The sequence below is a fragment of the Pteropus medius genome, unplaced genomic scaffold (assembly GCF_902729225.1).
Source record: "Pteropus medius unplaced genomic scaffold, Ma_sr-lr_union100, whole genome shotgun sequence".
NCBI lineage: Eukaryota > Metazoa > Chordata > Mammalia > Chiroptera > Pteropodidae > Pteropus > Pteropus medius.
The window spans coordinates 18,633,113-18,705,201 of NW_024350319.1; the positions used below are offsets into that span (position 1 = coordinate 18,633,113).

The 72,089-nt window shown below is 35.4% G+C and overlaps 1 non-coding gene across 1 annotated transcript; it reads right to left on the reverse strand.

The window, feature by feature from the left end:
• Positions 1 to 38,347: 38,347 nt before the first annotated feature.
• Positions 38,348 to 38,456, reverse strand: LOC120583565 (U6 spliceosomal RNA). The gene has a single exon (XR_005647806.1). It is a non-coding gene; the product is annotated as a U6 spliceosomal RNA (small nuclear RNA).
• Positions 38,457 to 72,089: the final 33,633 nt, after the last annotated feature.

Genomic DNA, 72,089 nt, shown 5'->3' on the forward strand with positions numbered 1-72,089 from the left:
AAACATCTGTATGGTTTGGATACATGACATTAAATCTTTTGGGGTTTTCTAAGAGTACCAAAAGGATAATTCTGTGCTCTTAAAATTCACACTCATATTTCTGTACCACTATTATGGATCGGTATTGTTGAAAAGTGTATGGTTATATCACTTTTTGAATCTCGTGTGTGTGAAATTCAGATACATGATCAAAATACGTGTGCTGAATATTATAATTAATGGGACTTTTTTATTTGTTTATTTGTTTGCTTGTTTACATGTTGTTGGTTTGGATAGGAGATGTTAGTTTTCATTTACGCATGCTGTCTTAACTAGAGATGAGGGGAAATGAAATGGTACAGTTATTCTGGGTTTAAGAACGTGAGTTAGAGAAGGGATTCATTAAAAACACTGAGAACTGACATTTCTCTGAATCAGAGAAATATACAAAAAGAGGGCATTTTAAAAAATAAAGCGCTCTGTATTAGGAATACCAGCAGATAAAAGTGGTCAAGGTAACATAAATAAGCAGACATTTTTTTACAAGACATTAGTAACTAGCTTTAGGCAATATACCGGCTTCAGACAAAAGAAACCAATAAAATGTGCTCAAGCCAATGCTATGTTGGATATGTACAGAATTTTTCATAAAACTTTGGACATCATGGAAAATAGCAGAGGAGACAATAACACCCCAGGAGACAATTGTATGTATGGTGTATCATTTCCAAGCCACCTGCAGTGTTTCTCATCTAATCTTTATTTAAAATAGAAAGGCCCAGACTATTCTGATCATGTAGTAAGGATTAAATATTATTTTAAGTAACAGGAAGACCACATTTCTACAAAAACATAAAAGAAAGATTTCTTAACATGAAGAATGAATGTGTTTAGGAATCTCAGTCTAAATCTTGGCTACATTGGGTTTTAAGCCTCTGAAAGTAGAAGACATTGTGGTAAAATAGAACATGTGCTTGTCAAGTTGCTTCTTCTGTAAGCAATGGATAATATAAGAACAGAAAAGCAACAAGATATGATCAGACTTAAAACCAAGGTTAGGATACTTTGGACTCCAAAAGGAACAAAAATAGAAAGCCATGTGCTGAGCTGAATTAAAGTGCTAAAATGAGATTGTGGGGTTACAGGGAGGAGTGTGGAAGAGAGTATGAGAAGAAAAACCAGAGCTCGATTTACTGCTCAAAGGCAGTAGGTGAAAGTAGATAGTCTGCCCTATAAAGGTGACTTAAAATAAAATATAACAGCATAACATAACATAACATAATATAACATAACATAACATAACATAACATAACATAACATAACATAACATAACAACATGCAAAAATATGTTGCTAGCTATCATAGTCAGGAATTAAATCAAGTTATCCATTGGCTCAGCAGATACATCTATGAGATATCCATCATCACTGTAGAATAGAAGACCAGAAATAGAATGAGAAGACAAGGGTCTAAAAATGATAGAGGTCACCGTTGTATGAGTAGAAAGTGGCAGTCACAAAAAAAAAAAAACAAAAACAAAACAAAAAAAAAAAACAGGGAGGAATGCACATACAATAAGAAAGAAAATTTTAAAACACAAAAACAATGAAAACAAAAACAACAAAAACTCTCTCAAAATGAATTATTAAACTAGATTAAAAAGCTCATTAAGAAACAGTGTGAAGAAAAGTAGCTAATGAAATAAATGTTTAGAATTGTAATTGTTCTAAAGAAATTAATTTTATGTTGAAATCTGGCAGAAACTTTAACATTAGTATGTTTAGGATTCTCAGGAAAAGAAATGAAGAAATAGCCTTAATTTAAAATGAAATTATTTTTTAAAAGAGATGTAAAACAAGAACAGATGGATATGAAAAGAACCAATTAGAAGTCTAGAAAGTAAGATTTTACAGAAAAAAATATTAATAACATGATAAACCTTAAATTGAAAATAATTGAAGAAAGAATTAGAAAATTGGAGGACAGAACTGAAGAATTTACCCAAAATAAAGGATATAGAGACAAAGAGGTTTCAGATTTTTAAAATATAAAACATTGGATATAAGACATGGATAATATATAATAAGATCTAATTTATATCTATTATATGCTGTAGAAAATGGAAAGAAAATGGAAAATCATGAAGAGGTATTATTTGAAGAATTAATAACTATGAATTTTGCAGGATTGAAGAAAGATATGCATACTTAGATCTGGGTTATTTCTCTGGGTATTGAGCAGGGTAAATAGAGATAAATCTAAACCAAAAGTTATCTTAACAAAACTGTAAGACATTGAAGATATGAAAAGAAAACTAACAGAAAAAAAGAAAAAAGAGATTAACCTGACAATTACACTCATAGTAGATTTGTCAATAGTAACAATAAGTGCAAGCAAAGAATAAACAAATATTTTGAAAGTACTCAGTCAAATTTAGCCATTTTTACCCAGCTAAGCTATTTGTCAGAAAGGAAGACAAAGTAAAAGCATTTGCAAACATGCAAAAACAAAGAAAATTTACTATTCACATAGTTTTACTAAAAGAACCATTAAAGAATGTACTTCAGAAAAATGACAAATTAACACAGAAAAAAGTTGTGGGAATTAAGAAACAATAGTGACACCAAAAATTGATGAAATATATCAATAAATATAATCAATAATTATCTTTGAAAGTAATATTTGTGTATGTAGACATTCAAAATAAAGCAGGTTAAAAACTGCCATAATAACAAGAAGTATCTTGTGTGTGTTGGGAGGAAAAGGAAGAGGGGGAAGGTGTTCTGTGTCTGCTAAGATCAGTAGGATGCTAGAACTCATTTACATAAGCCAGCTGTTAAATTTTCAAGAATTTTGCAAGCCAGTTATTAAATATAGCTATTATTAAAAATTAAATTATATACACTTATAGTTAAATTATATTAAAAGCAAAGGTAATAATACTCAAAACCCATCACTCTAATTATTTTGCTATATTTAACTATTTCCTATGCTCTTAAGATAATCTATGCCTATTGTGTCTGTAATACTTTGGTTAGTATGCTACAGAGCACTTCTTCCCAACTATGCATTCAATGACATCATATTTATAATTTGAAATCAGCCATGGAATTTCTGGAAAAATGGAAATATTTATACCTGGGAAATCAGTAAATGCTACAAATCAGAAGTTTTTTTCCTCTTCCATATAGCTGGCAATTACACATTTACCTGCACAGTATTGAATAAGATTCATATACATTTCCTAAGAGAAGGCTAGAAATACCGAATAATTTTACACTTTATTATGTTACATGTTTTTATTTTTAAAATTAACATAACCATTTAATGGAAGGGAAAAAAGGAACAAAAGAAATAAAAGGAGGAAAGAAGGAAAGGAAGAAAAGAAAGGAAGGAAAGAAAGAAGGAAGGAAGGAAGGGGAAAGAAAAGGAAAGGAAGGAAGGAGAGAGAGAAGTATTGTAAAGGGAAGTGTATAGAATATTTATTGAAAATCTGATAAATTAAAAAGTTAATAAAGAAAAGAAAACATAAAACATAAACAGAAATACAAAATAAGATTATAAAAATAAGCTGAAATATGAGTATTCATAATAAATGAAAATGAAAAAAGAGAATATTATAATAGACTGAAAGAACAAAATCACACAGAATGGTTAAAAATGAAGGGATTGAAAAATATCAGAAAAATTCAAATTAACATAGATGAATGTCATGGAAATTAAGCAATAATGGTGAGAACAGGAATCAGAATAAAACTGGTCTATCTATATTTTTAGTCATAAGAATATATGGCAAAATATTAACATTTGATCAAGCTGATTGTTATGTTTTATAGTTCTCTAGAACTTTCTGTGTAGCAATAATATTTCCTAATAAAAGTATTATTTAAAAAAGAAAGTATATTGGATCCAGGGAGCCAGGACTTTTTCAATAAATTCCAGCTATGTCACTAATTTTGGCACCTCTAAATCCTTCAGGTAGCACCTCTAGAAAATGAGAATTTTGGATTTTCAGTGGTTCATGCATCTGCTATATTAATATCATTGTCACATGTTAAAATATCTCCTGGATCAGACCCTTCAGATGTGGCCAAGGTTGGTAAGGGGCAGGCATGTCTACTTTACAAAGCCCACTCTCCACCCCCATAAGGGACATCTGAATTTGGAGACCATCGATAAATGATCTCTCATTTCAAAAGAAACTTTGGCTATGATTTGTCATGATCTTGGAAACAAACTATTAATAATCTTTACTTTTTCTTTTATTGAGGAAAGATCCAAAAAGTAAACCAAATTAAAGGCTAAAAAGACATGAGATTTACATGTATTAGCAAACTAAGCGGAGCAAAATAATCATTTCTAGTAAATAATACTTTAAAAGCTTTCTAACACTACCAAAAATGTTCTTAACCCAGAGTCGATAGGAGTTCAGAGGGTAGACAGAGCCCCCTAAAATACGTGCTATTGTGTGTGTGCATTTTCAGGAGGATAGGCTCATTAGCTCTCATTCAGATTGTTATAAAATTGTGTTAGAAAGCACTGATTTAAGAAAATGACCAAAAGAAACTAAAAATACTAGAAAGAACCTTCTTCAAACCTTGTGGCATTTCAGTGTTATGTTAGAAATCATAACTAAATGCCACTATGTATAGAATTGAGTTCAGGATTAGCTCAATAGAGGATGGTGACTTAGGGTCCAGAAGTGGTCATTTATAATCGAATACCCTGAGGCCTCTGAAGTGCCGTGAATGGCTTAAGGGATTCTCCAAGCAGATACTCTTTAGAAAAGGACAGTCAACTAGGAGATTGTTGTAGAAAACTGGAAACTGGGTTCTAGTCCTGTCTTATCCCATAATGAGACGTGTCCCTGGGCAAGTCACGTGGTGTCTCCTTATCAACAAAATATAAAGACGATGGCATGTTACTTAAAAATTCCTTCTCGTTCTAGATTCATAATTCTACCAGAAACACTCTTCTCACCTCCAAAATAGAAAACAAACATTATGCTCTAAGTACAGATCTAAACAGAATCCAGAAAATATTATGATGAATCAGAGGTGGAAAAATCAATTTTAGGGGTAAAAAAAGTGTAACTTTGCTAACTCAATAATCCAAACATTAATTCCATGAGAAGCTAGCACAATATACTGTACCCTTTTGAATACATAATTGAATTTCAGCTAGCAGATAAAGGCCAATTAGAATGACTAAAAGTAAGGGCTGTGATTCTCCATTCAAGGTGGTTCCATTACTGTTAAAAGTTCAAAATCAACAGATAAGCTTGGGCAGGCTTTGATTTTCTGGCAGTCAGCCCAAAATACCATTTATTCCAGGAGACCTAGAGTCCAAGTATAATCATATGAAATTTATGCCTACTAGATCCCTTGAGTTGTGACTGAATTAGTCTTCAGCTGACCCCAGCGTTAGTATTTAATATTCCTAAAAGTCTCTCTATTTAATCCCATGGTTTCCAGGATAGTTCATGGTTTCAGTATAAATTTTGCCACATTCCTTTCAATGACATTGTTTTTCTGCAAAGGTAGATTTTTGATGATTGTTATGATCAAAACTAAGTAACACACAGAATTGTGGAATAAAAAAAAAATGAAGGAGGCAGTATTCAATCTGATTACGAGGTGTGAAAAATTGTGAGGTATTCAACAGGTACACATATCCCATTAATAAGTAATTATGGTTATTTAATAATAAAATTAAAAATCTGATTTTGTCCTTTAATTTCTGAGTGTTTCTTTTCCTTGAATGTTATGTTAGAATATAAACACTAAGTTATTTGAACCTACCTACTTAATAAACAAAAGAGTTAAATATTTCTTTGGGGCATTAAAAAATCACTGAGACATCAAGAGTCTTGAGAAAGTTTGGGAACTACTGGTTTAATCTGAAGAGGAATCCAAAGCTTATATCAAAAACAAGCTTGACATTCTTAGTTGCAGGATATATATTTGTTCTTGGATTATACAATATAATAGGAGGAAGAGTGAGGAAGGAGGAGGAGGATGAAAAGGAGGAGGAGGCGTAGAAGAGGAGGAGAAAGAAGAGGGAGAAGAAGTAGTAGTCATGGTAATATCAATAATAATGGTCATTAACTAACATTTACGAAGTACCGGGCTTTGTGTTAAGCATTTCATCTAACTTAAATTCTTTCAATCCCATGACTGTTCATCCAGACTCTATGCTCTCATATGTATTGAATTTCTTCTGTTCTGGTCAGCAAACAGCTGTTATTCCAATCCTCCAAGGGCTCCTCCACTACTGTGGCAGCCCAGGCCCCTCCCTCATGTACCCCGACCTATCCTACAATATGGTAACTAAAGCAGCCCAGCAGGGAAGCCACCAGAACCCTGCCTCAGCCCTATGACTGGCATTTTTTAGGATTGATTGATGCTCAGGTCTTCCTAACTGTTACATGTTAAATGTTGATTCCTCACAGCAACACTGTGAGGAAAATACTTTTATACCAGATTTAGATGTCAATCTTGATTCTAGTTCTGTTTGATTCTCAAGTCCATGTTCTTCACCACCATGTATAGGTAAGTACAGTCTAGTTAGCACTGCCCCCACATTTCCAATACAGGCTTAACCCAAGAGGCCTAGATTTTAGTGCCTGGAGTGACTTGGATCTGCAGCCACTTCACATTCCCCCTGATTTGAGGACCAATTCTAAATAGGAGGTACTCTTTCCACTGATGTTCTTAGTTAGCTGATATCAACTTCTCAACTTGTAAATATACTGATATTCTATAGTAGAATTTAAAATCAACAAATATATATTCTGCAAGAAGCAAATCACAGTGGTTTAAATATCACAGTCTCCTGCTTTTCAGTGGTATACGGAAGTAATTATCTTATTAGCAGGCTTTGTTGGCAGGACCAGTTCCCACAGTTGGCAGTATCTTTCCCATTTCCTGCTGCTGGAATGGCCCTTTCCTGGTCCCAGGGGACCCACATTCTCTCAGGTGCTCTCAGTGTTACTAGAAGGAACCTGGAAGTTTCCCTTATGATTTGGCATAACAATATAGCTTCTCCGGAAGACTGCTTATCTACTAATAGCAAATCACACCAAGAATAGCTTACTCACCTTGCAGAAGGATGCCTGGATCCCTATCCCTAGGGACTGGTGGAAGAAGGAGTTGTCAAGAGCAATCACTCAATTTTTAAATAAAGAGAAGGTGAAACAATGCCACCTAACCACAGAATCTTTTGTCTTTCTACTATAGGACAGAGTTTCTTCCATTCCTTATTTTACGTTTTCATCATAATAGTTCCAAAGTGTACTCTTATTGAGTTATTCCCTGAGATTCTTAGTGACACAAAAGCAGCCTCCCAAAGTAAGGTCTTTACTTTTCTGTTTGTATTTGTTCTCACCCATCCTGAGGCTACCCTTCCATTGCCCTAACGCAAATCCAAATTATTCATTAAAACTGCAGTGATTATAAAATGATCACAGTAAAACAAACAGCATCAGGCTTGATTTTGTGTGAACAAGCAACTTTCTGGAAACAAAATGCCCTTCACTTTTCCAGGCACTATTAAGTACATTTTCTCTTTCAGGCCTCTAATCAGCATCTTAGAAGGGCAAATTCATCTCCTATGGGTAATAATTTGCTCCCACCGAATAGTTTAATTACTCTAGCTCACCAAAGGTTCAGGTCCACTGTAATTAGAGTACTATAAACTTCAACTGGGTATAGCAAGGACATTCATTTGTGTCTTTACTCTGCCCTATTTTTACAAGTTCTTAAAGTTTTGAAAACTTCAGATATTCAGAGACAAATATTCTGATAGAGCGGATCTCTTTGATGCAATCAGAGAAGCCCCCCTGGGCTGAGAAAATGGGAGGGTGGGTTGGTTGCTTGATATAAAATTTAGAGAGAAATAACCTGACATCTTTATTTAGGTAACCATCACAAGTAAAAATTATAATTTGATTATAATAAATGAGCAAATGATCATATTTTAGTACTGGCAGGCACTTAGCTCCTACTTCCTCACTTTACAGTTCAAAGAAATTAAGGTTGGTGAAGGGTATCAACCAAATTCATGTAGCTAGTTAATGGCAGAGCCAAATTAGAACCTGAGTCACTTGCATCTCAGGTTCCCACTATTTCTCATATACCATATGGACCCACCAATCATGTAGAAAGAAGAGCGATGTTGTCTTTTTTTTTTGTAACTTTACTCTTTGTATATTCTTTGAATATAAAGAACCAAGTTCCAACCTCCAGTTTCACTGAAAACTTACTAAGCCATTTCCATCTGCAAGATACTACGTAAGATACTAAAAAGGGGCCAAAAAGTTGACCAAGGTATGCTCTCTGTCCTCAAGGAACATACAATCTAACAGTAACCTAATAATGTTATCTCATTTTATCGAAGCAAAATGGACATCCAAGCTTATTCTAGGTTAGTCTCTAAATTTTTACCAAGTTTTTCAAACTGAAATTGATTTTTTTTTTCTGAGATTTGACAGCTGTCGGCAGGCTATGATCCTTTCTCATATGAAACATTATTTTTGGACAGATCCTGTCCTTAAAACTAAGCATTTCTCTTTTCCCTTGCAAATTTGGAAGTCAACTTACAAGAGCCACACCTGAATGGATTCCTAATGACCTATCTTAACTATTGTGAATTTGCTTTAAGTAGTGTGATTAACATCTCCTATAAAAGATCGTTTTCTAAATATAGAACAGTTACTTTAATGCAAAAGAGCCCCTTTGGATGCCGAAGCTCTCCCTCAGTCAGGGAGGATCAAGTTAAGAAGATGCTCAGAAGTCACTTAGAGAAACTGTTGAAATCAACTGCACTATTTTAATTGGCTCTGAAATAATCCCATACACTTCTTGCAAAGAAACAAATGGGGTTTCTAAGTGGAGAAGGGAAATAAATATCTTCCATTGATAATAAAGCTCCCATACCATTTTTGTTTGTTTGTTTGTTTGTTTGTAAATTTCATAGATAGAAATGTATTAGAGAGAAGATAGGCAAAACCATCAGTAACTTGTTGAAATGTATCAGGAACAAGAGTCCAATGTCCCACCTGATCTATAATATATCATGTGTCCTATGACTACTAAGAGTTAAGAAATAACAGAAGTAATTAAGGATAACAATATTTATGCTGTGCCGGGCACAGGACAGTATTTAGTTTTTGAAGTTTACAAAGGTGAAAATCAAGGGTGTATAATGTCAGCGGTGTTTATAAAAATCAAATGGGCTGAGAGTATGAGCAAGTTCTGGACAAAGCTGAGTCTTCTTACTTGTGACCATCAAATGATGTGTCAAGACATATTTGTGGCACTAGGGACTTACTGTTCAACAGCTCTCAGACTCCATGTGTGGCATAAAAACATCTAGCCTGAAATGGCAACCGCTCTAGGCCAGATTGCCTAATGTTGAGCTGCATAGTCAGTGTCTCAAATTAGGCTAGGACCGATGTCACAATTGGGATTTATCTTCTGTGCAACCAACTCAGCACAGCTGTTTTCCCTTCCACCACCATGAAGTTCCTCACGTCAGGACTTCCTCTGAAAGAGTCAGTCCCATCCTGCTCATATAAAAAAAACATTGGGAGTCATATGTTGGATCATGTAGTGCACATTGATAGAGCACCTGTAATTGGCATGTGCAATGTAAGGCACTGAGAAGCAGGATAAATGAGACCCATCACTGCTCTTCTGTCACTCACAGTAGGTCATAATGACCCCACATGCAGGATTTCAGGACAGATCTTTTCCCAAATATTCTGTTCCATTGTCAGACAACACATTCTTTCTCTTAATTCATAAAATAGAGTCACCTCACATTCTTAAAGAGTCAGTAAAATTGGAGCTGTTGGAATTTTAGTGTGTGACATTTAGAACATAAGAGATTGAAGTAGGGGAAGAATCCTTGTACTTTTAAAGGTAAGATATCGTGAAATTCAAATGACCTTGGTGATAAAAAGAACCAAGAATCGTGAAATTTAAGACAATATTAAATAAACATCTTTACCTTCACCTCGGACTAAATAAATTAGAAAACATGTAATAGAGCCAACTCATTGCACTACTTCAAGGATGCCATTTATATCATAGTCTAAACGAATGACACTCCTGAAGTTGTGCAGTATGTAGTATGCATGAACTACATGTAAAGGTCCGCATGGATTCAAATAGTACATTATGAGCTATCTGTCACCTTTAGATCAGCACCCTTTCTCAGCTACATCTAATGTTCTTCAAGCTTCTTTCCCACTACCTATCCCACGGCCAGATCCAGTAAGATGTAGGATACAAAGATTTTTCTTCTTATTGCCTCATATCATAGGACCAAGATACCTTTTGTAAGAGAGCCCAGCGCAGTTGGAGCCTTGCTATGTGTCAGATACTTTACTAAGTACTTTGCTTTTATTACTTAATCCTCGGAAAAAAAAAAACCATAAATTATTATTAATATCTCCATTTTAAAAAGAGGAAATTTGTCCAAGGTGACATAGCCAGCAAGCAAAGCCTGATCTCAAAACCAAGTCATCCTGATCCAGTTTTTATCATTAGTAAATAGTAATTGTGTGGCTACTTTGTACCAGGCACTGTTCTACAATGTACAAGGTAGAAATTCTTGCTCTTGAGGATCTTACATCATAATGGGTTAAACAGTCGTTAAGCCAGTAAACGAGCATTTCTTTGAAAAAAAAAAAAAAGATAATTTTAAGTAGTGGAAACCCTACTAACAGATTGAAACAAGTAACAAAATACAGGGTGAGGGTGACAGAGCCTACTTAACAAATGTGGTCAGCAAAGATGATGCTTAAATGAGAGCTGAGTGAAAAGAAAGAGCCAGTCACACACAAATATGGGGGGAGGGGAAAATATTACAAAAGTTCAAAGGCTCTGAAGGGAGAATACTGCTGGCATGTGTGAGAAAAACAAAAAGGCTGTGTTGTCAGAGTGTGCGAGCAACAGGAAGGGTAGAACAAGATGAGGTCAGAGTGGTGGACAGCAACAAGTTGTAGGGGCCCCTTAGGTCCTAAAAAGCTGTTTGGATTTTTTTTCTAAATACACTACAAAGTTATTGGAATGTTTGAATAGGAGATTTATATGATCTGACATAAAAATACAAAAAGAAAAATCATCTTGGTCTCGGTGTGGAGAGAATTATATAGCTGGACGAGAGTAATAACAGGGCACCAATTATGAGAATATTGCAGTCCCAAAGTAAGAGAGAATGGGGATTTGACCAAGGACATAATGGTAAGGGTGATAAGAAACAGTCTGATTCTAATGGCACAGTTGTCAAAAGGTGGGGATGGCTTGGATGTTGAAGGTGAGGGAAAGGGAAATATTAAGGAAATCTAGGTTTTTCCCTGAGCAATTAGGTGGATGCGGTGCCTTTTGATGTGTCAAGAAAGAATGTGGGAATCTCCATTCGAGTAGTTGTTTGGAAAAACAATGATTTGCTGTTGCTCATGTTAAATTTGAGATGCCTTTAAGACATTCAAGTACAGATACTGAGCAGACATCCAGAATTCAGAGGGAGTCATCAATTCAGAGATTTGGAAGTTATCAATTTGAAAATCATAAAAGTAGAGATTTAAATAAGTCATTAATGTGGAGTCGCCAATGCATTCAGTAACATCCTTTAAAGTAGAAAAAAAAAGGCAACAAAACAATATAATTGGAGAATTTTTTTTAATTATCTCATCTCTGCCATGTATTAAATTTATAAATTTGAGCAAGTCGCTTTTCCTTTCATTCTCAGTTTGTAAATCTGTAAGATAATATTATCTTCACAGCATTTTAGTATTTTCTTATAGGTAAATGAAGTAATATATGTTAAGCACTTAGATTGATTGGCTTATAATAGGTGCTTAAAACATGGTGATTTGAAGATGCCTCATTGGCTTCATGGTATACTGGGAAGAGCCCAGACTTTAGCCCTGAATCGGCCTTGTTTTAAATCCCAGGTCTGCCAATGTACAAGTAGTGCGACCTTCAGAAAGTTATTGAACCTTTCTGAGTCTACTTCCTCATCTGTAATATAGGGACAATCATAGCTACCACTTCGTGGCACAGTGAGGATTAGAATGACAGGTGAAAAATACCTGGGAAATAGGAACCACTTAATAATGTATCACATTTGTTATATTTATAATCATTATTATTGCCTGAGTCACATGGCAAGAACAACAGCACAGCTCAGAATTCAGGCTCCAAATTTCAGGCTTTGAGCTCTAAGTTCAGTGCTCTTCCCAAAGTATCCTGTCACTCAATAAGCACTCTCCAAGCAGTCTGTTTTTCATTTGTAATGAGAAGAATAACACTTTCTCTACAATTCTAGCACCGCCCCACACCCATCCATAAGTCCACTATCATTAACTTCAATGATCTAATGGTTTTGCAATGACTTGGTGCTGAAAATAGCTTCCCTTGGAGGACAAACCAACCTCCTGACTTCTCCACTGGGATTGTAAAGGTGAACAACAAAACTCTCTTCTTTGACTACACTGAGTTGCAAGCTAGCAGGAATGGAGAGAGAATGAATTTCCATTTTTACCCATAAAACAGTACACTTTCACATGCATCCAACTCATATTTCAGGATTAAAAAAATTAGAGCCCTCAGAAACAAACTTAATTGCATATTTGACCCATCTTGGTTTTGACATTAAAAATTGGCGAAAAAAGAATGATTATTATAAATATCATAATGTTCAGTAAAAATTATTTGAGTTCCTCAGATGAAAGATGTTTATGTGGAGTATATATGATGATTCTTCTATGATTAGCTATATTCTATCCAAATAGCACTTAGTAAAGTGTGTGAATAATATTACTAACCATGGATATTGTATTTTATATTTACATTCTCAAGGTTTTATTGCTATAGGAACATTATTCAAATAGTTATCTCTAGCCAAGTTCAGTGTGTTTACTTTGAATAACAGACCTTCACTTGAAACAAATACTATTAAAATGGCTCCCACATAAGGAAATAAAAAGAAGTGAGATGAAGTTGACTGGTTATACATATGTACACGGAGCGTGAAATGAAACATGTGTAAGAAATAGAAAGCTTTTGAAGGAGATAAACTAGAGTTTGAGTAGTAGATGTAATAAAGCAAGAAATCAGAAACAAATTCCCTATGAATTAAACTAGGCTACATTTATGCTCTTACTAGAGCCTAAATCCATCTGGTAGGCGCTATGAGTGATTTCAAAAGATGTGATTTTTTTTACCCTCAAGGAGTTTATAGGATACCTAAGAAAGCAGTGCTCACGAATAAATATACAAGTACACATACATACACACTTAAAATACTTAGAAAGTAATATAGGAAAATGTAGAAAACATGTAAAAAAAATCTTCACTTAGGGTCAGCTCTGAAATAAAACCATAAAGCAATCTATGTATGTAAAAGAGTAAACAAATACCTGATTTGAGTTATTTGATTTATTTATTCTTTTGACCTAACTTACAATTTTTTGGGAAAGTCAAACTGTGTTGGGGGGAGCACTCAAATGAATGTAAGGTCATCATTCTACCTACTAGAATCTCTGTCCTATTGTCCTGATGCGGTACACTAGATAGTGGACAAGCATTGGAGGACCCTTGCTTCTCAGTCAAGTCAATTGAATAGGTCACAGTTGATAAGCTGCAGGAATGCTGAGTCCTTTTAAGTTCATGCACATATCGCCAAATAGCTTGAGAAAGATGTTTCTTTGGAAATCCCAGAGAAAACATCAGAATTTTAGAATCAATACTTTAATAACCAATTAAGACAACTGCCGAGGGCTCCAGAAGCGGGTGATGCAGCCATGGACCACACTCCCCGGGAAGTTAGACAATCTGATAATGTGGCTGAGATGGAGAAGGGAGGGCTCTGATCCTGTTCATGGAAAGCAGGGTGAGCTTGGGAGGGCTGCTTCTTTTTGGATTCTCTGTACCACACTGACAGCAGGACTTCAAATGACAAGTCTCTTTCTAGTCTTCAATGGAAAGTTTCACACAGGTGATTCCATTGACCTTGGACTATTTCTAGTGTACTAGTGTTCCTCCATAGAGGAAAGTCCAGTTCTCCACACCAAGGCCTATGGTGATCAGCTACATTCCTCTATACAGTATACCACCCCTTTAACTCCATTCCAGTTCCATGCCCTCATCAACACCCAGACCAAGTCTCAACTCCTCCAAGTAACCCTCTTCTCCTCCCCCTTCTCTGGTTTCTAATAATACTTCCTGTGCCACATTTAATATTGAATATTGTAAGTTAAGTGCTTCTTCAGATTTGCCTTGTCCCTTTCCCTATAATGGTAGGCTTTTCTAAAAGTCCATGTTTCTAAACATGGACTGTATTTCATACTTGCACTTATTTCCTAGGGAACCTAATATGGTTCTTTCTATTGAATCTTTTAGATTTTTTTGTGGTACCTCAAGTGAATCACAAAAAGTTATTAAATTGAGGCTGTCACATGTTGAGTCTCTAATAAGTAACCAAAGATAACATCAGACTCAGGACTGATAATAGTTGTGAGTATCAAGCTTCTCAAACAGCAGCATCTATGATAGAAAGTAATGCAAAAACCACAGTGGAGGATACTGACTGTTCAACAAACATCACTGAGTGTCTTCTGAGTGCCCAGCCTAAGCTGGGCACTGGGGATAAGATGTGTTGTCAGCTCATCAGTCCAAAGCACTAGGTTCCTGTGGGTTCTCTGGTTATGATATCTAAAGTCAGTGAATGTTAGGGTATGCATAGTTTCTGTAATGTGTTGAAATTGGTGATTTAAAAGGAGCAATAAATATACGACTAAACTACTCTGAACTCATCTATGAAACCAAGGCAAAATTGCCTAGCTCCTCACATCTGTAAAATGCTTCAAATGTTTCTCTAATTAAGTAAATACCCCTATGCCCAAGACCTTCGTTTTTCAAAAGAACAAATGAAAACTCACAGGCATCAAGGATGGCACAGACTATTCGATGCTGGCCCTGTTTTTGATGTGCTACAATTAATACCTATATTTGGCTTATGAACTTTCTTTAAACATGTTATCTAAGACCAGAAATCATTTTTAATTAATAATAATAATAATAATAATTTTTATTGCATTCATTCATCAGGCAAAATTCATCCATCTAGGATTTTGTTTAAAAGCAATCTAGTTCTGATGATCAAACTCCATGTAACATTAGAAAAATCTAAATCAAGTTTTGTATTCCCTTGGGAAAAACCTTGAGTGAATTTGCTCTGTCATGCCAAGGAATTTGCAAGAGATTTACACCTTCATCCAGAAACCATTCAACACTTAATGATTTTTTTTTTGATTTGGCTAACCAGGAAAAAAAATCCTTGAACAACTTGATATGTTCCGGCTGAGACGCAAACACATGGGATGCAAATGAATTCCTCCTGAACCCAACAAAAGAGTTCCTGAACTGCTTGAAAACTGAGTTCTGTGCACACACTTCTGATATCTCCTATTATCTTTATGATAAACCCGAGCCAATGAATCAAGTGTATCATATATAAAATGGCTCATAAAAGATACTGGAAAATATCATATAACTTCATGAAGAATTGTGTTTATAAATTTAGTCCTACCAGTTACAGAGGAATATAAAAGACACCGCATTTCTAGGGAGAGCAGCTATATAATAGAAGGTGAATTATCTATTCTTCTGCTAGAATAGTTTATCATCTGCAAGTTATTACCTCACTGGACCTAGGTAGACATATTCCATAGGATTCAACCCAATGTGCTCATATATTTGCATGTTACTCTGGAAATCATTTCTTAATCCAAGAGCCTCATAATATACAAATTCAAAGTTGGAGCTATGTGTCAGAGAGCAGGGCTAAGTGATTAAAATAAGTTCCTTTTTAAGACTGAAATGAGAAATGCCAGAGTTCTGGCTTTGCCTTTCTCATAAGGTATGCAACCCTAATTCAGATACCACATTTTTCTTCTATTTGGTTTCATTCCATAATTATTTATATACTGTGCCATGTTCTGTGCTAGGTACAGGAGAACAGATATGACTAAGACATGAACCCATCTTGAGATAAAGATAAAACTGGCCAATTACATACAACAAAGCTTCACCAATCAGCCTCAGTCTGTTTCCCAGGGTCAGAAGCACTCCTCACAATTGGGGTCTTGAACCCACCTCCAGGTTCAGACCTATCTACTATCCTTACCCTCTTTTGTTCTCAGGGCCAATTCTAACCATATACAAAAGTGATTGAACATTCAGCAGCTGGCTATCGATCTTCCTAGATTGAAGCCACAATTTGCCTTTCGATACTATTAAATACCAGAAACTAGACTCAGCTTTTTGCAAACATTGTTTGTTTGTATCCTTACAATATTCCAGCAAAGTGTTGTTCAACCCATTTTATAGCAGCAGAAACTGAGAATCTGAGAAGTGGCTTATCTTTCCACAAATCAGAATGTAAAGTAAATGATGAAGAGAGGATTTGGGCCTAGACTCATAGGCCCTAGACTCAAAATCTATTCTCCAAGAAGTTCAAGATCTGACTGCAAAGTCTAGCAGTGGACTCGGGTGCTACTTTCAGTTCTCACAGAAGCTGACCTCTCCCTCCCTACCACCTGCCCTTCTAAGGATCAATCCTCCAGATTCCCAGTGACCTTCAACCATCTTCTCCACCTCCCCCAGCTACCATAAAAGACTATTTGCCTGATATAACCGTGCCCCCTGAAGGCATTTGGCTTTTTAGAAAGCAACTCCCACAGCTCCAGTCCCTGCTGGTAAGACAATCCAGTGCCAAGTCTCAGCCCCACCCCACTGGCTGACTGGCCATGGTTGACCAACCATGAGCTTACAGTTTTGAGAGGGCACAGCTTTTAAGATAACACCTCACTTGTCTTTTCTTCATTGCTGTATAAGATTCAAGAGCACAGAGTTAGCTTGCCCTATGTCTACAAAGTGCCAAAAAGGACACAGATTAGTAACTATAAACTCCACCCATTTTTTTAAGCTTAAAGCCAGATAAGATTTTGTGAAGATTCTGAACCTCTCACAGCAGATCATGAAGAGAAGTGCATGTATCCTGTTTATTGTTTTGATTAAAATGCAATCCTACATTTAGAAGCAAAAATAATTGTTTCAATATATGCAGTTCGTTCTTCTTCTTTTCCTTCCTCATATCCATTCCCAAATATCAATCAAAATAAGAATATCACAAACATAGAACAAAGAAATTAATCCACGGTCTAACATAATTCTCACTAGGATTAGTGGTCTCACAAATGAAATCTGCAGAATGTCTCTTGTAGGTTTCAGGTAGGTCCACCATGATTTCCTACATCATTTATATGTAAAAAGCTCATCTTGTTTAAGTATCCCTAAGAGCTTTGTGGATACCAGCATTTATTATTTCCATTTTATAAAAGAAAAATCAAATGCCCAGAGAGGTAAAGGCATCAGCAAAGAGCCACAGAGCGACGCATTAGAAGTCTTAAAGGGGGGCCACCAGAAGCATGATTTCTAAAGCAATGTTCTGTCCACTCAACCATGTTGTCACTCATAAAGATGGCACCTCTCATTAAGATGAACTGTAATCATTAAAAATCCTTTAGCTTTCTAATATTAACTACTTTTATGCATCTCAGGTCTAATGCTTCACAAAAGCTCAGAAGTGAATTAGACATTTTATTTAAATGCTACTTAACTAAAAGTTAAAAAGGATAATTTTCTATTGCAGAATAAGAACCAGAGAGACTAATTTGGTGGAGCTGTTAAATTTTACAAAGCCTGAGTCTCAATTTTCTCGAAAATATTGTACATTTATTTATGGAAGTGAATGAAACATTTGCTATAAAACTATTCAACGGAAAGTTTTTTAACAAAGCATAATTTACTTTTCATTTACAGAACAATGGAAAGTGGAAGGAAATCTCCTCCAAGGTATTAGAATCATGTGCAGTATCATATTTGACTAAAAAATTATTTCCCCAGCCTGTTTTCTCAACACTAAGGATATGCAGAAAAGTATCACTTGCATTCATCATGAAAATTACAGAAAAATGACTGAAATTACTGAGAACATTATTAAATAAAATATATATTATTATCTGTCTTTTTGTCTCTGTATTTTAGTCTATGGTTTACAGAACACTGGCTCTTCTTTACTAGTCCTCCCACTCAGAAATTAAATTTTACTCTACTCCCAAATGTGGGGAGTCAAAGAACTCCCATACAACTTCATCTAGGGTATTTGAGGGTGAAATACCCAAGTTGTAGATCCCAGCTCTTGGCCACCTGCCGGGAATGTGACCTTCAATTTAAGTGTGACAAGTGGGGCAGTGAGAGGCATTCTCTTCCTCCAGCAGATGGTAAGCAGAATCAGAGTTTCTTTGTTCCAGGTACATTGAGTTTCAAACTGAGGATGGGGCCCATGTCTTCTTATCTGATTATTCATGTGCACGGCATTTCAACCCAGGAGGCTGAGGCAATGAATATATACCCTGATGTATTCAATGTGATAATATGGAATGAGGGAAAAAAAAGAAGAAATCGTGTCCTTGTTACCACCTACTATTCATATGCAGAATCAGATCCAGTGAACTAAGCTTGGCACATTAGGCTCTTGCCATTATATATTGCAGAAAATTCTATCAAGAGTCCCCAGTCGATGCAAGTATAAATGTTTGGGGACATGTAACAGCAAGTCTTAGAATCAAAGAGATAACTGATATAACTAAAATCTTTTCTCCTGGTAGAATATAATAAAGCAAGCACTATAAGTGTGTGTTTGTGTGAGTCTGTGTGTGTGTGTAAGTGTGCATATATGTGGGAAACTTGTCAGTTATATGGGGTATAATGATACCCCTATAAAGTCAGGGACAGCCATGGAAGCATACTGCTGACGTCAGTGGGCACAAGCTTTCAAAGTAGACTCACAGGGGTCAGGTTCAAGCCTAAGCAGTAGCAATGTGGTGATAGGGTGGGGAGGGAACACCATGGGGCCAGGACCCGGAAAACAGAGGCTCAGCTGGAGCCCGGTGAACTCTTAAAAGAGGTCCCAGCAGCAGATAAAAGATGAAGGCTCTCACAGGAGAGTGGGGTTTCATTAGACTCATGCTTTGTGAGTGAAGCCAGTATTTTATTCATTTTTGTTTTCTCAGCATACTGCAAATGTTTGCCCTATAAATGAATGAATAAATGAATGAATTAGTGAAAAATGAGGCAATAAGCAGGAGCTTAGGTAGTTAGAACTAGGGAAGTCACCCTGTAGATAATAGGGGCTAAGGCCAAGAGTATTTCTGATCAGAATTTACTGGGGGCAAGAAACTGCAGGACAAACATAGAGTGGGAAACATAAGACAGAAATCAGTTATTGCAGGTGAAATAAGTGGTCTTAGCCACTCAGAACAGCAGGAGAGTTCATATCCTGCAGTCAGTATCCACTGTCAGAGAAAACCAACAGCCAGGATGACATGCTAAGACTCTGAACTGGCAAGGGGAAGAAATAGTACATAGTGTGTGATTGGACTCTCCTAGGTAGGATGTATGTGTGAGTGTGTGCATGCGTGTGTGTGTGTGTGTGTGTGTGACAGAGACAGAGACAGAGACAGAAGCAGAGGCAGAGACAGAGATAGAGACAGACAGAAAGAGACAGAGGTAAAGAGAAGGAGGAGAAAAAACAGAATGGCTAAGAGGTGTCTCCTTATTTCATTTACATATTTATTCAACCACCAACTATTTTTTGAATGCTCACTTTGTATTAGTCACTGTGTTGGGCACTAGAAAGATAAAATAACTCTTTTTCATTTCTAGAGTCACAAGGAGAATATTGACAGATGAACATTAATATATGCTCCTTCCAGAACCTGGGAAAGGAGCCCGTGCATGATGGCAGTTGCCAGCAGCACATATTGGTGGAGGTGGAGTGGGTATGAGTGTCATCTCAGATAGTCTGCAGGTCACTACCAACTGACCTTTCCTCTACCACATATATACTGTATTCACTCCCTTGGAAATCAGAAGCATCTCTCTCGATCAATTGCTGTTCTGGGTCCAGAAGAGCATTTAGATAAAGAAGAGTATGATGCTGCAAAGAAAACTGATCTTACTCTGAAGTTCTTACAGAACTTCTCATAGAAGTCCTGACTCTTGAGGGATTGGGGTTTTTTTAAGACAAGGAAAACATTATCTCTGCAGGTTATCAGATAAACAAATTTTACCACTTAACATTAAAAAATAAAATTATAAATGCATCTTGAAAAGATAAGACATATACAAAAAAAGAAGGCTCAGTGAAGATATGAAGTCTATCTTCAGATACTTGAAGACATGAGTTCTGTCACGTGAGAGAGAAATTATTGTTATTCCATGATATTCTCAAGAAGCAGATTTAGGACCATTGGGATATAAGTTCTGCTTCAATATTATAAATATTGCCAGACTGACAGTTATCCAGAGAAGGAATGGGCTATGATAAAATGGGTTGGCTCAAATACACGAAGTATGACTAGGCTTCTCCAAGCAGATTGACATAGGCGTCTACACAGTCAAGGTCTAGAGGAACTGACCAGTGGCCTTTAAGACTGAGAACTAAAGAATCCAACATACTAACTCAGACCTAAGGATAGTTAGCACGGAAGCAGTAACATACTGTAAGCAACTCCCCTAAGTCCATTGGGTTCATAGCTGTATACCCACAAGTGATCCGTCCCTGGGAGCAATATTCCAGCCAGCAGCTGGTTGACAGAAAGTGAGGTGGGATCACTCATTACATGAGCTAGAGGGTAATTATCTGGAATCCTGAGCCTCTAGAGGGATATTCAGCAATGTTCAGCAGAATGAGAAAGTAGAAATCCAGACCTGTGTGTTAACCAAATTGCCCTACCTCTAATTTAGTGGTTTCTAGTTGTATCATGGGAAGCCCTTGTGGTCTAAGAAAGTGCTTCATGAAAGCTCTGAGGAGGAGAATGCTGAGAAATTAAGAATTTAGCGTCCCTATTTCTCATTTCAAAGGGCAGCGTCTCATTTGTTTTATTTCCCTAAGATTTCTTTAAAGAAATATCAGTCTCCTTAACTCCAAGCGATATGTTCAGCACTCAGCTGAAGTTTGAAAACCACTGCTGTAGAAGATTTTAAGCCCTTTGCATCTCATCCTAACCATGGGAGAAGGAAAATCCGAAGACATAGTGAAGTCCTTCTAGATGCACTGCTGGGCTATGATAACTAGGGGAGGAAGTTCAGGTATGAGCGACCAAAAGATCACGAGCTCTCTCTGCTTTTCTGTCATGCCTCAGAGTCCCTCTGGATGAATTTACATTACATTACTTTGCTCTCCTCCACCTTCCTCCAATGTTTCTCCCTTGTTGGTTCTAATTGCAAGGCCCAGCAGGACCAGGGAGGTATACTAAAATGAAAACACTGCTTTAGTCAGCTTTGCTCCAAACCACAGAAGGGCTGCCTTCTTCAACCTGCCCTCTGAGAATTATAAGTTCCTGAAGCCCATAATCATCATATGGGGCTTTAAGTTAAAAGGCAAAAGCAGTTCTCAAAGCCTAGTGTAGTCTAGTCCAGTTCACAAGTGCAGGACAAAATAGGCACGAGAGCTAAGGATTAAATTAAAACTTGTTTGCTCAAAGAGACACTGTGTTTTGAATTGCACTCAGATACTGGGGTCACGGTCAATGCTTCGGCTGGATTTAGAATCTTGGTTACCTCTCCATGGAGATCTATATAGTTATACAACATAGCAGAGTAATATGAAAGTCTTCTATCCATTAGAGATGTGTTTACTTATGACTAATAATTGAGAAACCAGACACCAGGCCTATGGCAGCAAATTTAATTCCTGCTTTAGTCTGCTGGTGAGGGTGAACACACTCTAGGATTGGATTTCAATTGCCCAAAAGTAAACTAACCAAAAGTAAAAATGTCTGAAGAAGACAGAGACAGTCTTCCTTAGATGATTTCAAACTGGAGCTGGAAGTCTGTTTGTTGTGGAACTGAAGAAAGAATTCAAGTTTGGAAACTCATCCACTTTTTTAAGTCCCACTGTTTTCACTCCCATCTCCAACTTGCATTACCAAAGGAGAGCTCTCTGATCAGATACAATCCAAAAAGTACTGGAACGACTTTGTGTGTATGTATGAACACAATAAACTTGTATTTCTCATCAATGTACAGTTCACTGAGGGTGTTCTGGTTAATGAGTAGATTTCTGGTTTTGGGAAAACATATTTTTCCCATTCCAGACTATAACATCATAGTTTACTAGGCTCAATGTTTTATTACTTCAAGTGAAGTGTAAAAACCTTATTTCCTTTTAGATCACTTTACAGTCTCCATTTAAAAAAAACCCTGTCAAGTGTTTCTTCTACATACATTTGTTTCAATCATCAAATAGAATTTAAGAAGTTATTGGGAAGAATAGTCTATTATATTTACCCTTATCTTTACTCATTCTGATGTTCTTTCTCTTCTTAAGTTCCAAACCTTCTTGTCCTTTCATTTCTTTTCTGTTTAGAGAGCCTCCTCAGCCATTCTTTAAGAGAAAGATTTTTGTGTTTGTTTGTTTTTTGGTGACAATTCTTAGTCTTCCTTTGTCTGAGAATTTCTCAAGTTTATCTTCATTTCTGAAGGATATTTTTGCTTGATACAAAATTATCAGTTGATTGTACTTTTCTTTCAACACTTGAAATATTTTGTGTCATTTCTTTCTGGCTTTCTGGGTTTCAGATGAGAAATTCACTATCATTTGTATTAATGTTCAATTCAAATTAATGCTCAATACAAGAGATAATTAATGTGTCATTTTTTTCTCTGGCTGCTTTAAAATTTTTTTCTTTGTATTTAATTTTCAAAGTTTAATTTCAATGTATCTTAGCATATATTTCTTTGGGTTTATCCCACTTTAGGGTTTGCTTAGATTCTTAAACATGTAGATCAAGTCTTTCATCAAATTTAAGAAATTTTCAGACATTTTTCAAATTTTTTATCCCACTTTCTCTTTTTCTCTCATTTGTTTTTCAATATATCTTCTGTTATTCAGATTGGGTAAATTCTATTTATCTGTCTTCAAGTTTACTGATTCTGCCCTCTGTCATCTCTAATCTATTACTGAGCTCATCCAAAAAATATTTTATTTTGCATGTAATGACTTTCATTCTACAATTTCCATTTGGCTCTTTTTTCATAATTTTCATTTCTTCACTAAGATTTTCATGTTTTTATTTGTTTCAAGAGAATTTGTCATTGCTGCAGAGGTATTTTACAATGGCTACTTTGCAATTCTTATCAGATAATTCCAACTTCTAATTCATATTGCTTTTAAGTGTCTGCTGATTATCATTTCTTTTTCAAGTTATGATTTTCTTGGTTCTTAATAATGAGTGTTTTATTATTATTATTATTATTATTATTATTGTATCTTGAGATTTTGGATGTTGTATTAATGGTTTCTGGGTCGTATTTGATTTTTTTTTTTGTAGACAGTCCCCTTGTTAAGGTATAGTATTAGAGCTAGGTAAGTGTATATGCCAAGCTTCCCTCTGGGCCTGCTGACATCACTGAGGCAAAAATGGAGCATTAACTCATTGTAGATGAGTGAAGTAGAAGTGCAAGACCTCTTTCAGCTCCTAAGACATCTTCTTGGTTAAAGTGCGATACTGACTCATACCAACTCATCGGCTTTAAGTTGGGGTATTAGATCATTTTACCACCCCACTCTGCCCCATTGGTACTAAAAAAGTCAGAAGCACAAGGCTGACTAGCACAACTCACTCCATCTTATTCAGCCTCATAAATTGTAAGTAGAGGTGGAGTTTCAGCTTCTTACTGGGTCCAACAATCACTGACGAAAGAGTGAAATGACGACCAACCCCAAATCTCACCATCTCTCTAAATCTCACTGATCCTGGGTGACAGTGGAGGCTTAGCTCACAGCATGATCCCGCTTTGTTGTTTGTTTCCTATAGTAGAGTGTGTACTTCATGAAGACAGGGATATGTTCCTTTATCCTCACATGGTATGATTTAGGTATTTTTGATGGTTAAATGAATAAATAAAATAATTTAAGAAAAGATAGAATTAGATGAACTTTAAGGGTTTAGTTCCCGAGGTTCTGTAGTCTATTATTCTAAGTAAAGCACCTCTAAAGGCTAAATTGTGTGGTTCAGTGAAACAGAAATTCAGGAAAGTTTTCCCTATTAGTGGTGGAGAAGAAAGAGCCTAAGCAATCTTTTCTATAATTCATTTAATATTTTAAACACAAGATGTGATCCTCCACTTCCCTGGGAAGAGCCTTCGATTTGAATCCTTATAAATTGTACTGAGTAATGTCTATCTATACTGCTTCTTCCAAGAAGCAATTTGAGTTTTTCAGAACTCAGAACCACATATATCCTTCCCCTCTTCCCTATCTAGCTCTATCAGGAGGCCAGAAATCCACAAGTTACAGCTTTGCTGGCTGTTTCCCAGTTACTTGCTTTCAAATTTAAAGAAACATTATCTGGAGTCATTAAATTAACAACACTCTCCAGTGTACCCACCCTGTCATCCATCTGCTTAAGATGCTTGTCAGATGATATCCTCCTGTATCTGCAGTCTTCATCTGGTATTTGAAGCTATTGAACCTGGCTCCAAGTTAGTTCACCTTCTGTTCCAAACGACAAAACTGACTCTCATCTTTCAATTCTAATAACTATGTCGTGACTAAATCCTTCCCCCACAACCTCTCCTCATTAAAGGTATGAGGTCTTTGGAATACATTTATATCTGGGGGATGGTGACTGGAGAACATTTTAGGAATCAGTATATGTTCTAAATATCAGAACATATTTAGGAATCAGAAAGCTACTTCTAAGAAACTCAGATTGTTGCCCTCACTCTCCTTCAACCAAAGTCTGAACCCTGGGTCATCTTACCCTTTCCCATATGCCAGTTTATTTCTTATAATTTAAAAATCTCCTTCTTTCCTCATCCCCATGAATAAAAAATAATAAAACTATTAGGCTATCATTGGAATCCAACCAAAACTTTGGCTTTGCTAAAAGTGAATCAAAATATAACTTAACTGCAGAGAAATTCAGTGAGTAAATGAGATAAAGGGAATAAAATCACATTGCTTTTTAAACATTATTACTCTTAAAAACTTTTCATGCCTTTCCTTCATTTCAACTCTTTGAACTGGCGATTGAGACCCTACCCAATATAATCCCAACCCCACACCTTCTCCTCCAAATCACAATTACAATTACGTCAACCAGATTTAATTTAATCATACTCTGAAAGTAAAATTATGTGGTTTTTTTTCATATTTGAATCTTTGCTCATGCATTATACCTGTCTAGAAAATCTACAATGTTTCTTTCTCCATAAACATCCCCACAACCATTGGCATCTTTAATCTTCAGTGGTCCCTCATTCAAAACTCTTATAACAGTTGTTTTCTGCATCACTCACCTAACACCTAACATTCAGTGTTTTTCTTATTATCCTTCTAAGCCTGTAGTTCTCAAAGTTTATTATTCATCAGAACTACTTGGAGTGTTGTTAAAAAGATAGATTTCATTGGCTCCACTGAAGAGACAATGATTTAGTAGGTGCGATAGGCAGAATTATAAAGCTAGGTCCCTAAGATCCTTGCACCCTGTTTATTCAATCAAACGCTATTCAAAGTACTGCTGTGAAGGGATTTTGCAGATGTAATTTAAGTCGCAAATTGGCACACCTTAAAATACGGGGATTATTGAGCTGGGCCTACTCTAATCATATGAACCCTTTAGAAGCAACGAGTTTTCTCTGACATGTAATAGCAGAGAAGTCAGAGTGATTCCAAGCATGAGAAGAACTCCACATGCTTTTGCTGGTTTGACAATGGAAAGGGCCATATGAGAAAGAATGTGGGTGGCCTTCAAAACAGAGAGCCACCCCTAGCTGACATCCAGCAAGGAATTAAATTTTTCTAACAACTCGAGTGATCTTGGAACTAACTTTTCCCCTAGAGCTTTCAGATAAAATCCTAGCCTAGCAAGACACTAATTCCAGCCTTGTGACACCTTAAACAGAGAACCTAACCCAGCTCTCATGGACTTGTGACCTTCAGAACTGTGAGATAATAAATCGATGTTGTTTTATACTGCTAAGTCTGTGGTAATTTGTTAGACAGCGATAAAACTCTCTCTCTCTCTCTCTCTCTCTCTCTCTCGTAATAGGTTTGAAGCCAGACCCAGGAATCTGTATTGCAACAGGTAGGTGGTCTCTGACCACAATTTTAAAAACCTCAGTCAAAAGTTTCATCAATTTTAAAAACTAGTTTTATAACTAATTTCCTACTTGGAAAGATAATATATTTGCTCCTTTAATTTGTAATTAATTCTACCTCACACTCATATACTCCTGAATACTTTTTAACTTTGTAAAATTCTCCCAAGTGTATAAACTATTTATACCCAAAATGTGATCCCCACAGCCTTCATTTGGACAAGTCCTCATGCATGGAGAAGACAAGAAAATGCTGTGAAAGCAAAGGATGACTTCTAGATGGGCCATTAACTTGTTTGTAGCTGTGGTTGGCTACATAACAGTAAACAGGAGTCCCTCAGTCTACTCATCAGAGTTCTGTATGAAACCTTGATAAGGGTTCCCTAAAACTACAGTTATAAGTGTTATGCTTTATACACTTCTCTCAGCATGACCAGCCATTTCAAGTGCTAACGGAACTTTGCCAGTTTGCAGGCTTCAGAAAGTGTGAAGCACAGAAGAACAAGAATTTTGAAATTCTATCGTCATGGGAATTCTCCCAGTTTACTTAATGTGAGGCAGTTGAGCACAGCCTTTCCAAAAAATAGAATCATTAATATTAGTGATAGAAAAGAATTGGAAACTCGTAGAGTTCAAGCTCTCACCCCAAACTCTTTACTGCTTGTGGTGATGGAGAACTCACCATCTCATAAACCAGCTTATTCCATGTCTGGACAGTTGTGTTAGAGTGTGTTTTCTCAAGCCAAGCTCTAATCTGCCTCTTTGTATCTTCTCCTTATTGCTTTAGAGTGGCTTTTAACACCATGGTGCTAATCTGGCCTTGAGCATCCTGTGGACCTTTGAAGACCACCATCATACCTCTCCCCTTTACTGTGTATGTTTTTAGTGAAAATCTTAGTTTCAAAATGAAGAAGAAAGGATATTATTGATACCATTCTCTCCAATATTGTCTTTTTAGATATTTTTCCCACATCATCCCACATGATGGTCTCTCAAAAAATCAACCATAGGAGTAATAGTGGGAGAAAGGCCTAAGAAAGACAGTGTTTAAAAAAGCAAGAGATAATAGTGAATTAACAGAAAAATAGAGACAAGAAAGAGAAATCAACACATTGGAGGCCAAATAGTTAGTATCCAGTCCTTCATAGCTCTAAAGTTCCAAAAGAATAGACAGGATTTGAAGTACCATATTTAAGTGCACTGCTACCTTAAAATAATAATTTCCTATCATTGTGCCACTATTTTATAGATCCTAGTGCATTCACGTCCCTATTTCTGCCAGAATCATAAAGCAGCTGCAGTCACAAGCCTTAATGGAGTCTCTAACCTGAGCTAGAGAACAAAGAAGATTTTAAAGACAAAATGAATAGATTGCGGAGGAGAAAAAGCAGCCCGCAGTCCCCTTTCATCCAGATAATATAACATAGACTTTGTCTTATCTGTCAATATCTATAAGTCTGAAAAGCTAAATATGTACAGTGCTTATGTGTCTAGACAGACAGACAGTTCTAGACAAATCATGGAGCTGAATTTTTATGCTTTGGAAATATTTTAAACAAAGATACTGCTGTGGTGGTTTTACATCGTACATGCCCGTAGCTTGAATGCAGCAGGAATTCAAGCAAGCGTTTTCAGGTTCTGATGGAAGGGGAAAGATCTGACATTACAAAAAAGTTTCTTTTCTGTTTCCCTCTCCCCTCCCAGCAGCCCGGTGCAACACCTGTCTCATCAGCAGGGGCACTCGGAAGGGATGGGCCTCAAGGCACCTCAGTCCCAAGATTCTCCATGCCTCATTCTTCATCCACGCTGCTCGTAATGTTCCATCACTGGCACAGTTACACCTGAACACTCTGGTGCTGCCAAACACCTGGCTTGATTTTCCACTGTCCAAATGAAAAATAAGCATAATCTGCTTTTTGAGGATACAGCAAATGAGGGAGTTCATGACAAATTGTGTTGGTTTATGCAGAATAGTGATAATAAGAAACAAATGAGAATTTTTTGCTTAATGAATAATACTAATCACGTTTCAACAAATGCTGTGCCCTTCTAATTAGAGAGACTGCATAAAATCAGCTTAATTTATTTGTGACTAGTTATACGGAGTTTAAATATTTACTAGAGATTTACTCAAATGTTTGAGAGGATTTTAAGCATTTCCTACAGTTGAAGCGGCCTACCTAGTTCTGTGGGGTGCAGTGACAGTTCTAACTTGTAGAAGCTCTCTGATTTTGCAGTGTGACATAAAAATCCTGGTTTCAAAATGAAGAAGAAAGGATATTATTGATTTACACGTTAATTCTCCAACTGTTACTCATTTTTTTGATTCCAGCTTCCAAAGTTGGTCTCCCAACATTCATCACTGTAGTACACTAGAGGGGATGAGCATCTTTTTCAATAAATTATAAGAACTATGACTAATTACAGTGATATTAACTATGCAAACTAATGTGTAACTTAAAATGGATACGTTCATCATTTCAAATTATGCCTTTGACTTTTGATGGTCTAATACAGACATGCTCTCTGTGTACTGAATGTATACTATATTTTCTGGGAATCTTTTTGCAATTCCAGGTTCTGCTTGTGAGCATACTGACCTACTAAAACTAACCTTCTATACCTTTTCAATACCCTAGAGCAATGAAAGGAAGGACAAGCAGATAACCATGAGTGATAAGGAGCAGTGAGACATATCTATGTTATGCTTCCCTGGCATGGAATTACATATAAGAGGTCTGGTTATAAGAAGCTTTGCTAAAATGCCTTATTATTTATATCTTTCAAAAGCATTTTGACTATGAATTATTTTTATTCAATACTAATGGCAACCTTGGAGGTTTTAGATATCTTCTGGTGAAGATCCTGAGGCACTGATAGGTTAAGGGATCTGTCCAAGGCCACAGGGCTAATTAGTGACAATCTGGGACTCTACCCAAGATTTTGTGCCATCTAGTCCAAGTTACATTCTCTATACCTACTGAACTAGTATATAAGTGAGTCCATTAAAGAAACTTAGAGAAAACTTCCAAAATTCTCTCTTTACTTGAGCAATATAATTTGTTCCATCATTTTTTGTCCATTCATTCCTCAATCTACAACCAACCATTTTTTAAACACCTTTCCTGTGTCAGGCGCTGTGTTAGATACTGCAGACAGAGTGTGAAAACACAATCCTTACCTTTCAGAGCCCTCCCTCTGGTGAGGAAGATTGACCTGTAGTCAAAGAATTATAAAACACCATAGGAAGAGCTATAGTAGAGGTTCATATAAAGTGTAATGAGAGCACAGAGGTGAGAGAATTATTTCTGACTATGGGACAAGTAAGAAGGTGGTCGAAGGAGAATTCTCCAATAAGGTGATGGTTAAATTTAGACTGAAAGAATTCACTGGATTTCTCCCAGCAGACCAGAGCAAAAAAGGCATTCCTCAATGTTTGAAAGAGCAAAGCGTGAAGGTTGCAGTGTATCAGGGAAGAAGAAGCTGGAAAATTAGGCAAAGGATTTCGTGGAGGGCCTTCTATGCCATCCTAAGGTGTTCAGGCTTTATTATGAGGTGGTGAAGACTCAGGAGAGTGATCTCAGAAGAACAACAATGGGATCAGTTTTCTGTTTCAGCAAGGTCACCTGGAAAGGGTGTGTAAAATGGAATGAAAGGAAAGACGCTGGAGGAAGAGACCAAGTAGGAGGCTATTGCAATGCTGTAGGAGCAAGTGATAAGGATTTGAGTCAGGACAGGGAAGTAAAGGGCAGGAGCTGGGTAGGGAAAATGGATTTGAGGTTATTTAAAAATAAAATAATTTACTAGATTACATATGTAGCATACAGAGGCATATTTTCCCCAATATTCTGTTTCTTTGTTTCTTCAATGTTTAAGTGACATGACTCATTAGCCTTTAAGCTTCTAGGAGACAAGAATGAATGTTCGTCAAAGAGAAATTCTTGTTATTCTCTTGAAATTGCACCTTACAGTGCTCACAGTATAACAGGCATAGTCACAGATTAGGGTTTTCAACTTATGATTGGCTGACATGTTGTAACACGATGGACTTACCTCTAACTTCAAAAGAAACCAAACAGCTACATCACAATAAAAAATATTGTGCCTATAAACCCATAGGCTTAATGGAAGAATATATTAAATTCCTAAATATACCTTTCTCTAGATACCAATTGCAAACAACACTGCAAATTTCAAGGAAAATATTTGTTTCAAACTGTAATATGTAGCTCAAATTTTAGAAATTTAAGATGATGTATTATGTTTCAAGATAGCTTTTGAGAACACAACTCAAAATTTTAGAATGATTATATAATAAGCGGATTAAGTATGGAGCCAATCACCTCTCTTCAAATTCTGCTTCTATCATTAAGCTGTGTGACCTTGGACAAGTCATTTAATCTCTTTGTGTCTCAGCTTCCTCCTTTGTTGAAGGAGACAAGAAACAGTAACTACCATAAGTGTTGTTATGAGTATTAATGAGTTATTATATTTACAGAGCTTACAATAGCTTTGACATTATTATTATCATTCTGTTATAATTGTCATATTAAAGAAAGACAGGCTTAGGCCTTAACAATATGATATGATTCTACTTAATTCTCTTAATTATGACAATAATAGTCTAGTCATCTTCAAAATCAAAAATAAAATAGCATCTTCATTATTAATTACAAAGAAATTGTCTTTCAATCATAGCCAGGTTCCTGACTCTGATAGAAAGACATGGTTGATGTTGAGAATAGCAATCTCAAGAGATTAGGTCTGTTTTAATTTATTATTTTTTGGTTATCCTTTAAAGCCTGCTAAATACAGAACATCCCTTAATTTATATAAAAACTTTTCTGAACGTAGTGAGAATTCTAATCATGATGTGAAAGGCCATTTTTTTTTTCTACTACCTAGTATTGTTTTTCATTTATCCTAGGTCTATATTTTCAATCTTCAAAAGATGTTAAACCCATTTATCCTCCTGAGATTTGATAGCTAAATTGGTGCTTTAAAACTAAGGAAAGGAAACATTTATTGAAAGCAAAGTAGATGCCCAATAAATGTTTGTCAGTCTAGACTCCTAATATGAGCAGACAGGATGCTCACTATATGCACCCTATATGGTCCTCATAACATTGGGTAAGGTAACAATTATTACCTCTGCTGTGTAGGCAAGAAACCTGGAAGATACAGGGCCTTGCTCAGGGTCACACCATTAACAGGTGGCCCAAATGGGATTTGCCCTGAGGTCACTTGACTTTAAAAGTCCCTATGCCCAGCCCCAGCAATCGAGGTGACTCTTGGCCTTCAGTTTGTCATGGTAAAGAATCTTAATTCTCTCAAAGTTGTCCTCTCCAATATGTTAAGTATTTTATTAGGCTTTTCTCAAAATATTCAACTCCATTATGTCTTTTTCTTCTAAGGTGAGCTCAGCAGCCTGAACAACATGCAGAAAATCATATGCAGATACATCATGGTGGAGTGGAGTATTTTAAATAATCCTCTAACTATATGGCATCCTCATCTAAAACTCAATGTATGGCATCAAATTGGAAATTCAGAAACTAGCACGATTTTAGACCTTGGTCATCTCAAGCACCTTTCAGTGACTGCATGGGCTCACATTTGATTACTGTTATAAAATAAAAATTAGTTGATTAAATGGAATTTAAATATCACTAAACACTTTTTTTTTAATGTTTAATCAAATCACCCTTGAAAAACAACCTATTAGCTGTCAGATGCCTTTCAAATATATGTAATACATTCTAATTAGAACAGAACAAACAGACAACAGCTGAGGCCTTTAGGGTCCCCAAAATCATAAAACTTTAGGCCTCTTTTCTGATACCAACAGCTTTAGGCCTCACTTCATTCCTGGACAGTTGGCACCAGAGGCTGCAGCCTTGAAAGGCAACCAGCATCCCAGACTGAAGTTGTTCTGGCAGAAGAAGGAGGCCCCAAAAGCATCTGATTATTTTTAAATGTGCCTTCATTGTGCTGCTTGCAGCTGTGAGTTAATTTTGTTTAAAAGAAAAAGAAAAAAAAAAAAGAACATTTGCTTCTTTAAAATCCAGGTTTCTTTCCCCTCTGCAGAGCAGCTGCAAGGAGAGCAGCGCAACTTGAAAAGCCCCCTACCAACCTGAGTGTGCCACTTTGGGAGGATGCCTTCCTCACCCACAGGGAAACAACATTTGGCTCAAAAGTACACAGCGTCCCTTCATTGGCTGATTTATGCAGAAGGGCAGATGGATGGACCAATTGTACAACCGTAAAATTTAAAGCAGGCAGATTCCTGAGTACTCAGGTCTGACTCTGAGCCCTTTTACAGATGAGAGAGAACTCAAGGGCAGAAAGGTTAAGTGGCTGGCCTAAGATTTCATATTTAGTAATGGCAGTCCTATCATGCATATAATCTGGAACCAGGAGCAGTGGGGTGTGAGGAAATAGAGATAGGGGTGCCATCATGAGACAGATTCTGCCAGCAAGCATTCCTCTTCCCCAAGGCAATATTTATTATAGCTGTGCATTTGATATCTTAAAGATGCTTGGCCTCCGGTTCCCATGTTCTTCTTCAGTTCCATTTCTGAATCATCTTCTCAACAGGATTCTGAAGTACTTCTCTCTATCCTCACCATTTGCTGCTGGCTCGACTCCCTCAAAAAATACCCTTTCTCTAATGCACCATGCCTTTTGTTCTAACCAATTCGATAAGACTGTAACTCATTAGATATGAATATATGCCTAGTTTAAATTTACTTCTAGCTTTTGCAATCCACATTGCTCATGGGGTTTCTTCCTTTCACCACACTACTGAATTAAGCAATGGAGTTCTAGATCCTGGCTATGAAGCTTCTTCAGTCAGCATAAGATAACCAGTGTCTCTGTGAATCCTCCCAGGTTTCTATATATTTAGAATGAGCCACATGGTGATAAACAGTACTGATCAATCCTGTCTCTGCCATTGCCCTGTTAGCAAGAGGGTAGCTCTGCCAGTTACTTGCCAATCAATTTCACAGAATGTAGGTTGGCCTCACCCAATTCAAGTCTCCTAATTAATGGAGTGACAACATTTTGACATATTGTTGGCTCCTCTGGCTCTTGTGTGAATTCGGGGAAGAGAACTGAAGGAGGTTTAGAAGAAGGTGGAGAGAAGTAAGGAGAAAAGAATACACACTGACTTAATGAGTCTTTGCCAGTTTTTAACTAGTAGTAATTTTTTAAAAAAATAAATAACCTTTTCTAATTATGAAAGCAACATGTGTTCAGTGCAGAAAATCTTTACAAAATACTGAAAAATATAAAAGATAAAATAAAAATCACTTTATTTAAGTTTGGTCTATTTTCATGTAATGAAAACCTCAATGCCATCTAGCCTAAATGATTAGGAATATGTTAGCTCATTCTAAAATTAGAGTAGACTTTAGTGCTGTTTTGAGTGAGAGATGTGACAATGACACCAGTTATAAGGTCTCATGCCACCTCTACTCTCTCTTCTGTGTGTCAGTTCACCTTAAGGCCAGCTTTCCCTTGTGGTCACAAAATCTCTCCCAGTATCACCTAGGACTTCATGTTTTCTCATCCATAGTCAGGGAGAAGAAATAGATGCCTCCCACCCAACAAAAACTCTTTCAACTCTTTCTGATTGGATCAAATAAAATTATATACCTACCTCTGAACCGGACATTAATGCCAATTTAATGTTTTCCACTAAATGGCTCAGGCCTGAATTATGTGTCCACCTCTAAACTAATAACCGTAACTAGAGGGATGGGATGATTCTGACTGACATCATTCAGTGATGGGCCACCTGTAGAACTTAAGGTGAAGGTCAGTCTCACCTTGGCTGCTGTAGAGGTAGGAGGGATAATAGGGTAGATGCTGGGGAGTCAGTCACAATATCTTCCATCCTAGTAATCCCATTGCCTAGGAGAGAACTACTGTTGATATGTGTGTAGCTCTGAGCACACACATGTACTCTTTGTGTGATTCTGTGGATGCATATTGCAAATCAGAATTATATTGTATGTACTCTTTCACGGCTTCTTTATTTTTACTGAAAAATATATCATCAGAGTTTTCTCATGTCATCAAATATTCCAAAAATTATTTAAAAGCTGCATGGAATTTAAGTAACTGTTAAGATTTGGACACTCATTAAATTGTTTTATTTTTCATTCTTAAAAATTAAGCTATGATAACTAAATACGCACTTACATCATTGTTCACATCCAGGCTTGTTTTTCATAAGATGGAGTAGTAGAAGTGGAATTGATGAGTAAAAGAGTATGAAAACTTTTGGATACTTATTTCAAAATTGCCATCTAGAAATATGGTGCCAATTTTACACTTTGACAATAGTGTATATTAGCATATTTAAGTATCCACATCTATTATAATTTTAAAGTCTCAAAGTATGAAAAATACTGTTTGAATTAGTAATTAAACCTGTGGAGGAAAGTAGAAGGAGAGGTCACTGATTTATTAAAAACTTGAATTTCAGAATATAGAAACTCTTGATTTTTTCAACTCATGATGCTTGTACCAATCCTAAAAAGAAACAAAATAAGATCATATTTGTGTGAAGAAGAGAAGTAAAGTCGCCTCAGGATCTATATAGTATGCTATTCTATTAGTCTTGACTCTTTGATATGTAAATTACAGGCATGCAATTTGAACTGCCTTAGGCAAAAAGATAAATGTATTGACTCATATGACAAGGAAAAGTAAGAATGTAATTGGGAATGCCTAGAACCAAAGATCTGATAGTACCAGGATCCTTCTTCTCCAATTGTTACTTTATATCTATTCATGTCTTCTATTTTAAATCAGAATTCTCTGAGAGGCTAGGACCCCAGTTTCCGAAGCTTCTGAGTTTGCATTTTCTTGCCTTCACCATCAGAAAGGCTCACCCTAGCCTCAATTTTAAAGATCCAGAGCTATACACTGGTTGGTTAGGCTCAGTTCATCTACAGATTCTTTGTTTTAAGGAGAGTGGGAGGTGGGCTTTCGTAGAACAACCAGTTACTACTTGATTGGCAGTCCCTTACATGACAGACATGATCTGTGTACTGGGGAGTGGTTCCTCTGGGGGAGAATGGTGTTATTGAAAGAAGTGAAAGGCATGCTAAATTGACAAAAATACCTCGTCTTGTAAATATTTTCTTTTAAAATTTTAAACAACTCCAGGATATAGTTACTACTTTAAATATGTAGAGGAGGAAACTGAGACTCAGAAATAAATTAATTGCTTTGGATTTCTCTCTCTCTCTCATACACACACACACACATACACATACACACACACACACACACACAAACACACACATACACACACACCACAAAATGATGGGGCTGGAATTTAGTTTAAACCCTGGTGTAATTCTAAATCCTATGCTCTTTTACTAATTATACATTAAACATGCTTTAGCAATGTGGCTATTAGGTAAATTGGATGGTAGACAATAACAATCATCTCCCCCCCAAACACACATACACACTCACACACACACCTCCACCATGTGGCCATACACTATCCTGGCTAGCCACTTTATTTCTGAGAAAATGTTTCATGTGGGTCCACCATTAGCTCTCTCTCCAAACCACAACTGCCCAGAGCTGCTACGAATCACAAAAGAATGGAGAAAAGGTAGGGCAGATGTTGGAGGAAACAGCTTTTCCTTGGCCTTCTCCAGGTCACAATCTAATATTCAATCTATGAAGACATGCTGAGTTTCCATTTGATCACCTTTCAATCATTTTCTCTTCTGCACTCCAGGACAGTAAGCTAACTCTTCCCTACAGTGTACAAAATAACTTCTTAGCATCAGAGAGGAGCCTATAGATTTAGTCTAGTCTGTACATCTCATTTTGTGGCCTATTAGAATAATAATCAGATAGATTAAACAATTTGCCTAAAGTTAAAAGCCCAACTAATGTCATAGGCAAATTCAAACTTAAGCTTCCCATCTCCCAGGATAGTGATCTTCCACTCACATGTGGCTGTTTCAGTCACTCCAAAGTAGAATAAGCTCTTAAGGTGAAAATTCACATCGAGAAGTAGCTCCAGAGAAAAAGGATAAAGGATAATGAGTATCTGTGGGATACTCAAAAGAAGAGTGTCTCACCATCTCCTTAGAAAGGGATGAACATGCATCCAATTACAGCAGTGGGAAAGAATAACAGAACACCAATGGAATTAGGACGAAAGAGACGTCAACAAACATTTCTTACATATCTATTTGGTGCCAAACACTTTTATGTGCAAGGTGTTGGGAATAGAGCAATAAACAACATATACATAGTCACTGGCCTCATAAAGATAGCAATCTAGTGGGGAAGATAGATGTTAAACAAAAAGTTACAGATGTAATGGCTATTTTGAAAGGTCACATGCAGGATCCTGTGGGAATGCAGAGCCCATTGACAGCAGTAGGAATGGCCATTCAGAAGAGTGACGTTTAAGTTGAGAATTGAAAGATGGGTAGGATATCTTGAGGAGCATGTGGAATAGAATAGTGGGCCAGGCAAAGGAAAGAGCCTGTATAAAGGCTTGGAGCTGAAAGAAAGTGATGATGTGGGGATCTGAAAGCAAGTCCCTGAGATTAGAGCATAGAGTGAGGAAGAGAGTAGGACAATTATCTGGAGAGGCAGGTAGAGACCAGAGTATGTAGAGCTCCTTGACCTATGTTCAAACATTTGGTCTTTATTCTAAGGAAATTAAAAAGGATTTTTAAGCAGGGAGAGGCAGAATCATCTCTGCATTTTTCAAAGATCTTTCTAACATCAGCATTGAGAGATTATAAGGAACTGAAGCTGAAATAGTGAAAAACCTCTTAGGAGGCACTTGCATGGGTCTGATTAAACCACGGCGGTGGCCTAGGTAGGAGTATTCGCAGTAAGGAAGCGGAGGGGACTCAAGAATTGCTTCCATTGTTCCCTGAACCATGCATAACAGAAAAAGCAAACTCAAACCTAAAGTCTGTACATGAGAGGGATCTCTGAGAATTAGGATAGAAAAGAATTTAAATTGCCTCCTGTTTACTAGGAAAGGATTAGAGAAATGAACACACAGAAGAAAAATAAAATTAGGTGTTATAATTCTGATTCACAGACAATATTTCCTGGCCAGATGCTGCTGTGGAAATTTCAGAAACACCCACTGAAATCATAAATGAAAATCACATATTCGTAACATTTAATGAGAATATATGCTGAATTTACAGCCACTGAATGTGCAATATGGATGAAGATATTGATTTACTCATGGAAGATGGAAATATATATGATAGAAGAAAACAATACCCAGAAATGTGATAAACATTTGCATGAAAATGAGTCACTGGAAAACTCAAAACTTCCACAATACTTTACGCACCAAATTTTCTTCAGAGCTATCAAAAAGAAATAGTAATAAATAATAATAGTGCAATTTCTTGCCATTATTTTTTTTACAAAACTTCTGTTGACTTCAGTGGAAGTTCTGCATCTAGAATGTGGCCCAGGAAATTTATAGTCTGTAACTCCAAGATCAAAGACCTTGAACGTCAAGAAAATCTCTTACCCTTATTTATATACACTGTTCTTTATCACAAAGGAAGAGCTGGTACCCATTCCAAGTAACCAATCATTATGCAAGGAATATTCTGACTCACCCAGCATCCCTAATCAGTAAATGCTGTGCCAATGGAAGGAGAGTGGGAAGAAGTCACAGCATCCATTAATAAAAAATGACTGGGGCTTTCTATCAACAGAAGCATCATTAGGAAACGTATGGAAGGAAAATAGTAGGCTGTAGATTTGTGGTGGCAGGGATAGCAATAGAATACTAACATTTATACCCTCTTAATCACTTTGTTTTAAAATGATGCCAGATTTCAGGTAGCTACACATGTGCTTAATACAGCATTTTGCATTTTCAATTTCTTGCAAAATTTCTGACTATAGTCTCAAAGATGAGACTGCCTTACCTGACCCTTTGGCCCTCCTTCCAGTCTCCAAGCACAAATATTTCTCTTTTTTCCAGTTTTATTGAGATATAATTGACGCATAACATTGCTTAAGTTTAATGTGTACAACTTAATGATTTAGTATATGCGTATATTATAAAATGATTACCATAATTATTTTAGTTTAAAAATATGAAATATTTCAAAAATTTTCATGTTATCTTTGCACAGGGGCCATGCTAGTCTTCTCTGTATCATTCTAATTTTTTAGTATAAGTGCTATAGAGATGAGCACCACAGATATTTCTAAAAGGTAATTGATCGTCATTGTCTGAGCATATCTTCCACAAAGACATTGGTCAATTGTTGGCAAAAGATTAATCAAATACAAAGGGAAAGGACCTCAGATTAATTCAATACGTTCTTGAATAGTCTCATCTCTGTCGCCCTTTTACTCCCAACTATGAATGCTTGAGTAAATAAAAAAATCTGATTTGCATTCCTAATAAAATGTTCAATCTGTATTTCGACTGAGGATGCTTCTTGGTCACACAGTAGACTTGTAATTCCAATGTAACTGCACCGCATTTTGAAAGAAAACAAGGCAGTCATGTTTCATTTACAGAAAGCCTTCTTGAGCATGTCTCCTAGTAAGTTAAAGGGATCTGAGTCATTCACTGAGAATGAACGGAGAATCATAAGTTCATATAAAACATCTATAAATCTTAATAGAGGAATGAGCTAATACTACAAAAGTCCTACTACTGTATAACTTTTCAAGTATCACTAATGCACATCATCAGTGGATTAACTAATAGTATTCTGCTTTAATAGCATTTCTGCCCTATCATTAACCCAAGCATGGTCCATAAAGTTACTTGAATATCCATAAATAAGCTTACTAAAGTTTATGTGATTTCCAGTTCTATCACCTCAATAAGAAAAACAGCATCAAATTCTTCATCCAGGCTCAATTGTGTGCATCTAAAGGTTAGAGATTGGATAATAATACCAATAGTTATTCAAAATGAATTTAAATTCTCACTGTCAGTTTTCCATGCCTTGTTTTTAAAAGATCATGATTCTGATCCTAATTCTGCATATTAGAATAATATTGCTTCTGATCATAGTCCACTATTAATCTATATTCTACTTTTAGACAGAATCTAGATAGATGATGCTTTCAAATCACTACCTAGTCTATACTGGAAATTATACTGGTTTTGATAAGAAGTAGTTGGAATATACCACCCACAAGAAAAAAAAAAAGTCCTATTTAATCCAATTTTCTATTGGAATTCCAGGATTTATGTCACTATTATAGAAAAACTCATTTTGGTTATAGCACCAACATGGCCAAATAAATGACTTCAAGATGCTAGGAGAAAGTATTTGGCCAAGATAAATAGGTGTTCAAACAGGCCTCCCAACTTACTCATTTTGCTATATGGAAAATAAACTAACTGAGTTTAATGTATACTAAATGAGATTTGGAAGCACGTTCTAATTCCCTTCATTCTGTACCAGGAATGAGCAGTTTTTGATTTCCCTGCTTCCACTTTTAACCCCCACAGTGTACTCTTAACAAAATGGTCAAAGTGATTCTTTTAAAATATACATCAAATCATGTCACTCCTCTGCTCAAAATCTTTCCATGTCTCCCATTCTATGAATGGTGCAAGCCAGAGCCTGGGCAGTGGTCTACAGGCCCTATCCACTCTAGCTTCTCTGATCTATTTCTTACTCTCCCCCAATATATTCACATCTTAGGACCTTTGCACCATTTGTCCTCTCTGACCAGCACACTCGTCTCTCTGGTATCCCTATGACTCATTCCCTCACCTCCTTCAAATCTTTGCTCAACAGTCACCATCCCAACAGGCAACCTTGTCCAATTTATTTAAAATTTTATTTCACTCCCTCTCCCCACACTCTCAATTACCTCTTGTCCTATTCTATTTTTCCTCCATAGCCCTCATCAGCTTCTAATATTCTACATAGTTAACATATTTATTATGTTTATTGTCTCTCTTCCTCGCTAGATCTTAAATTCTACAAGGATAGACATTTTAGTTCATTTCATTCACGGCTGTGTACACAGAACTTGAAACAATACACAGCACATGATAGGTGCTTAATATTAATTGAATGAGAGAATGAATTCCAAAATTGCTAAGTATGGGCCAGGCTAGTACACTGAAAATTTGCAGATGTTTTACTAAAACCCATGATTTAAATTCTGTAAACCTCAGTTTTCCCATCTGTAAAATGGAATAATTATAGTATCTAACACTTGGGGTTTTTGTAAAGATTAAGAGAGAAAATAAATGGAAAACATTTAAGACAATACCTCACATGTTGATTATTTTGATTAGTCCGAGAGTAATAAAAGGAAGAATAATAGAAGCAATGCCTAACATCGGTGAAGAATTTTACACTTTATGAAGGACATAATATTTTTATTAGATCCTCTCAGGATCCTCCCAGATTCATTCCAGGTAAATATTAATAACTGGATCCTCAGTGTCTGGTACCTCAGCAGTGTTAAAGATGTCATCAACCACAAGGCTATCAAAGATGGAGGGAGGATTCAAATCAAAGTCTTCTGAGTCCAAGCCCTGTGTTCTTTCCTCAATATCAGAGAAAATAAACATCACTTCCAGCTTAAGACTTTAACAGAATGAAAGGTCTTTGAAGCAATGTTTTTTATTGGTTTTTAGTTTACCAAATCTGGATGTTGCCATAAAATGTGGCTTAGATGAGGCAGTAGTCATCAACATCCCGTATTTCCTGCAATTGATCATTGACTCAGTCACACAAGTGTAGATCAGAATACATTTATTATCAAAGTGTGTCCCAACATGCCTATAAGAACCTCAAGACAAGAATCGGGTTTTTAAAGGAAGCTTCCCAACTCCTGATTCAGTCTTGTTTACGTGGTTAGTGTTTAGTGAATTTTTAATGAGTAAATAAATGAATTTTAAAAATAGGTGAGTTTATTGGTGCTGCTTACATTATTTTCCAACACAGCATTGTCTCCCTTTTTTTTCTACAGAAGTAATTGATACAGAATCATGCCCTGCCCCATCCTCCACAATTGTGTTAACTGGAACACTAGCTCCCTGGAATGTTGTGCACAAAGGAATTACACCTTTAGGAAACGCTGAATTAAGCAAGTTCAAACAGGTGTTTCACTACAGGACTTCTCAGAGACTTTACTACACTAATGCCACTGCAAATCCGCAAAATTTAGATAGCATCTAGAGCATTTTGCAAATTTCTTAAATCATGCATCTTACTAGAAACAAGGCTTTTTTGCATTGAGCTTCTCTCAAGGCAAGTTTTCCAGAGACTATGTTTATCTATAACAAATACACTCAGTCTTCAAAAGTAGAATCTACAAAAATTTCAAATGAAACACCAGGAACATGAAGCCAAGGAGAGTTCATGTTTTTGTAAAGCTGGATACCTTACAGGATAATTTTACTTAGATTTACTATTTACTTTCCTTTAACCCTAATACTAGATTTGTGTAAGACCACAGCTATTAAAAAAAGCATTATTTTGGAAGATGATAATTTTTTTTAAAGAAGGCACTGCTTTGGGGGTTTTATATAATCTCATGGACTTTAAGTAGAAGGCCAAAGCTCCTTGTAAGCAAAGTAGTTAAAATGATGATGGGGAGGAAGGCAAGGATGCTCTTGTCCTACTGGACCCTACCGCAGGATCTCCAGGCCCATATAAATAAAAACTTCTAGAAAAAGACAAACTTACCCAAAGATCCTTATCAATTAATAGCATCTTAACTTTATTTATCAGATAAGATTAAGTAAACCTAACAAGATACCAAAGGCATAGACCACAGAACTTACATATTTAGATGAGGCTGAGAAGAGGATGACTGATGGGTGACATACGTCAGGGGAGGAGAGCTCAACTTGGGTTCCCTGAAGAAGGTGATGAGAAGGTCTTATCAGAAGACTCCAGTAAAATAGGAATGAAAAAACCTTTAATTCCACTTTGTTCACTTTATATTTTAGCATACTGGTGGCTATGATGATAAATGTTGAGTACTGGAATTTTCATAGGAAACGGCAAGCAGAAAGCCTGGAGACCTAAGTTGGTTGTGTAAATGTTATTGGTTAAAGACACACAGATACATAGAGAAGAAAGTAGTGTCCAGAAAAGACTCTGACTTTAGCAAATAGGAGAAGATACTGATACTATGAGGTTCCCAGAGCCTGCCATACATAGGCAATCAAGTCAAAAAAAGCAAAACAGCTTTTTATCTGATTCACCCAGAAGTATCCCATTTTCCCCTCTTTCTCCATTCCACCGCATGCATCCATCTTTAGTCTTAGTCCCTGAATAAAGAAAGAATGGAAATCAGCCTGATAGTCTCCGTTGTGTGACAGATTTCCATATGTATATTAACACATACCCTATTCGTCATTATTGCCCTAGGTCTCCCATTTTATTTTTTTAAATTATAGAAATATATGAACTCTGAATGGTATACAAATTCCCTCCTCTCTTTCTGAAGGTATGAATCATTAATGAAATCATTTGACTCTGAGATGTAGTCTCCTTATGAAGACTCTTCCTCAAACTTTAAATCTGCAATTCTCCACCCAAGTCCAGTTCCTTTTTGTTCTCCACACTTCCACTGTGCTCTTTCTTCCAAGCTTTTGTGAATGTCCCGTGGAGGCCTTTTCTCCAGGAAATTCCCATTAAACACAGATATCTAAAGCAGAGATATTCTCTTAGGGCACCTTGTTTGGGAAGATTTTAGTCTGAGAATTTTAAACAGATTCACTCTGAACCCTGAATGAATCACCATGTTCCTGAGGGAAGATGCACTGTCCACAGATGAGCAGAGCTTACCCTTGGCCAACAGAGCAAGTCCTCACTCCACTCAGTCTCGCCCACAGCTCCCTCCTCAGAACTGCTGAAATCTGTTCTTCCTTTGTCTTCTTAGGAAGATCTAATTTCCCTTGGATCCTTTCCAGGATAAAACCCACTCGTTTCCTTGACTTGCAATGTCCTCTCGAAAACTAAGTAATGAAAGCAGATGCTCTAACTCAGACACATATTTTCTCACTCAAACGTTCATCACAGCTTCCCACCCAAAACTGATGCATTATCTGTTGAGAAATTCACAATCTCTAAAGCCCACAGAAAGGTCAGTCAGGCTGTTCTTATGGGTTCCATAATTATAATTTTCAATTAATCCAAAATTTTCTTTTATAAAGCCTTTGTGTCCTCACTCTGTTTTGACTCCTATAGGGAAATCGTCAGAAAAATAGATATGCTTTTCTTTCTGAGTATCTTATACTCTCTCCGGTATTCATACCATTTAAAAACAACTATTACAACAACAAAGATAGTCTTTTTCTTGGAAAGAAAAGAAACCTGCTACCTGGAGATTACTTTCTTTGGCCAGTCACTAATAAACTAATATGCTTTCAACTGGCCCCCCAAATGACACCCATAAAAGCCAAATATAAACAATTTTCCCAGCATAGTCCCAGATCTTTCTTTCTCCCCCAGGATGTGGGAGGAGAAAGAGAGCATATAATTGGCAAGTCATTTCTAATTGTTTCCATAAACCAATAGGCCCTATACCCTGAACGTGACCCTACTTAAAATTGCATCATCTTCCACAAACCAAAAATTTTCAATGTTAAAGAATCTAAAAAGCAGACTGTTACAATAACCTTGTGTGTCTAATTGAATGGCCGATTTAAAATAAATAAATAAATAAAATGAATTAATTAAAAAGACTCACATCTAGTATTTCATGTGACTGCTGCTGATCCTCCATGGCACGCACAAACTTTTTTCCAGAAATTACGGGAAGTGTCAAGACCCTTACTTGTTACAATTTAATTTTCTGCTGCTAAGGCAATTACAGTTCAATGAATGATGATTCAAACACATCGAAGTTTTCATTACTCTTTGCTTAATTTGTCAGTTAATGCCTTTGAGTTCTATGATTTCCCCGACAGTCTTAACTTGCCATTAAAAACCTGTCAAAGAAACAACCTTCTGATTCCAGAGGGTTTAAAAAGTATATATCCTTTCATTGTTAAGAAAGTTAGAACTCGCTCCTCAACCAAAATATTCATACTCTAGGAGTCCTCAGTTAGGAAGGTTGCAGTAATTCTGGATTAGTGTTTTTTAATACAACAGCACTGCAATAAATACCAGAAATAAGAGTTCATGCTTAAGATGCTATATATCATAGGAATGCTACTTTCTATCAATGTTTCTTAGTGGTTTATGGTTACCTGATAAATGTTGGACTTTTACATTCCTTTCCATGTCCCAAGCATCTATTACATTTACACATTTTATACTTCTCTAATATTTTTGCAATACATTTTCCTGAATCGGCTGATGACATTTAATAGAATGTTTAAGACAAAATATAAAACCTTAAATGCTTTTGCTTATTCTGAGGGAAAAATGTGCACATAGATTAGATTTCAAATTAAAACCTACGATGATGTACCCAACATTTTTTGCTTCTGCTATACATATTAAAATATAACTGAATGCTTCTTATGCAATACCGCAGCATCAGTACAAATAACATGCTCTCGTACTTACAGGCAAGCCAGATGATTAAGGAGCTATTAATGACGGGAAACAAAATCACAGTGCTAGGACGTAATAGTCCATGAAATTCTTATTGGTAGAAAGAAAATCTGCAGTAAATAAATATTAACCTAAATGCTATAGAAAACGTAAAACAAACAGGGAAAAATGTATTCTTTAAGGTAAAATATAGGTTAAAAATTGCTGACGGTGTAAGGAAAGTCTATTTGCATACCACAGGGCTCCATCTGCTGTGGAAAATATAAGCTGCAAGAATGATTTAATATTTAATAGAAGTAGTAGCCACTGTTAATTATAATTTGCACATTTACAAATCAGCACTGATAGCAATACAAATTATGAAATATAAGGGTGTTCTGCTGGATACTAGGGAAAATAAGATGACAGACAAAGTTAATGGAGTATCCCTAACCGCAGTTCTGTCAGAACACATCAGAGAACTAATCCAGTTACAAAGAGCCTGCAATGGAAAATCTATTTAAAATATTAAAATGCTGTTTGGTAAAAGCTTTTTCATAGTGCATTTTACTTAAACAGTTGCTTATTGCTCATGGGTCATTAGCTGTACACCCAGATGCATTCTGCAAACTGCCATTTAAAAGAATAGTAGGAATTAAATAAGAAATATATTTCTGCAGCATTATTTTCTGATAGATAGAAAGACTTTGCTGACTATCTAGTCTGGATATGGAAAAAATAGTGTGTGGTCACACCGTAAGTGTAAAGCTGTGGAATTAAGCGCTACGCTTTGCCTACATTGAGCCATAAAATTAGAAAATTCGACACAACTTTTCCCTCTAGACCTGATCTTATTCCCATTTGTACTTAGATGCTAATAGTGATGATACAAATCGACTCTTATTTAGTAAGAAGACAGAAATTATCATTGATTTTTTCATTAATCTTCTATTTCACCTCATTTCTCTCATCATCATATAATATAGATTAGTGGTGGAAGCATTTTATGTGCAATGTTTTAATAGAACTTTTGTTCTCTAAATCATGAATACTGTTAATTTTGGTCTCTGGAATTCCTAATTTATGGAACTGATTCTTTATACAAACTCCCTCAATTTGCTATGATTAGGAAATCCTTACTCCATGACAATTATTTCTAATGTATGATAAAGATATTCTTACATCTTGCGGGAAAAAAAAAAAAAATGTAGGACAAAGGCTATACCAAGCATTGGGTTTTAAATACATAAGCCTAAGCAAGTTACACTGTTATAGATGACATATAAATGTGAAATTGGATGTTATCACATACATCAGGAAATGTTAGCACATATTTAAGTCTACTTAAAGTATATATATATTATCAAGATTATTTGTTGGGTATAGGCAGAGATCAAACTTGGCAGTCTCTGGTAAAGTACTTCTAGGAGATGCTTTCTTGGCCATCTTCCTTTCTGAATTTGAATCTTTTAGACAGTGTGCCCATCACCTCTTACTGTCTTATTTTTAACAACTTTAGATCTTTACAATACTTTCCTGATCTCTGTAAGTATTATTCCAGGCTTAAAGAATTATTTTACAGATCTACTAATATGCTATTTTATCTATTCTTGGATGTGTTAGATGTATTTTTCATCACTCAACACATCCAGGACATGTAATCATAGCTACAACCCAGTAAAGAACCCATGAGACATGGACTTCATTAATTTGGAAACTCAGCACTAGTAAAAAGATGTTGATAATATCTGCATATTAGCAATGGAAACCCATTAGGAACCAGTCTGTCTTCATCAGGACCCTAGGTGGAAAACACACACACACACACACACACACACACACACACACACACACACACACACAATACCTAATAGTCCCTCCTGAGAATTGGTCTAATAGACCTGCTACCATTCAGGTCACAATTTCAAGTATATACCATCCATGCAGTCAGAGAAATTTGAAGCTGAAATATTATATCAGAGTACTCTCAACTTAGTAACATTTAATAATACCCTCCAGGAGCAAGTACAAGTTCTTTCTGGAGCATAGCCTTCTATTAGGTCCTAAAGTTTCCCACAGAAGAAGTTCAACAAAATATGAGCTCACAAAAAAAAAAAAAATTACAAAGAACATAAAGAAATACTCCACAATGTATGAAGATGAACAGAAATAAACCATAGGTTTAAACCTTTAAACCTTTAGAATTCTGAAGATATTAGTTTTAGAACGTAAAATAATTATAAATAAAATATTTTTAAAGAGAGAGAATGTGAAGAAAGATAGAGAGAGGAAATCAAGATATGTAAGCAGAGAATAAGACACTATCAAAAATGACCAGTAAGATTTGAAAAATAAATACGTTTTGAAATAACACACACATACATTGAATTTTCAAAATAAGAATGCTTCTAATGGTGGTAGACTAAATATTTCAGATCAATTCTCTAGCTTAAAACAACTATTAATTATGGGCAAAATGTTTTTAATCATATATTTGAATTCACTAGAAATAAAACTAGAAAATGAAGAATTACGAAGTCAAAATTCAGAAGATAAACACCCAGAAAGTCAACCTACATTTGAGACTTTTCTCTAATATGTCTCTGCTATTTCCAGAATGAAGAGCTGAGAGACTAAGAAGCTCGGCAGAGGTTTAAACAGAGACATGAGGCTCATGGAAAAAAAATTCAAGTTCAAAATCTACCAAGTGGGGAAGGACTGGCAATTCTGCTAAGTTTTGGATTAAGGGTGAACAGAACAAACCAGCCTCAAATGCTCTAAAGTTCTATTTGAATTAAAGCAAAACTTGATTACTAATACCCTTAGCCACCTGTCAGAAATAAAGATAAATTTTCTGTATTAGAAGATAACATCATTCTAAGCTTCAAGTTATCTCCACCTTTTTTAATATGCAGTGACTAGAATTTAGCAAAAAAAGATAATAATAACTAGGCATATAATTAAGTAAGATAATGTAATCAAAACCTAAGAGAAGTAATAGAACATAGAAGCAGACCTACAGAGATTCTGAGTAATAAATTTATCAACTAGGGACTTAAAAATAACTATGCTTAATATATTCAAAAAAATTTTATCAATTTTGGCAAAGAATATAAACTATAAAAATGGAAATCTTAAAACTGAAAAATATAATAATCGAACTTAAAAACTTCATGGCTAAGATTAACTGCAGAGTAAACAGAACGGAAGGGACTACCAGTGATTTAGAATATAGAAACATATTCAGCATGTATTAAAAAATATATCAATGTTAACAAAAATATCAATGTCAATTAGTATATTTATCCAGGATAAAGGACAGAAAGAGAAAAAAAGATAGGGTGAAAAACAAAAAAGAGTATAAGAAACATATATGGTCATTATAATTAAAAGATGTAATCTATGTCTAATCAAATTCCCAGAAAAGTTGAGAAAATGAAGTTGAAATATTATTTGAAAAAATAACTGAGTATGTCTTAAAATTATTGACATATTAAGCCATATTTTCAGTGAGTACTACAAACTTCAAGCAAGATAAATATTAAAAATACCACACCCAAGCATACCAAAGTTCACACAATCAGTTAGAGAAAAAAAATTCTCACCTTTAAATGGGCATCAGTAAGACTAATGGTTGATTTCCCCACAGAAAAAAGTCAAAGCCAGAACACGATGGAATGATTTTTTTCAAAATGCTGAAAAATAAATAGATAGATAGATAGATAGATAGATAGATAGATAGATAGATAAATGCCACGATAAAATTTTATACTCAAGGGAAATAAAAAGGTAGAAAAAATCTTTTTAGGTAGGAAAAGATTCCTTATGTCATTGAAATATATATTTCTAAATGCCTAAGTTGAAAAATATATCACATTCAGATAGAATAACTTAATGTAGTTAATATAGCAGTTTTCCTAAAAATTAGCTTAGAGGCAACAAAATTAAACTCAAAATCCAAATAGAATATTTGAGAAATTTAACAAATTAATTCTAAAATGTACATAGGCAAAGTGCCAAGAACAGCCAAGATACCCGAAAGTAGAAGAGGCAACAAGGTACTAAAATATTTCTATCAGAAACCAAAGTCTATCATTAAACTGTATTAATTAAGCCATTTATGTATTTATACAAATATACAAAAATTAATCAAAAATATAATAAAGAATCCACAAACAGACCCACATATACCCACATGTGATAGTGACATTGTAGATTGTTGAAGAAAGAAAATCTAGTCAATAAATTATATAAAAAATTGATTAGTCATTTAGAAAAAACAAAATTAGATCTCTACATTATATAAGAAAGTATATTCTAGCTGTATTAAATACATATATGTGAAAAATAAATTTTTCAGAATTTATATTCAGGTAATATAAAAGAATATCTTTATCACCACTGATGAAGATTCCTTAAATAAGAACCCCAAATCTACTAACCATAAAAGACAAAATTGACAAAATTGCCTATCTTGGTATTAATAAACGATTAGCAGAACATTTTCTTCGCAAAACATACTGACTACAGATAGACTTTCACAAGCTAGTTAGTTACCTGCTTCCTAGCCATTCCATATTTGAGCTGTATTTACTAAAACCATTTCAGTTGTCCCCCAATCTGTTTCTTCCAGTTGTATTTTTTATTATATTATGTTTTTTGATTACCCACTTTAACTTCCCTGGTTAACCTCCTTTCTACTAGCATTAATTGTGCTGCATAAAACAGGATTTTACTCCAGATAAGCATAACTTAGTTTTTCTCTAAAAGGTTGACTCCATTATTTAATAAACTATTAGCTTATATTTCTCATCAAAAAAATGTAGAGAAAGCATTAGTAACAACTATAACCAAAAAAAATTAACTATCTATGATATATTTAAAAATACAGCAAATTAATAAGGAAAGGACAAATAACCCAAAGAAAAATGGCCAAAGACATCAATAGATATTTCACTGTAAAGAACACAAAAATGGGGAACAAACATGTGAAAAGATTCACAAGAGCATTAGCAACCAATGAAAAGTAAATTAAGGCCCCAATTTGATGTAATTTTATCTCCCTTAGAACAGCAAAAATTAAAAAGCCTAACAATATTGAATAATATAAAGTAAACAACAGTAGTGTATAGAATTTCTAAAAGTTGACATCACTGGTTTAGATTCTGCTGAAGTTTTGAAAAAAAAAATATAATGTATTTCAATAAAATTGCCAGCCTTAGAAGCTGCCAACTTGTTGTTTTACTGTCATTGTAAGACTGCACCAAATCCCTGGGATATTTTTGGTAGTTTTCCAGCAGATGCTATTCTGAATGAGTTGGTGTTAATACAGTAATTTAAAATTCTGTGTGCCAAGTAATAGATTATAAGAACTATGTCATCTGAACTCCAACTTTATTCAGCCAATGGTAAACAAATTTGCTTGGATTTTTTTTCTTGGATTCATAAAACCAACTCTTTGAGACATATAGGATAGCTTAGGAACACTTATTTAATATTGCCTGTTAAGTGAGATTTAATAATTCAAAACTTCTTTTAGACTGCAAAAATGAGTTACCAATAAAAAAAACTATTGTTCCATTAATAACTGTAAAATTATCAGCTAAGCTCAAAGAATGAGACTCAAAAAAAGCCTGATCTTTAGGGCAATGTTAACATATGAATCACATCAACTACTTGGATCATTGGATTCACTGTCTAAAACTATAATATCAAGGCAACTGATTAAAAAAGAAAAAGACTTGGGAACTCTGCATATCTGTGGGCTTAGTTTTTTCATCTGTTAAGTAAAGATATAATTTCATTGCTTTTCCATGGTTGTTGCAAAGACAAATTAACTACTCATAAAGAAGCAGTTGGCAAATATGAAGTGCCCTGCGTATGCTAAACATTAGTATTTGTGGAACAAAGTGCCTTAATCAGAAGCCTAACACCAGGTGATTTTTACTTTTACACACTAAGTAACATGACAATCAACCATTTTAAAAAGAAGCATGTCATGAAATACTAGTTCTCTTTTCACCCTAGTACTAAAATGAAGTAAAGGATACCATTTTAGGCTTAAATCAATTCAAAACAATTTTTAGAATGTCAACCAAAATGTGCCTTATGTTCTGAGAAAAATATACATTCTTTATAAGGTATTAGAATATTCTGTAGTCTTTTCTCCACTTCCATCCCCAAAATTCTATTATTATTTTAAACAACATTTTGTGCAACTTCTTTTACAAAAAGAAGATACAAACATAAGACCATATTTGAGTTTAGAGGAAATTGGAGGAAAAATTGGAGGAAAGCTTATAGATCATTTCAACCAGCTCTTCACCCATACAGGATTTCATTTAATTACATCTCTGACAAGAGGCCAACTATCTAGACTTCATCGGAACACTTTCAGCGAAAGAGCATTTATTGTGGAGATGATAGAAACTATCTCTATTGTTTCTAGAATAACCAACTAAAAATTATTTCTCTGATTTGACTCCAAATTTGCCTCGCCGAAATTTGTACCCATTGATGCTGCTTCTGACCTCCTGAACAAGAAAGAGAAACCTATTCGTTCTTTCTTGATCTTTTAAAATTTTGAACTAGTTTTTCCGATTTTTCTTGTAGTATAGTCATCTCTTATCTAGCTTCTAAATGATATGATCTCTGCATCATTGATATGCTCTCATCTGTATTTGACCTTGTAAACATAAAAAACACAGAATTGAACTTTTGACTTTACATGTGGTTTAGCTAATGCTGTTTTTAGGGAGATGTTTGCTTTCTGCGATCTTTTTTCACTGTTGGAGAATAAGGTATTTGATTGGCTTTTTAGCAGCAATGTCATACTAAGTCACACAGGTCTCATGGGCAACTACAGAACCTCAAGAAATTTTCCATGGAACACCTGTCAAGGCAGGTTACCCCGATGCTATTTTAGTGTATTTTTTGAATCTCAGTTCAATTTTTTTGTTATTTTTGACTCGGAAGTTTTATGCTTCCGTATTCATCTTTAATCTTGATGTAATATGCTGTCTAATAAAACTCTGTTTCAGTGTCTATAACTTAGATAAGCCAGCTTTGTATGACTTCATCCAACAATTAATGAATAAGACAGAGTTAAAGAGCCCTGCCACGTGTTCCTAGAATGTTTTATTCACTTCAACACAGTCCCAATTTATTCATAATCTCAAAAACCATCCTTGTATCCATCTTAAATATACCACCTTCTAGCCCACATTTTTCAATTTAGCCACATAAGTATCCTGATATTTTTGTGCTAATTAATTTCCTCAAATTAAGGTGTCCTATGCTTATAAGACTTCTTACACTATTACTACTAATAGTAGATAGTCCCTAAATGTTACTGGTTTCTCTATGAGGCATTCCCTGTACATCCAGGCTTTAGCTCTGTACCATGTAATTTGTCACTTAATTATCAACTGTTGTGTAACCAAAAACTTTTATATCTTATTTTTCTTTGCACTATCACTGCCTGCACAGTATTTATATTTAATTTAATTTAATTAACTGAGGAAAGAGGAAGGAAGAAAGGAGAGTAGAAGAGAAAGAAGGAAGGTAGGAGAGAGAAAGGGAGGGAGGATGAAAGAAAAAGGAGAAGGGATAAAGAATCTTGTCTCTTCATATAAGTTGTTAGCTCTGAAAAGAAACCATCCTTTATCCACTATTTCTCTCTCCACAGTATTCATTTTGGTATTGAGTACACAGTCAGAAATCTACATCTTACATAAATAAGCACTAAATACAAACCTTTAGAAACTATTGAGAATAGAATTGATATCATCTGTGGATGGCTATAAGTCTATACAGGAGATAATAAGGAAAAGTTGAATGAATTAAAGAATTACAGCAGGTTGTTAGAAAATGTGTAAACCTGTGAGGCAGTGAAATAGCTCTCTATGTATCCTGAAACAGTTTTGACAGAATTGAGGGCACATTGAATCAATCTGTAAGATACTCAGCTGCTGACACAGAGGAAAAGGAAAGGTTACTCATGCAGATTGATTAGTAGCAGGTTCTGTACCTGGTGTATGAAAAGAGGTATTAATGAGCCCAAAGTAGAAGGAAACCTCTGTCCCAGAGTAAAGTTGGGGAGAAAAGTCAATGAAGGAAATGAGGTGAACCGGGAGGGCCAATCGATTGCAGGTCACACTGGATCAATTACAGCCCCATCTACAAGACTTTCAATCAGAAACTCAGTCAGCTTTATCTCCTCCTATTTCCTCACTCCTCAGTATCCCAAGACTCATCAATTCTAATTCTGATACCAGTCCTTTGCTTCCTATTCATATTGTCACTTCCTGAATTTAGGCCTCATTTCTTGCTTGAAAATTGTAATGGTCTTTCAACAAAACTCCATGTCTTTAGGCTTATTCTCTCATTTCTAACTGTTGCAAAAATTACTTTTAAATTACACATCTAGTCAAGTCACATTTCTAGATAAAATCTTTTGATGGTTCCTCAACTACCTACTGGGTAAAGTTCTTGACGTGGCATTGGAGATCCTTCATTATCGGACTTCAACATATTTTCCCAATGTCACTTTCCACCATTCTAACACACTATTCTTTAGTCACTAAAAATGACTTCCTCAGTCTCCGTAACTCTTGACTTTGCTCAAGATTTTTTCTCTTCCTGGATATTCCTTTCTCCTCTGCTTCATATACTTTTATTATCATTTTAGAACAAGCTAAAATGTCAAGACTTTTTCAAAGATTTTTCCACTTCCTCAATCCCTCTTCGAAACATAGATTATTTCTTCCACCTCAGCATCCATAGTACTTTTCCCATGCATCTTATTTTGCACTTTTTGAATGGTGAATTTGTAAATTTTTTTTATCTTTATATGCCCAGAGGTTCTCAATAAGTGCTGAATGAATGAATGAATGCAAGAAACAGATTCAGTAGTGAAAAGTGCAATATGACAATAAAGGAGATGATGATGACATCTCTCCTCTCAGCTGTTACTAGAGTCACTTTTAAGCATTGAGTCCTATAAATCTCTTTAACAATGTAACTTGCATAATCAGAATATGTAGATTTATAAATTTCATGATCATATATTTTGATGCTTTATCATTCTGAAACATTTAAATCTGAGGTAATTCATCCATCCCCAAAATATTTGTACCAAGAACTGTTCTAAGCACTGGAATTACACTGAGGAATAAGGCAGCAAAGACACTCTTGAAAATTTTACATTGTGGCAGTGGTAGTGGCAGACAATAAATAAGTGAATCTTAGGCTGTGATATCAGCTAAATACAACAGGATAATGTGATCAAGTGACTGATCAGTAACATGTTTAGAAAAGAGCTTAGCAGAGTTGAAATTTGAATACATCTATCATCTCAGAAAGTTTTTCTGTACCCTTTTTACCCCAGTCAATTCTTTTAAACCCCAGCCTGAGGTAACCACTGCTTTTGTCTTTACAGAGTAGATATTTTTCTTCTAGAATTTTACATAAATAGAATCACACAGTTTATGTATATGTATATGGTGCTTGTGTATGTGTATGGATTATTTTCCTCAGCATAATGATTTTGAACTTCTATATTGTTTGAATCTATATTGTTTCATGTGTCAATAATTTGTCCCTTTTTATTTTAGAGTAGTATAGTTAATTGGTTTATCCTTTGGAAATTACACATTTCTAGCTTAGAGCTAATTGTTGTCATCATCATCATATACTACTGTAAGCATTTGTGTACAAGTCTTTGTTGTGGGTATGTTTCCATTTCTATTGGATAAATACCTAAGAGCTGAATTTTCGTGTTTTATGAGATAAGAAAATTATATTCTAAAGTAGTTCTACCATTTTATATTCTCATCAACAGCATATGATAGTTTTAGTTGTTCTACATTCTTGCAATTCAAATGTGCATATAAAGTTACCTCCCATGATTTCAATTTGCACTGCTCTAATAACTAAGGATGTTGAACATTATTTCATATTTATTGACATTTGACATTTTGTATGTCTTCTTTTGTTTGACCTATTCTCAACTGTTTTCTCCATTTTAAATCGGAATTTTTAACTTCCTAATACTGAGTTTTAAGAATTTTTTTCTACATTTCTATATATAATTTTTTACAACTATATGTATTACAAATATATTCTCACAGTCAATACCTTGCCTTTGTATTTTCTTAATGATGTCTGTTTAAGAGCGTATGTTTTTAGTTCTGATAAATTCCAATTCATCAATTGTTTTTAGTTCATAATTTAGGTGGCCTATATAAGAAATCTGCCTATCTCAAGATGGTGACATTTTCTCTTACATTTTCTTCTAGAAGTTTTACAATTTTAGCTTTTACATTTGGGTCTAAAATCTGCTGCAAGTTATTTCATTATTTTTTCTGTCTAATGTAGATTTAACATTATTTTTTACTTCCAGTCCTTTAAGGTGGAATTTTAGTTCACTGATTTTAAACCTTTCTTCTTCTTTAATATATACATCTAAAGCTATACATTTCCCTTAAAGCAGTACAACACGTCTGACCCTGGTGGTAGGGTTGCCAAATTGAGCAAGCAAAAATACAGAACACTATGGAACATATTTATACTGAAAAATAATTGTCGTTTATCTCGGGGTTCTCTTTTTTTATCTGGTAGCCCCACCTTGTGAAGAAAGCAAAAACTTTGTTTTATGGCTTTACAGATCAGCTTCTGACCAGGACTTGGACAGTCCTCTACGTCAGCGGTCTCCAACCTTTTTGGCACCAGACACCAGTGCTCCTAACAGAATCTAATGCCTGATGATCTGAGGTGGATCTGAGGCTATGATGCTAGTGCTGGGGAGTGGCTGCAAATATAGGTGAAGTTTCGTTTGCTTGCCGACCACTTACCTCCTGCTGTGCAACCTGGTTCCTAACAGGCCGCGACCTCGGCCGGGAGCTGGGGATCCCTGCCTTAAAGCATGGTTTTAGCTACTATAAATTTCCTTCTAAGTTTTAGGTGAAAATTTGATATTTTGTATATTCAGAATCAGTCAGTTCAAGATATTTTCTAATTAGCTTTTTAATTGCATTCCTGACCCATCAGTTATTTAGAGGTGTGTTGTTTAATTTCCAAGTATTTGAGGATTTTCTAGACATAATTTTGTATTAATATCTAATTTAATTTCATTTTGGTAAGCAAACATATACTATGTGATTTAAATCCTTTCAAATATGTGAACACTTGCTTATAGCCCAGAATATTGCCCACAAGAGCACTTTGAAAAGGATTTCCATGGTATTGGGTGCAGTCCTGTATGAATGGCAGTGGGGTCAAACTGGTTGATTATTTTTTTCAGAATTTCTACATTACTGATGTTCTGCCTATTTGTTCTATCAATTGCTGAGAGAAGAATATTGAGAGCACCCATTATTATTGAGGATTTTTTTAATTTTCTTTTTTCAGTTCTACCAGGTTTGCTCCATGTATTTCAAAGCTGTTATTAAGGGCGTATACATATAAATTGTTACATCTTCTTAATGAGCTGATCCTTTTACTATTGCTCTACAGCTATATTAATATTTCTTGTCTCAAAGTCTAAATTGTATATGAATAAAACCAGATTTATTGTGCTATGTGCCTGGCATAAATTTTTCATTATTTTACTTTTAAGTTACCTGTGTATTTTTTACAAATGGTATTTATGAATGATATTTAGTCATGCCTTGGTTTATAGTGAATATAATAATCTTTGCCTCTTAATAGATATGTTCAGGCTATTTATGTTTATTATAACATTTGATATGGTTGGACTTGTCTACTATCTTGCTATTTGTTGTTTGCTGTTTCTTCCTTTTTTTGAAATTCCTTCCTTTGGAAAATTGATTTTTTAGTATTCCTTTTTATCTCCTCTTTTAATTTATTACGTATACTTGTTTGTTTTATTTTTTCAACTGTTGCTCTAGGATTTATAATGTCATAAAGTAATCACAATCTATCTTCAATAGTATTATAGTATGTCGTGAAAAATTTAAGAATCAGGCAACTATTTTATTCATTTCCTCTGTTCCATTCTTATTGTTATACATTCTACTTCCATATTTGTTTTAGACTACCCAATACATTGATATAAAAAAATTAAAATAGTTTCTATATTTACCCATATATTTACTATTATCAATAATCTTTATTATTTTATGTAAATTTGATTTTCCATCTTGTATCATTTTTCTCCAGCTTGAGAAATGTTTACATTTTTCATAAAGATGTATTCCAGCAATAAATTACTTTTTATTGTCTCAAAATGTCTTTATTTAGTCTTCATTTTTAAAAGATATTTTTGCTTGACATAGAATTCTATAGTGTCGGTTTTTGTTTTGTTCTGTGTTTTTGTTTTTGTTTTCGTTTTTGTTTGACGTTTTGTTGTTTTGTTCTATGGTCTATGTTGTTGTTTTGTCCCAGCACTTAAAAGATATTGTCTCTTTGTCTGGTTTGCATTGTTTCTGTATAGGACTTGTACAAGTCCTATCTTTGCCTGTATAGGACTTGTATTTTTTTATTCATCTGGCTTCTCATAGATTTTCTCTTGATGCTCGATTTTTAGCTGTTTTATTATGATGTGCATTGATGAAATTTTCTTTGTGTTTATTTTACTTAGATATTGTTAAGCTTTTTAGATCTGTATGTTGATAATATTTGTCAAATTTGAAAATTTTTCAGTCATTATTTCCTAAAATGTTATTCCTGTCCTATTCTTCACCTTTTCTGGCACTCCAATTAAATATATACAAAATTACTTGATATTACACAAGCAATATCAAGCAAAAATATATTTTAAAAATGAAGACTAAAGATCTTTTAAGACAATAAAATATACAGATACATTTTTTAGGTTTATAAGGCTCTATTAATTTTTTTCAGGCTTTTCTTCCCTTTGTTTTTTAGTTTGGATAGTTTCTATTGTTCCATCTTCAAATTATTGAGGTTTTCTTCATAAATATATCTGTTTTTAAATCCATTGAGTGAATTTTCCATTTCAGATATTGTATTTTTTATCTCTAGAAGATTTATTTGTCTTTCTTGTTTTGTAGTTTTCATTTCTCTACTTATTGTGTTCATGTTTCCTTTAAATTCTTGACATAGGTATAATAAGTATTTTTTATTTCCTTATCTGCCAATTCCATCATTTCTGGATCTATTTCTACTAATATGGTTCACAGTTTTCTGCTTTATCACATCATATTTTTATGGTTGGAAGCTAAATATTGTGACTGTTATGATATTCTGTGTCTGGGTTTTGTTGTTTTCCTTTGAAAATTGTTAGTCTTTGATCTGGTGGGTAGCTCGTCTCCTTGTAGATAAGCTTAATTACTTGGAGACTTGGTGTTCTTGTTGTTCTTGTTCTTGTTAGGGAAAGTATAGAGTAGTCTGTACTCAAAGATTAAGTTTTCTTATTCCTAAGGCTTGGGCTTTCTGGGAACTTTGTCAAATACCCTGGGTGTCCCATGAGGTCTCCCTACACTGGCTGCTTGGAAATCAAATGGCTCTCCACCCTACTGAGCTCTGGTAGTTGCTCAGTTTATAGTTCTTTGGTAGTTGTTCTTTCTCAGTTATTATTATTTGCCAAATCTAGTGGAATCTTACCCTATATACATGCAACTTATTATTTAGCTAAAAACTCAAATGTTTGACATGGAGATTTTTGAAGCTTTTTCTCTGCATAGCTCCCTAATCATCGGTACTTTGTCCTACAAATTCTGACAGCCTCAGCTTCCTCAAACTCTAATCTGTATCACCTCAGTGAGACTACTGAGTTATACTTAGTTTCTCTTACCTTTGCTGAGGTTTAATAAATGCTTCCAGAAAGAAAATAGAGTTAACATAGGGTGTACCTTGCTTGTTTTCTACCTTTTGCAGATTGCATGTGCCACTTGTCTAATGTCTGAAAATAGTTGTTTTATATATGTGCCCATCTTCCTAGTTGTTTACTCATTGTTTATTGCAGGTGGGGCTCATCTAGTACCAGTTGTTCCATAATGGACTGAAGCAGAATTTCATCTCTGAATAAAGATAATAAATGTAGCTCTGAAATCACATCTCACAACATAATAAAATTCTTAATCCCCACAAGTAGTAATGCTACATCAGTAAGTGTGACCTGACCCTAAGATAAGCTGGGTGGTAGGTTATGAATAATTTCAAGTATATATGCTACATTGTACCCTATCCTCTTACATTCAAGGAAAAATATTAGAATACCAGTGAGGAAAGGTAATGTTACAGTATGAATAAATGCAAAGCTAGTTTTTACTTTACCCGTAATATAACTAATAATTAATTGCAAAATTTCAGTGTGTCCAAATACTAGTGTTAAGAACCATAATTAATTTAAAGATAAAAACCCAGTTCAGAAACTTAGGCTACATGATTCTTAAGATCTGCCTTTCCACAATATCTTTAAACTCATCTCTCACTTATCTATCTTACTCATATGATGTTCTAGCATAAATGAATTTCACATTATTCCCAGTATGCGTCATGCCTTTGCTCAATGCAACACCTTTGTACATGTTGCTTCCTCTCTCTGAAGTATCTAGTCCTTTTGCAAGTCAATTCTTATCTTGCTTTCAAGACCCCGACCTTGAATTAATAATTAATCTAGTGTTAAAACATTGAGTGCTTTCTGTGAGTCAGGTACCCTTAAAACTCTTTATATGTATTAACCCATTTAAAACGTACAATGACATTTCATGCTAAATTTAAATATAAGAAAATTAAAGCTTAGAGAATTTAAATACTTGCTCAAGTTTGCACAGCTAAGGAGGAAACAAGGATGTATGTCCCGATCTGTTTGACTCCAGAGCTTGAGCTTTTAACCAGTACATTTGTCATTCTTAAATTTTTGTTATATGTCAGAATTACCTGTGAAATTTTCAAAAATCTTCATACCAATTAAGTCAGATTTTCTAGGAGTATGACTCAGACATTAGCCTCTTAAAATCCTACAGGTAATACCAGTAGCTGAATTTGGAAATCAGTACACAACCCTGCATTTTTCCTTCAAAGGAATTTGGTGTTGGTCAATGAAGGCTCAAGAATGTGGCCCAAACCAAGTTTATTATACTGGAATTTACCATTTAGCAAATGACTACTGCTTATACCATGTGGAAGGATATAGAGAAGATAGAAATAAATTGCTCAACACAGTCACAAACCCAAGCACCAGGCAATCGTTGAGTAATCAAATATCAAAAGTCTGCCATTAAAGCAATAATAAAATATGCCTGGCTTGTTATCATGGTTGGCTGATTCTGTCTAAGTTGCTGTTCCCTAGGCATCACAGGATACCATAAAGTAAATAAGAGATATTACAAGATTGCTTTGTAAGAGTAAGTACAGAATATAATACTGTATATTGTTAAGTACACATACTAAGCACAGCATACTATTAATAACCTTTGAGAGAAAGGGTGGTATCTGGGCTCATGCTAATGTCAGAGAAATTTGAATTCATCCATCCATAATTATTGAGGAGTGTAGCATTATCATATTAGTACATTTTTTTAAAAATCTAGTGTCCTGGCTGCCTCCAAGAATAACCTATTCCCAGTGGTTTAGTAGAACTCAACACATACTCATATATCCCCACTTCCCCCGCCCCATTCCAATGCACACATTATGTTTCTAGAGACTTTCTAAGAACAGAATTCTTTCTAGTCCAGTAGGAAATCAGCTTCAGAATTAAAAATGATGAAATTCTACTAACTCTGTACATCGGTTTATATATTTACAAATACTAATGTGTCTAAACTCTGCCTGTATTTATCCCCTGATCAAATTCTGACTTATATAGGTTTACTTAGTATGGTGTCCAACCAAGATGACACTTTATAATATCACAGGAAATGAGACACTTTTTCTATTGATATGGGAGAACTTAAATATTTCTTGATTATTGTTTTGTTTTGTTAAAAATACATATACACACCAATGTTCAATGGAAGAATAGAATATTTTTAATGCACTGTATCAATATCCATTTAATATCCCCATTTTCCAATTGGGGGACGTATCTGTCACAATATACTATACTATGATAGAGTAACAAACAATCACCAAAACAATAGTGGTTTAAAACAACAATGGTTTACTTCTCACACTACCATCCATCACAAATCAGCAATGCAGGCTTTAAGTTGATCATAGTCCATGAGGATTTGAGCTGATGGAGGGACCTTTGAAAGGTGCTGGTAGCCATACCAAAATAGTTAAACCACTGCCTGGCTCTTTAAGCTTTTACCCAGAAGTAATTTCTATATTCGTGTCTTTAGACAAAGGAAGCAAAAAATACAAACTTACCATGTGTCTAAAAAGAAAATAAGAAAAAATTGTTAAACAGAGCTGATGACTGACTACCACAATCTACCCTTCTGCTTATCAAACACTTAATTTATTCTCATTCTTGCATGCAAAACATATATATCCTTATCCAGGAGAAACAACTAAAAAAATCTTGTATAATTACAGCATCAAACTCAAAGTCCAGGATCTCAGGATAATGTACAGTGGTCTTTGCATCATTTGCCATCACTCCTTTCAGGAAAGGGAAAGCAAAGAACACACAGGAGTTACTGATCGATGACAAGTCTAAAATCCTGGGCAGATATTTTGAGAGTCCCTATCCTGGAGGTGAGGAAGACTCCTTGATAGAACCTGATTATTTCCTTGTCCACAGCTCACTGTATTCTTTGGGTTTGTCTTCTTTTTTTTTTTTTTTCCCCCCTTTCCATTATGTGCTTTGGCCAGGGAATGTGTCTTCCCTGTGGGCTGAGCAGCTTTTTAACCTACTTCCTGACCTTAGAGAGTTATAAGTCTAAGAGTCATTTTAAATCTTGAGCTTTTGTAGGATTGTGATTTCTTTGGAAATACAAGACTTAAAAACTTAGTTGGCCTCTTATCAATTTTATTCTAGTAATTTTCATACTCCAGTAGGTATACCTATAACTTTTCTAGACAGAGTTCTTAGATTTACTATATTCCTTTGCTTTATTGCCACCTCCATCTCTCCCTCATTTTAATTGCTGGTATTTGGGGAATACCAGATTTCTCCCAGCAGTCTAAAACTTCAGTTTATTTTCTCTTAGCCCTTTGGTCCAGCTGAAAGTACTTACTGGGTATAAACTTAATCCATCCAGAGGTTTTAACAATAGGTATCCCTTGCAACAACTATAGGAAATTCTCATTTTTATCTTTTACTGTTTGGATTGAGAAGCAATCATACAAGTCCCTGAGTTTTTTGGATTCTTTTTATTCCTTTTAATTTTTGCTCGTAAATATACCAAATCTTTCATTAAAAAAATAAAAACAAAGTTATCTTTCTTGTAATACCTTTCAAACACACCCAATAGCAGCCAATCCATGCTAGCAAGTCCCACATCTTTTAGGTTATTTACTAAAGCACACTCAAAATTCTAGGTACCAGTTCTTACATCAATCAGGGTAGATAGACTAGGTTATGCTAAAGTTACAAAGAACTCCAAATTATCAGTGGCTAAAAAAAAAAAAAAAATGAGAGGGAGCTTTTTCTTATTCATGCTGCAAAGCCATTGCAGATTGTCAGAGATATCTATTCATTGCTGTCATTCATGGTCCCAAACACTATCTCTAAAGTTTCTGGCTACCACACCAGCCTTAAAGAGAGAACATGTTAAATCACACACTGACTCTTAAGCATCCACCAAAGTGACTAACTCCAAGAAGTTTGGAAACGCAACACTGCCACTTGCCCAGAGGAGAACTGAGTATACTTAATAAACAACACAGAATATCACAGAGGAGGACTTACAGCAAAAAACTTAGTGACTTAATAAGTGATAAAATAACTCAGCAAATCAAAGGAAGAAATTTCCTCCCTATCATTAACTCATACTTCAAGAGTTCTTAGATTATAAACATTACACTAAACCAATAAAATGTAAAGGAACAGTTTTCTAACAGCTTCCACTCAAAAGAGAAATATCAAACACTATTATATTTTAGAGAAAATATTTTTTCATTCCCACATCTGCTATTTACCAGAGGACAGGACTTAATGTGGAAAAGTTTCTTGGATGCAATGAGTTAGAGCTTAGATTTTTTTTTTTATATTACTCTATCTGTTCTATCTCAGCAGGCTCTATAGCCTCCTGAGATAATGTGGGATGCAAAGAAGAAAAAAAATACAAGATGGGTTTAGCGCAAAAGAGAAATTAGTGCTTTACTTAGGCATAACCTTGGGCAAGTCATTTGTTATTACTTACTAAGGCTTCCTATTCATAAATATTTGACACCCACATACACTGCAGGGATGTTGGAAGGGTTAGTGAGATAATGCTGAGAAGTGCCTTGAACCACTAAACACCAAGGTGCTAGAGCCAATTTAAGAGATCATCTTTTTTAATAAAACTCAATAAAATCATTTCTTGTTCCCCTACTAAAAATATTAACAGGAGCTATGAAATACCACAGTTTAACAGAATTAGCAGATTGTTCTTTAACATACCTCAACTGCATAATCAGTACAATTATGTCCCATTATCCTGCCTTTCCTCAAGCTGTTCAGTGCCTGAAAGCTCTTCAAGCTTTATTATTCAAAAGCTGAATATGGGCCATCAATTTCTCCTTCTGAGCTGCTTCCAATTACCACAGCCTGAAGAGATCTTCAAAGAAGGAGTTCTTCAGGTGGCACTTGCTCCTATCAATAACTCGTTATCGTCCATAGTCCACAAAGCCAACTGGACTGTGTTTACAAGATTCAAACAGAGGTGGAGCAGAGAAGCAGGAAGAGTGGGGGATGCCATGAAACTTCATAAGTAGTATCAATGCTCATCTGGCTTGACCTTAACTTGCAGCTCTCAATTTGATTGCCCACTCACTTTACTTTTCTTGGTCCCTTTTTAATGCCTCATTCCACAATACTAGACCTAGTGCCTGGAGGAATTGTCTGATTAAGATCTTATTCATTAATAATACATCAATGTATTCATAAACGTGGTACTTCTTTTGTTTAAAATTTTTTTCTCAACCTGTTAATATTAGAAAAAAATTTATAATTCCATGTGGTTACTCAAACCCTGAGTCTACCAATACCAAGAAATTCTTAGTATATGATTGGTTATAAAAATGGTATGAAGTTAACCAAATATTCATCAGCACATCAATGCATAATATTTATTGATGTAACAATTAGCAATTTATAAAGAATTGTAATATGATCAAATGTTTTTTACATCAAAATTTAAAAATATTTTTTATTGACAATATACTTCAAGATCATGCTAAATCTCAAGGATATTTTTATAAAGCTATTATTACACCATAAGCAGAAGTGGAACCAATGAATGGTTCTTGTATCAATATCCCTTGTCTTATCATTTTATAGTTTCCTCCTTCTCTTACTCTGTGTTCAGTCATGTGATTTGCCTTGGTCAGTTGGACAGAAACAAATCTGGCACTAGCCGAAGTTTGAAAAAGTACTTACATATTTTTGCTTCCTTTCTTGCTCTTCCACCTCCACAATGTAAAAATTTTCAGGCTCTCCCAGTAGGAGATGAGACATGCAGGAGCAGAGCCTAGTCAACCCAAGTTTTTCAGCCAAAGCCTCAGGCATGTCACAAAACATCTGCCTAGGAGACCTGCTGCTGGTCATCCAGAGCGTCATCAATCTCAGTTCAGATCATCAGAGCTATCAGTTAACCCACAGACCCATAAATAAATATAAATATTTACTGTATGTCACTTAGGTTTTGATGTTGTTTATTACACGGCATTTTTGTTATCATAGATAATGGATACATGGAAGTATTATTAAATAGAAATGTAAGGTTAATAGAATGCCAAACAATAGAGTTCATAATACTCAAAATTAGTCTTAAAATTCATCAGTACAAAATTCTCTTTGTACTGTTACACAGTAACATATTATGAAACTTCTGAGGGAAAAATATTAATTTAGCATGTTCTTTAAGTGTCATTTTACAATATTGAGCAAACAAATATTGCTTCTGAAGGTAATTCCACTTTCTTCTTTTTTATCTTCTAAACAAATAGTTATATGTGCAAAACTAGGAAGACAATATGATGGAATAGAAAGAAACTTAATGTGAAGTTGTCCAAAGTTGAGCAGTGAGAGCAGCAATGCCCCCAAACTAACTGTACCTCACTGAGAACCCTCACTCTGGATCCAACCTGAAATGAGAATGGGTGTAGAGGGGTTCCCTGAAAACTTTTCTGACAGCCTCCCTGAGATCAAGGGTATGTAGAACACCCAGTCCTAGAGACTATGCATTCCTCTGCACTGGGGCTCCTTAAACAGGATTCCATTCAGTGCTCAAAATCTTTCCCTCTCAGAAGCTCTGAAATGGAACATCCCAATACCAAATTACCATACCTTCAATGGTTATCCATGGGGTGCTAGATACCACATAAGTTCAGTATCCTGCTAAATGACAACAAGGACTTAAACTTGATAGTAGGCAACACTTTTTGGACCTTTAACTGTACCTTCCTTTACATTTGAATGTTGTCTTGGAAAACTAGGTGTCTCAGATGTCCTCTTAGTCCGGAGTCATTATGAGTTAGAAAGGCATTTTTTTTTAACAAGGTGAACGATGTGATTGCTCTGTCATTCTCATCCACTTGACACCAAAGCCTCCACTCAAGAACTTCAAAATGTTCCCTCCTCACAATTTATATCACTGTAAAGTTAAATCTCTTCTCCTCTGACAAATTCACAGATACAGGCTTACTTATTTACATGAAGAAGTCAGTGTCACTATGTTTATATTATAATCTGAGAAGGCAAGGCTAGGAATAGAAAATGTTTTTTTTTTCCTCCCTCCCCACAAAAAAACACTAGGAAAGGAATTTGGACTTTCTAACTCCCAGCCCAGTGCTCTTCGTAGGAAAACTGCATGGTCATTACTGAGAAAACAGAGCAATAAATATTACCAACATGCCATTCTCAAGTGGAAAGAAAACTTTTCACTTTCCAGTTATTTCTGGACCCCATCTAATAAACACTTAATTTTAATAAGCCTCCCACTTAATCATTACTATAGTAATTTTAATTTTTAAGAAAATATATACTTTATCCTGCTTCTTTCTCCTTTCCCTGCCTCACTCCCCTATTTCAAGCTCCTTCTCCATTAATGGTATCTGTTTTGGAGGAGATCATAAGAGCTCCTAACCACCTGTGAGCCAGATAGAGGCAATCAGAGGTTCTTCACTCCCTCCCCTATCCATGGAATGTATGTCCTACCCACTATTCCTGCACTAGAAGCCTTGCAGTCTTGAGAGAGTAATGTGTTGTTGAGATCATCTGCATAGTATAGATGACTGAACCTTGTTAAGGCCTCTAAAGAAATTTTTAAGATTCTGGCAGGTGACCTTGGCCTGTAACAGAGCTCCAACCAAGAGGCCCCAGAACCAACACATCCATTGGCCTGCTTTAGATCACAACAGAGCACCACAAAACCATCTCTACAGATGGCATACTCAAAGAATAGACTGTGCAGGCACCAGAGCCTTGCTAAAGCAAATCTTGCTCTATAAGATCAGCCCCTGAACAACAGCACCTTCACTACAGTCCTCACAAAAAATAAGTCTGGGGATCAATCCCTCTCATTGACATGTAAACAGTAACCAAGGCTCAGCTACAACAGGAGGGCATGCACAACCTATACAAGGGACACATCTGGAGCACCCAGCTCAGGTGACCAGGGAGACTGTGCCACTGGGGCCCACAAGACATCTACTACATAAAGCCACTCTACCAAGACTGAGAGGTATAGCAGGGCTACCTAATACATAGAAACAAACACAGAAAGGCAGTCAAAATGGGAAGACAATGAAACATGGCCCAAATGAAAGAACAGAATAAAGTTTAAACTAAACTAAATGGACATTAGCAATCTATCAGATGCAGAGTTCAAAACACTGGTTATAAGGATGCTCAATGATCTCAGTGAGAACTTCAACAAAGAGATAGAAAAAATAAAAATGGAGATTAAAAAAAAAAACATAAAAAAAAATAACCAGTCAGAAATGAAAAATACAATAACTGAAATGAAGAATACATTGGTGGGAATCAACCTTAAATTAGATGAAGCAGAGGATCAAATCAGAAATTTGAAAGATAAGGTAGCAGAAAATACCCAATCAGAACAGCAACAAGAAAAAAGAATCCAAAAAAATGAGGATAGTTTAAGGGACCTTTGGGATGATATCAGGTGTGCCAACATTCACTTCATAGGGATATCAGAAGGAGAAGAGAGAGAACATGAAATTGAAAACCTACTTGAAGAAATAATGATGGAAAATTTCCCTAAACTGGTGAAGAAAATAGACATACAAGCCCAGGAAGCACAGACTTCCAAACAAGATGAACCCAAAGAGGTCTATACCAAGACACATTATAATTAAAATGTCAACAGTTAAAGACAAAAGAGAGCATCTTAATAGAAGAAAGAGAAAAGCAGTTAGTTACCTACAAGGGAGGTCTCTTAAGACTGTTAGCTAATTTCCCAAAAGAAATTTTGCAAGCCAGAATGGACTGGCACAAAATATTCAAAGTAATGAAAACCCAGGACCTCCAACCAAGATTACTTTACCCAGCAAAGTTATCATTTAGAATCAAAGGACAAATAAAAATCTTCCCAGACAAGAAAAAGCTAAAGGAGTTCATCATCACCAAGCCAGTATTACAAGAAATGTTGGAGGGACTTCTTTAAGAAAAAGAAAAAATATATATATCAAAAGTCTAAATAAAGAATGGCAATAACTACATATCTATCAACAAGTACTTCAAATGAAAAAGAATTAAATGCTCCAATCAAAAGACATAGAGTGGCTGAATCGATAAGAAAACAAGCCCCTTACATATGCTGCCAACAGATCAAAAGACTCACTTCAAATCAAAACATACACACAGACTGAAAACAAAGGGATGGAAAAAAGATATTTTATAAATATGGAAACAAACGAACAAAAAAGCCAGGGTATTCATACTTATGCCAGACAAAATAGACTTTAAAGGTATAACAAGAGACAAAGAAGGATGCAGTAATCTTACTTCTGGGTATTTATCTGAAGAAACCCAAAACACTACTTTGAAGGGACTTGTTAATCCGTATGTTCACTGCAACATTATTTACAATAGCCAAAATGGAGGCAACCTGGGTATTCATCAGTAGATGAATGGATAAAGAAGATATGGTATACATATATAGAATGGAATATCACTCAGTCATAAAAAAATATGAAATCTTGCCATCTGCAATAATATGGGTGAACCTAGAGAATAGTGTGCTGAGTGGAGTAAGTCAGATAGAGAAAGACAAATGTCATATGATTCCACTTATGTGTGGAATCTAGAAAACAAATAAATGAACAAAACAGAAATAAGCTCATAGATACAGAGAGCATTTTGATGGATGCCAAACCGGGGGAGGAAGAGATTAAGGGGGAAAGAGTTTAAAAGGTACAAATTAATAGTTACAAAACAATCATGGTGATGTAAAGTATAGCATGGGGAATATAGTCAGTAGTATTGTAATAACTATGTATGGTATCAGATGGGTACAGATTTATTGGGGTGATCACTTCATAAGTTATATAAATGTCTAATCATTGTGTTGTAAACCTGAAACTAATATAATACTGTATGTGTACTGTAACTGAAAAATTTTTTAAATTAATTAAACTATTTGGTTATGTTTTATTATTCTTTCAATATGGCATTTTCTTTTAGGGAAAGATTTGTCATATAGCATGCAACCCCAAATTTTATCAACATAACATAATGTAAGAAAATTCCCTGTATTGTGCTTATGGTGATTTTACTTTCCAAGTAGCATCATACAACATAGCAAAAGATACATGTATTACTATGTTTCAGATTGCCTTTGTGACTGATTTGACATGAAGGTAGGTTTTAAATCTCAACCATTTTCAGACACAATCCAAGTTTCCCAGCATCGTCAAGGGTTTGCATTCCAAACCTGTCATGTCTTGGAACATTCCCAAACCTATCACAATTTCATGAGTGATTTGTCCTACTGATAAGTTCTCCCTGGTTAGGACAATCCACAGTGGAGTAATTTAGGAACTAGATGCTTAGGCTAATTATTTGAAATACATTTTGGCTTAATAGCAGTAGGAACGCTAGAGCTTCTTAAAGGTTTCTATGCCTAACATCAATTCAGAATTGTGCATTTGTGCCCCCACCCCCACCCCTGGCACAACTGGAACACAGCCCAGCCACTCCCAAAACCAGGCTTTCCAAAGACACAATATACATTTTGATTTTGTTTTTCAGAGCATGTTTCCAATTTTCACTTTCAATAGGAATATTTTTAGAGATCATTGAAAGCAAAATGTCTTGAAAATGTCTTCAAAACTTCTCTAAATTTCTTTCCAAATGTCATGATTTTTGGAAAAGACCACACCAAGTGGTAAAGAGATGGACAAGACTGCAAACACTTCTAAAATCTCTTTGGAGATATTCCATGTACCACATTATATATGAACTGAGAAATGAAACATCTGTGACTAATACAAAATTGACTCTGTCTTAAATTATAATTAACAGTAACGAGAAAATGTTGCCTGCTCACTTCTTTAGAGAATCAAGTCATCTTTTTATCATTAAAAAGCTTGAGCCAATGATTATTATTTTTATAATTGCCTTGCCCAGTGCTTTTCCAAATTGCAGCTCAAGACTCACAACAGAATAAGGACAATGAGGACTCTAACGACAATGTAATAAGGCCTTCAAAATTAGTTTTCAGAGGACTTTGAACTTTCCATAATGCCTAATCTGTAAGACTTCTTTTGGCCCCATCTCAAATATTCATACCATCTTTTTCTTTGCACTAAATACTAAGCTGCTAGCTTTAGAAAATATATAGTACTAATTTTTCCCCTGACAAAACTTCCAAGAGAATGTAACAAAAGAGAAAAGAATAAATTAAATTTCTTGGGGGACCCATGCTGAAGTCTCCAGACTATGCTCGTGGGAGAAGAAATGAGCCCTCTAGTAATCAGTATTTTGTCGCAGACATAGGCACCTGAGTCTCAAGGCCTCCCCAAACTCTCCTCATTGCCACTGCTCTAACACAGACCCTATCCCTTAAACAGTCTAGTCTACATCTCTCCTGTCAATGTTCCTCACAGCTTGGAACCCATGACTAGTCCTTTCTAACTATCTAGTTGCAAAACATTCTTCATCTCCTCCAGTCTCACCTTCCATTTAGAAATTTCTTCGACGATGGATATTCTTGCTTTACAGTAAACTCTCTGTCATCTGAATTCCTATTACAGCCCCCTGGTCTTGTCTTCTTAAGTGTGTGGTTACCATATATCAAGAACTCAACAAAAAGCTACTTGAAGGCATGGTGTTGCCTATTGTTCATTAATAAGAACAGCAGTTCCTTGTACCTGTGAAAGCACCATGGAAAACCATAAAACTCTTTTTCAAATTTCAATCCCCTTACGTATTTCTTTCTATTTGAGTTTTTCAATAATCCTGTGATGTAGGCCAGGACAGTCCTTTAATATTCATATTGTACAGATATGCAGAGTTAGACATATTTAGTGACAAGCCAGTGGTACCCTAGCTGAGACTAGAAACCAGGTTTAGTGTTTTTCTTGCTACCAGAAGTTCCATTTTTTTCACATAATACCATTCAAACTTCTAAAAATGCATGGACTCCCAACATTTCTGCAGACTCGCTTAATTTATCATCTATGGCACCTCTGGCATCCAATCAATTTGCTCTGCCTGCCATGCTTCGCTCAATCCTTACTCCCCTCAATCCCTACTCCCCTCCCTTCTCTAATAGCACTCAGTCTACCAACTCTGATCTTCCTGGCAGGCCCCCTGCCACTGCCACCAAGGACCCCATGTGCCATAAATCCTAGTTTCTCTCAAAGGAGCAACTGCCTTTTCAACATCTTTCTACATTTTAGCATTGCAGACTGTTGAGTTGCTTGTCCCTGGGAAAGGGGATTCCTGCATAGACCTTCAAGGAGCTGATCATTTGTATGTTGAGCTTCCAAATGTACACAGCAATATATTATAAACCGGGATCTGCAAAAAGTTCACTATTTTCAAAAGACTTGGATATCTATAAATCAACTTTAATTCAAAATGCTATTAGATAATTATAAGAAATTAATGCTTTGACACATTTTGTCTCCTTTCTGGCAGCCATTATCTCTTTCTCTTTATCTCTGTTGCTGCCTCTGCTCTTTTCAAGCTCCCATTTAACCTGGGCCTTGAAACATATGAAAAAATGTTCATAGCCATGAAATGGGGCAGGAGCATTGTAGGTTTTGCCCAGGCAAAGGCAGGGAAGCATGAATGGAAAGGTGCTCTAGTTTAGAGATTAGAGTCTGCAGTCACAGAGATCTATGTTCTAATTCTGATTCTAGAACTAACTAGTTATATGACCTTAGGCAAGTTGCTTTACCTCTCTGACTCTTTATCTATATAATGGTCAAAATATAATCATTTATATAATACAATCATAATACAATCTCAATTAAGTGAGATAGAATAACTAAAGGATTTAGCACAATGCTTAGCACATTTTTAATACACAAAATATGTTAAATGGTGGGTAAAAAGATGTGACTAGAGTACAGGTGAATAACAACTGAGGGAGCCGGGCACTGCGATCAGTTCCTTACACACATCATCTTGCTTTATTCCCACCACAATGAGGAGTCTGAGGCTTAGTCAGGTTAAATAACATGTTCAATGTCACACACTTAAGTTGCAAAACTCTTCAGCCTCCTGAACCTGAACCCCTAATAATGCTTCCCTACTACTCTCCAAAGATGGCACTGATCATGAAAACTTTGAAAGATAGACCAAGAAATTTCTACTTTATTCTCTAGACATTAGAACTTACAGCATATGGTGGGCAGCAATGTCTGTCTAAGCTTCAGAAGGGTGTCTGGCATTCACATAAATGATTGGGTGAGAAGGACTGGTCAGGAAGCTATTAAACTAGCCGAAGCAAGAAGTTGTGAAGTCCTGACTAAAGCAGTAAGAGTCAAGTGTGGAAAGAAAAACAGGGGACATGACCAAAGAAGATCCTGTGCAACACGCAGTAGAGGATACAAAGATGGTAAAATGAGGCATAAAAAGGACACAGTAAAAAATGAGAAACCATTTATTTTTGAATAAATAGAACAGCATTTCACTTTGTCCATTCAGAAGCTCCTTTAAATCCTGCTTCCTCTAATGGGTCTCTGAAGTCTGTTGAGATAGACACCTTTGGTGTAAGTGGAATGGAATAAAAATATCTGTAGTAAATGGGCTTCTTCAAAGTATTTTTTTCTTCTCCAATTGGTGTCAGCA